The sequence below is a fragment of the Aplidium turbinatum genome, chromosome 13 (assembly GCF_918807975.1).
Source record: "Aplidium turbinatum chromosome 13, kaAplTurb1.1, whole genome shotgun sequence".
NCBI lineage: Eukaryota > Metazoa > Chordata > Ascidiacea > Aplousobranchia > Polyclinidae > Aplidium > Aplidium turbinatum.
The window spans coordinates 12,506,550-12,578,265 of NC_137484.1; the positions used below are offsets into that span (position 1 = coordinate 12,506,550).

Sequence of the window (71,716 nt, forward strand, 5' to 3'; positions counted from 1 at the left end):
GAGTTGGGGGATGTTGTACTGCCAAGATTTGATAAAGCGAATGCTTCAAAATCAATATGAGACAGGACTTTAATACTAAAGAAAGTGTGTAGTTTATATGACGATTGTACGATCACGTTCAAGGCTTTTAATAAATCACAGAAAGAATATTAAAAATTCGTAATATAAACATTCATTGCTTGTGTCATGGGGTGTGTACTTTACAGATTTGACGGTTTAAGAAGATTAGGCAACGTTTTGTGACCGTCCACTGGCCAACAATGTCTGATCAATAGACTGTTACAGCATTGTACATCTTCGCGTTAATGTCACTTTAAAAGATTTTGGAGATGTATCACAATGTACGATGTATCAATTCAAATAAACTTTCAAGCTGTTATTGCTGTATTTGCAATGCCCATTGGGTGCTTATCGCAGTAAACATAAAGTTGGTTAGTCAATGCTGGTAATGGCTCAAGTATGACCATAGAATCACTTCAAAAGAATTCAAACAGCAATTTGTGTTCTCATGCAGTGGTAAGTGAGTTTAGCATGTTTATTCCACAGTAGTTAAACGACAAAGTACGTTCACTTGAAGCAGGATAGTACTGCAATTACAGTGGTTTACACTTAGAAGTATTTGAATAAAATTGCATGAATAGACTAAGCTTTGCGATAACTTTAGCTTTTGCTGGGGTAACGTCCCGATATAGCTTGAGGCTAAAGCTAGGTGGAAAAACCTTACTGATTAAATTTTAGGTGTTTGTGAATCGCCACACACCTTATAGGCCTAATGTCTAAACTTTGGTTGAATGAACGTTTGGGCAAAATATGCTCTGAAAAAAAATGGTTTCAAGAAACCAATACCACCCTTTTAAAAATATAAGAGTGCACACAATGCTGTGTTTAATATCAATAAAATTAAATAACGTTGTTAATTTAATTTTAATCATGTCAAAATAAAAACTTTTTAGATAGGCTGCATAAAGCAAAATTTATATCTACACAGGTTTGTCTTTCTGAGGTAGGTTGAAGAGCTCGGCTTCCGAAATACGAAAAAAAGTGATGTTGAAGGTAGGCTCCACGAGAGCTTTGGTCACTGGTCAAAAACTCTGTTGAGATTATCACTCTCTGGGTTATCATTTTTTCAAGTTGCAGTTGCATACTACAACATCAACATTTTCGTGATCATCGACAAATTTACTTCATTTTCAGAAAATCATACTTGATTGTGCAGCCTATGTGGACCAGGAACATGTGTGACAGTGAATCTCCAGAGAACACGCTTTTACATCTTTGCAATGTAAAGTTGATGGCTATAATTTGGTCACAGTTAATGAGGCAATTATGAAGTTTATCCAGTTTCATTTCTCTGTCATAGCGCCACAATGACATGTATTGACTGGTGTAACTCTAATGCAATGCACAAACACCCATTCAAAGAAATGCATATTTTCCAATTAGGTTTGTAGTCTACATGGTTGTCTACTATGACACAATTTGGTGCTGACAGGGGCCGAAGCCCCATAAATACAATGCTAGGAAAACATTCCTGCATCCTATATGCATGAATAATTTGATACACATATATATTTATACAATTCATTACATAGGTAATCCAATGGTGGAAAAGAATTGCCAATTTTAGACCAGGTTTTACAGCTTTTCATAAGAAGTCAAAGCAATGGCTTTGGCAGCTTGAGTTTACATCTGTAGATATACTTGAAACGCGTAGTAAACGCAAAAGTCTGACGGGTAAACTGCATCCAACCCATTTAAATTGCCGCTGTTGTGTAATGTGCCAGATAATTTTTCATTTTTTTCTCTTTGGTCAATTGATTGTAAATTGGAAAGTATTCAAAGATGCTTTGTTTATTTACAATGCTCTGAAACAAGTGAAATGTACACTCTTTAGGTAAACAATTGACCATTCTTCTTATCATGTACGGCATTGTTTACAAATGCTCTTTTAACTTTGCCATACCATTGTCAATCGCACGCGCATGTCGCTTTGAACACTCGAAGCAGTCAGCGGAAGAAAGCTTTTGCAGATTTCTGGATCCCATTGTTGCTTATGGTCTACTAACCAAAACAGAGCAGAAATGCCGAGTAGTTTGTTTACTATTGCCAATATTTGAAGATACCTATGCTACAAGTTATTTTTTTTATAAAGTTTGATAGTAGGGTTGATTTAGGATAAGCCAGAATAAGTGACAACTATATTTGCAAGGATGCAGAAGCCCTACACAGAAATGTAGAGTTGAGCATTGTTTAAGATGGGCTACTCCTGTTTAATCATCGGACATTAGGCTACTCCTTCTTAATCCTCGGACAACAAAAAAATGGTATCCTTGGTGTTTACACTTTTACAGTTTACTTTTAGCAAGATCCAAAAACTCGATTGAGACATATTCTGTAACTATAGGGCTTGTTATGTCAATAGGCCTGCTTTTAAATAGGGCTTGAATCGAAATAATTCTTTTGTTTATACTTTTAAAGATGCCAAGCTACTGAATTGTCTTCTTACGAAGCATGTTTATGGTTAAAACCTTGGCTTTTGTTCTTTAATGTATTTTGTGTGATTAATTTAAAGAGACGAAAAGCCATGGTATCTTTATGCTTAACCAAGCCAAGAATTGACGGAAGGATATCAGTCGTTTCTGAGCGAGCAGAGGAAGGGCAACTACAAGCACGATCAGATAGAACAACTTTACCAAGAGATAACAATGTTGCCGATGACAAATCAATTCAACGTGCCGCGAATAAGTCAATAGAATCTGGCGAGGATGTGTACTTAGCTGATAAACAACGTCTCACATTGTTTTCACAAGCTGGTTGTGAATCTTGCGGCACAGATGCTGACAAAAACTTAAAACAGCAAACAGTATTTATCAGCAACCAGGCTCGAATTCTTGCTCAAGAAAAATCTAAAAAATCACAAAATTCCTCAAAGAGAAACGGAAATCCTTCTTTCAATAGCAATAGTACTTTTGCAGTTGAAAGACGTAACAATATGTTGGCAAGCATAAGAGCAATGGGTGGCCCTCCACACAGACGAACTTCAGTTCATAAAAACAAAAAAGACCTTCATCACCATTATAATGAGCACCTAGTGGATGCGAAGAAAGACAAATATCGGGTTCACAAATGGCGATTGAAAAGCGGTAGAATTATACAATCCAACGCTTCTCTAATGTCGAGCAATGTTCTGAAAGTCCAAGAGAAAATGAAAAGAAGAAATGAAAATACAAAGAAAGTCAATGATTACAGCAAGGTATTTTTGCCTGAACTAATGCAGAATGTTGAGTCAAGGTATTTGCCTAAAACTAACCCTGATGGCTTGCTAAAGATACTTTTGAAAGAGAAGGAACGAATGTTTGGAATTCACAAGACGGAAAAACTTGACAGAAAGAAAAAAACGGAAATTAAGGATCGTCCATTTCTCGCACGCTTGCGCCACCATGTAAAATTAGCAAATCAAGGTGTGGCTATGCAAGATAATTTTCCGGAAACTGATGATCGTATTCCTTCTTCTTTGTTCTCTTCACCAGAAAACATCATCAAATCTCGCAGTGGAAATTTTAACGACATTCTAGAGTCGGAAGAGCTCGAGCCTCCAAAACATATCATCTCTGATCACAAGATACCCTTGAACGGCCAGCCGAGATCCAAACTGCCCCCAATCGGTCCTGAAAGAAGAAAACAAAGCGATCCAACAAGACAAAAGCCAAATGCAAGAGATTACAAAGCATCTAATGTTTATGCTAAACGATCGTTTTCTCTGTTACCTGGAATCGGGGCTACAACATCTATACCAGAGGATGAACCAATTGCATTGAAAGGAACCCTTGCCAACCAGCGAAGGTCTTCTGACAAATTTCCAGTTATGCAAGAATCGATAAATTTTGATCAAAAAGGTGAACAAACAATTTAAATTTATTGCTTGCTGTTTAAAAGTATTTTTTTTTTACACTGATGGTCAAAGAGATGGTATAGACTAGTCTACCAGTTTGAATACCAAGACTTCAATTTAAAATATAACATACAGAATTACTGTAAGGCATTTGCTACAAGCTGATACAAGCTGAAGATATAGAGATAAATGTCAATTGCATCACAACGCTAATTTCATACGAATCTACATTTAAAAAAGTTCTAGTAAAGACTTAGGTTAATTGGCTTGACAAAACTCACTTTCCAAAAGGATAAAGAAAAGGATAAAAATCACAACAGAAAAAAAGTATAGCCTATAGCCTAATCTAGGCCTGCTTCATGAACATGTGAAATTGAAAAGACAGCATTTCAGCAGAGTTAAGAGCAGAGTGCTGCTAAAAAGTAGATTTCAATCTAACAAAAACCAAAAGAAAATCCAGTTTTTGCAACGTTTTCAACACAAACCTAAATATTCAGTAAGTTCTTCCTGAAAAAAAAGCTCATCTGTCATTTACATTTCTGTGAATTTTTGTAGCTACGTAGGTTAAGTTATATTTTGAACTACATGACGCTAAGAGCCAATACTTCATTTTTTGAAGACCTGCAAAGTTTTGTGATCACAAACAAATTGATTTTGAAAGATGCATTAACATTGGGCTAAAAGTACAATTAAGTTCGTGCCAATTGACAAAATGTCGAATCGTCTCTCCAGGTGGCTCACCGACAAATAAAAAAACTCATTCATCCATGACCATGAACTCCATTGGAGGAACAACTCGCTCTTCTAGTAAAGAAGGGAAAGAAGGAGATACCCCCACCGATTCGGAAGGGAGCCTTGGTAAGTTAATTTGTTTATACAGCTGTGACTAATAGCTAACTTAAAAATAATGTCTGTTCAGTTTTGTCGCAAGCCACGATTTGGTCAAAATTGAGCTTGATGTAAAAATATAACAGCACATCAAACTTTTTAATATTAAACATATTCTGAGTTGTTGTTTTTTTCACTGTTTGAAGTGGATAATCTACCACTGGGACATATTGTGATGATTACAACTAACTATTTGCAAAGACAACTGATATGTTTTGCCATTTTCGTAATAAAAATTATTATCAATCGTTGTAACCTAGGGCTAGGTGACATGTGCAGTAGCAAGAAAGAGATATTCATTGCAAAATGCGATCATTGTCAGCAGTCTGTTGTCAGCTGTCATTGTCAACAGTTACTTCACGTAGGTGCATCCTGGCATCGAAGAAAATTAAGAAGAGGCTCGAGAATGCTCGCTAAAATGGAAAGCAGAAATAGTCCGCAAGCCTTCCGCTACATCAAGCCGGCTAGAATGGTATGACTCATGTTTATAGCAAGATTCAATAGATTTGCTCATCATAAGGTCATCTTTAGAATACAAAAAGTCTTCATAAACTCAAAACTGTGCTTATAATTTTATTTGTGAAACACAATCAACGAAAACAGTTCAGAAAAGAAAGGTTAATTTTACGGTTTACCAATGTACAATAATGTGTATTCTACGCATAAAACAAAGTGACGCAAATATTTTGTAACAAATTTATTGTCCTAAGCAGAAAATGTCATTGAGTTGATTATAATAGGATTATATCGGTCAAAAACTATTTTCCATTGTGTTTGAACGTTTGTGAATCCATCCCATCCTTTTAAAATGCACTTTCGTAGCTAAACGTGTGATGACGTTTGTTACAGGACTCACTCATGCGACAGTGGTACATCTATACGAAGCTGGCCATCTGGCTGGCCCGACTATGCAAGTCCCACCGTTTGGTTGTAGACGACGGCTACAACATCCACAGCGGTCCCAACATAAATGAAGAAGCAACTGAAATTTCCAACAAAAAAGAAGTTTTATTTGACGTCACAGACTACAAAATGAAAAACCAGGTTTTGGAATCTTTTGTATTAGATCACAATGTGAAACTCAGAGTAGCTCAATTAAAAAAGCTACGGTATGTTCTAGCCTTCTGCAATGTTCCCGCATACAAAATACGTTTTACTTAATTTCTTACCCCATAACATATGAGCGTAGTTATTTGTGTGTACATAAGCTACGTTGTGCAGATAGTAACTTAATGAATCTATCGATTGTAGCCAATTAGCAAGTTACAGGCCTTTTATAGAACCCAAGATATTAATTAAAGAAATGGCAATCAATTTAGAAAGTTAACAAAATTATCCAACAAAGATAACCGAGCGAATAACCAACTGAAATACGCAAATGGCGAATGAAATCCTGAACCAGCTCATGTTTAAAAAGAAAAGCCAAGTAACAAAACATAAGTATCATGAAAAAGGCTTCAAAGTCAATTTCTTCGTGCCATCTTGTATCAGAAGTCCAACGTCTACACCAACCTACATTGTGCATTGTATTGCAAAATTTTAGCGTTTTGTCGAAGCTATATCATCTCCATGACGAAATTGGTAGCAAGGTGAAAGATATTAACTTTACCTTTTTGAGCAAAAATAAAAACAAAACTCTGAAGTACACAAAATTAATATTTTATAAACCTTTAACGAATAACCAAAAAGCCAGCACTGAATGCATAAGCTGCATACTTTTTATTTGCAGCTTCGTCTCTCCGATACAACTCGCCGTATTTTGTCACTCCCTCCAGAAAAAAGAGCAGAAAAGGACGTAAATCTGGTAAGAAACGTTTCTCGAACTGTTTCAAAATCCCCTCCACTTGAAAGTGACAACTTTTTTGTATCCGGTCCTTATGTGATTTGTTGTAGCCGCACTTATCACTCAAAAAGCTATAATAAACACCAGTGCTAAACCAACATGAGATTTTTTGTTTACTGAAAACCCCGGCTTAACCACGGTGAGTTGATGTGTGCACAAAAGCTCAAGAAGCGACGAGGGCTCGTGCCATTTTAAACTGTTTACGAAAAGAGATGTCAGGTTTCACAGCTTAGTAGAATAGTTATTTCAACATAAGCTTATGAAAACACATATAAGCAGTCATTTTGCAGACTTACAAAACAGTTGCAAAACTCTTCCGCTGTGCTTATGCTAAGTGATAATTTTAAACATATTCTTTTAATTGCCTAACCAGGAGAAAGGACTTCAGTTAAGCAATAAAACATGATTTCCTTAATTTCAGGTTCAAACGGCCCTCCGAAACATCAAAGCTATATCCGCCTACTCTAATGCTGTACAAAAGCAAATAGGGCGCCAAGGATATTTCGTCGGGTTTGTTGTTGTGTTTAACGTTAGACCTTCTAGCTTCTGCTGCGTGCAACAATTGCTGAGCTATTAATCATTATAAATAAACGAAGGCTATGACTTCTTACTCCGACGCCTCCAAAAACAAATATTTTTCTAACTTGAAAACGTACTGTACTACGCATCGAATTGAAGTCTCAAGTCACTATTCATGTTTGGCAGAGGTGTACTTGAAATGTACAGTACAATATATATTAGAGCTACCGGTACCATACGACCTCTTTTTGGAGGATTTGTCCTCTTTTTTTAAGAAAAATAAGTTGTCCTCTGAGGAAACTTAAAAATGCTTAAATGCCGTTCTTTTTTTTGCGTTTTTAATTTTCTTGCTTAAATTTTCAATAGGATTTTATTTTAATGTGACTTTTCGGCAATATTTAAGTAAGGCTAAGCAATAATCAAAAAAGGAAAAGTCTGTTTTCTGTGAACTGTGGCATAAGTATTCCTGTTTAAGAAAAATACTTTCGCTTTTTTTAAACTGATAGTGATAACACAAGAAAAATGGACAGAATGGTTCAAACATTGCAGAACCGTAAATTTTTTTAGTGAACGGTTAAAAATCGCACAATTCATTTAAATTAGCCTGTGGCTCATAGTGGAAATGTAGAAGGTATTTTTTTATGATGCATCCACATCATGGTGCAAGAAGAGACAATAGCTTTGAGTTAAGTCCGCTTTTAGCATTTAATGGTTGTGCACAATTTCTATCATACTTTATGTAAGCAATTTTATGATTTCATTAAAGCTGGTCTTTCGTCATTGAAGAAAGTTAATGAAACAGCAAAATATTCACGGGCTGAATCTGACAAATATATTTGTTTTGTTTCATACCTGTAACTTTTTCTGCATAGACCTAGGCTATGCAGTATATCCAAGAAGATGTAGAAAATTCTTCAAAAGTAAAAATTAGCTTCCATTTTACTTGCCTAAGAAACATGTCCTCTTTTTCGGTGGTGAAAATATGATAGGTCTAAATATAATATACTGATAGCCTAAGTATTCCCTGTCTTGATTGATTGATATGATCAGGGCCGGATTAATGGTACTGTAGGCCTAAGGCTGTTTACTAGACAAGGGCCTATTTTTGCAAACCAAGCTACAAAAAGTAATAAAAATACATACATGAAAAATTGAAATTATTTACTGCAAAATAACATAAACATAACAGAAAAATGACTAATGATGGCCAGCTGCGTAGCCAGGATTTTTGAATGGGGGGTTTTGACGGTCGTCGGGCGAAGCCCGTTAGCGTGTTCGCCTAAGACGACACCTAGCGGTGGGGAGTCTGTGGGACCTCCCCCAGAAAATTTTGATAAATTGCTTTGAATTTGGTGCATTCTGAGAGCATTTTCAACAAAAATGTGGGTATGAATATTCCTGTAAAATGGTGTTGTCCGGTGGCATAGCAAAGTGATAAGATCATGTTTTCTTCGGCATTTTTCGAAAATAAAGCTACAAGTCTTTATGTTTTCTTGTTGCTAATTCCTGGCTGAGATATTTGAATGTTTGGTATTGGTAAAACTCGCTCTTTTAATGCAGTTTCGTTTAAAATTAGGCAAACTTTGTTTTAGAGACACAAAGAGACTGAAAGCATCATTCTCAATATCGCGAAGTCACACGCGTGCTAAAGGGGGGATTGAAATCCACAACCCTCCCCCCCCCCCTTGGCCTATGCGCCACTGATGATGGCGCATAGGCCTAATTGGTTTTGGAAACAAATACAATTTTTATTGTCAAATTTAAAGCAGATGGAAAAGATTTTGGAAAGAAAGGAATGGATAGTAGGTAGGCTACCTATGGTAATACTTTACCTAATGACACTCTATGACTCTAAACCAGGTTTTTTTTTCTACCGCGACCCCCTCAAAGCAATCAATGTAGTCTCACGCCCCTCCCCCCCATAAAAGTGTTCAACAAAAACATATTCAATCCAAAATTTAACCAAATTTGATTCTGAATCATTCTGAAGCATGAATTTCATGCCGACATCCAGTTATGTTCAGTTTTGCTGTTCCAACGTAAACTTCCGAAACGAAAAACGTTTTTTTGCGATGTTATCACGGCTTTTATTACATTTCCTCCGATTGTTATTTCCACTTTCTATCAAGCTTAGTTAGATAATAGGAGAAAAAAATAATGAGAATAATCTACGTTTATCACACTTTCACCGGTTGAATTTATTGCAATCTTTTATGGATTTATTTAAATCAATGGTGCTGCATATTTTTAACTGGTCACAGCGGTAGGCCCAGGGATATCTAAAGTAGGGGATACGAAGGCTTTTATTACGCCTGACAATAGAAGGGCTTTTGTTTATCGTAAATAATCTGTGCTTATCGTAAAATGACCATTGGCACCGATAGTAGTTTAATAAATCTTGTTATGGTAACTTGCATTGCGCTCTTAGCATCAGGCCTGGATATTAACAGCATGCTCAAGGTTGCTTGTTAATTTAACTACCCATATACTTGCTTTACATCTCGCCAACTGCAAAGGCTTTGTTAAAAAAAACAGCTTAGTGGTAACTTTTCGATTGTCTTTGTAAACAAGTATTCTTTAAATATGCTCTACGTAACATTTGCTAACTGTCTTCTGTGGCTCAATGTACCAGTTGCACTACAAAACTTTCTACGATTTTAAAAAGAACCACATGTTTAAAGCACTACAAACTACCGCCCTGGTAGTGTCATGAGAATAAGGCAATCGCTGCGAGCCTTCATATCCCCTTCTCTAGATATCCCTGGGTAGGCCTAAACCATAATCTCTTCGTGGGAAAATTGTAACATAAGATTCCCGAATCCGTTCGTCTGTATGTAATGACCGAAAGAGAAACACTCTTCTGAAACGTCTATTCAAAATTGTATTTCTGTAAAATTAGCCCGCGGCTATCGAAAATGGAACGCAACACCGTACGCCACTAAAACCTGTCACTACAGAACAAACTACTTAGATAAAGACGGAATTTTCGTCCAGCTGACAAGCACTAAGCAAACAGTTAAATATTTGACCAACTTTCAAGCAACCATTTTACGAATGACCAGAATAGATATCAATATCTCAAACTCACGTACGCAGTACTGTGACGTAATAGTGAAAGACATTGTCACGCAATTCAAACAGGTGTTCAAAGGTGGTGATACCATGTTTCATGTTTAAACAGGTTTGACACAAGTCTTACGAACGATGGTGCAATTTTGGCTCATTTTTAGGAAAAATTCCATGACGTAATACGCTAGGATTTAGTAGACCTGAACGGTTTTTATATGACGTTTGATTAGGTGAACAATTGTCTGGAACATTAACTACAGTATTAAGTTTGATAATGCGTGCACCTGTTGGTGAAAGAACTTTCAAACAAAATAGCCGACACTATTTTTTTTCAATGCCGTTGAAAACGATGCTGAGAAATCTATATTTTGCATAGGATTTTACATAATTTTGCCTTTTTACCATAGCATCGTTACTGGTTAACTTTAGTCTGCACAAAACAACGTACAAGAACTTTGTGAAAAATATCGAATGCTTTCCTATAGTTAAAGCCTTTGCAACGCCTGAAAGCTTAAACGATATAATAACTTCAAGTAGAGGAATGGGCGACTGCGAAAAAAAGATAGTTTTTGATCTTTTCTGGCAAAAGAAAATTGAAAACAATACATTGGAATTTCAAGCGCCTCGTGAACCTCCGAAAAACGGCTGGCGACCCTCAGGTTGAAAAGTCCTGCTCTAAACTCAATTTCGGAAAAAGTGGCGCCCAGCACGTGGTTTTGAAAATGGGCTCTTCATATGTATTGACTCAACTCAGTCATTCGTTTTTAGCAAAAACTGTACTGTACTAGTATTGGATCTGTACATAGCCGTAGGAGAGTAAAATCTTTTGGGGGGGGCAAACAAAATTTGCCCAAATGTTTCAAAATTTGCCCAAATTTTGTCTTTGCAAAAATGCTTTCAGAAAAGTAACATTACTCAATTGCTGAGGTAGTGTAGTCTAATAACTCCACAGGCATCAACTTGGCAATCTCATAAATTAAAATAATTATGCAAAGTTCTTAAACTGGTAAAATGTCGAAATATGGAAAGATTGAATTGCCCAAATAACTGGACATTTTTTGCCCAAATTAGGGATGTTTTTTTTCAGCGGGGGGGCGATCGCCCCCCCTGCTCCCCCATCTCCTACGGCTATGTCTGTATCACTATCAGCTGTACAATAATTGAGGGCCGAATTTTTCCAGGGCCTAAGGCTATAGCCTTATTAGCCTAATGGTTAGTCCGGCCCTGGATATGATGTGTATGAAATAAACAACATTTAACCAGTAGGCCTAGGCTAGCCTTAAAACTTTGACAAACAAGACTTACCGAACAAAAAACACATTAAAAATTGATTATGTTTTTTGGACACTAATTTTATAAAAATGAAATTGAATTTGCAAAATTAGATTTGGACTGCATTCTTTCAAAAAGCTTTTGTCATTTCTCTTTCAAAAAGGATTTTTGCAGTGATTTTTGATGAATTCAAATTCGTAGTCACGCGTAAGCTTATAGGCTACAGTAGGCTACTTATCAAAATTTAGTAACTTATTTATAATATAGCCTACATACTGAATGATACTCCATAAATCATCAAATAATAATACTAAATTATAAAATGCATAGGTTTAAACTTATAACGTAAATAGACATTTCAACTTTAAGCAATCTTTACAACACGCTTTGCCTTGTGACGTTGGGTATAAAATTATTATATTACAGCACTAGCAAGATTGAATAAATATCTTTATTTAAATACAATAATCTGAAACAAAAGCATAACGTAGTTATAACGTAAATAGACATTTCAACTTTAAGCAATCTTTACAACACGCTTTGCCTTGTGACGTTGGGTATAAAATTATTATATTACAGCACTAGCAAGATTGAATAAATATCTTTATTTAAATACAATAATCTGAAACAAAAGCATAACCATGTGAAGCGATTTTGTATTTATTGAGCAGTAAATATAAACTGGGTAAATAAAAAGGGTTCCTGAAGTCCAACACCATCGCCTCTACGTGGCGGAACTAGTAATGCTGAGGATTAACCCGAAGCAGCCAAGATGGTGGGGCACTGTAGATCAGGACTGGCCGACCTACTACAGTAAACTCTTGGCCACATATACCTCGATGAAAATTTTACATGAAAGAATAAAGCTAAACAGCGTGAAGGGGGCCTATCCCTCAAAGGAAGGTTCCTCGCTCGGTCCGAATTCTGATGGTTTGCAGGTCAGACCGGACCGTCAAAAAGCTACTGCAAACCAACAACAGAAGCAAAATATTCGAAAACAATGGAAGAAGAAAACTTTTAAGATTGCAACATGGAACGTCCGAACATTGTATCAGAAAGGAAAATTAGACAACATCATTAAAGAAATGAAAAGAATGGATATCAAAATCTTAGGCATATCAGAGATGAGGTGGAATAACAGCGGACGAATAAATAAAGATGGCTACACAATTATGTATTCTGGAAACAATAAGCACTCAAGGGGAGTAGGAGTTATAATTAATCCTGAATTTGCAAACAATATTATGGGATTCTGTGCGGTTTCTGACAGAATTTTGATGGTTAAAATAAAAAATGTACACCAAAATCTCTGTATAATACAAGTTTATGCGCCAACTTCAGATTCCACAGATGAAGAGATCACTTGTTTCTACGACGATCTGAATGAAGTCTTGAAAGAATTTAAACATAATGACATAATGAGTTGGAAATAATTATGGGAGACTTTAATGCGAAAGTCGGCAAAATCGATACCGATCAAAAGTGTATAGGAAAATTCAGACTCGGTCAACAAAATGAAAGAGGGACAACCTTAATTGAATGGTGCCAAGAAAATAAATTATGCATAACAAACACTTGCTTCGAAAAACACCCCAGGAAACTTTGGACGTGGAAAAGCCCAAATGACCAAACACGTAATCAAATTGACTACGTCATCGTACCACAGAAATTTAGAACATCGATTTTAGATATAAATGCATTCCCATCGGCAGACTGCGATAGTGATCACAATCCTGTTGTTGCAAAATTCAGATTAAGACTACAAAAACTGAAAAGGAAGAAAAGAACTATTCACTTCAACTGGAACGCATGTAAAGAAGACAAAACCATTAAAGAGAAATTCCAACAAGCTTTCACAATGCAAATGACAAGTAGTAATACCGAAAACAAAACTGAAACGACGACCACGGAAGAACATTTTAACATTATCAAAGATTCGATTAATAAAGCCAATGAAATAGTTCCTAAAATAAATTACCAACGACATAAAAACTGGATGACAGAAGAAATCTTAGAAATGATGGAAGAAAGAAGGCAAAAGAAACACAATAAAAGTGAATACCAAAAGTTGAACAAACAAATAAAGAAAGCATGTAACAAAGCCTGTGAAAAATACTTGAATGACGAGTGCACATCAATCGAAAAATTGTATAATCTCAGCCCAAGAGAAACACATCAACGAATCAAAACGTTAACTGCAAAGCACAATTCTACGTCAAAGTCAGGATTTTTGAAGAGTAAAACAGGTGAAATACTAATGGAAGAAAATGAAATACAGAAAAGGTGGCAAGAGTATTTATCTGATTTATATGACGATCCAGATCGAACTGTAAAACCTTTCAAATTCAGTGAACCAATGTCAGGACCAAATATTCTAAAAAGTGAAATTGAACATGCCATAAAACAAACTAAATTGAATAAGGCTGTGGGACCAGATGAGATCAGTACTGAGATGCTAAAAACACTGGAACATGTAGGTGTGGATGCATTGCATGAACTCTTCAATAACATATATGATTCAGGAGAGATGCCTACCGACATGAACAAATCAATTTTTATCGCATTACCTAAAAAACCGGGAGCAAAGGAATGTGAAAATCACCGCACAATCAGCTTGACATCACATATTACAAAAATTTTACTACGCATTGTCATGAACCGAATCAAGAACAAAATCAACGATGAAATTGCTGAAGAACAGTACGGATTCATGCCAGACCGCGGCACAAGAAATGCTGTATTTGTATTAAAAAATATCGCTCAAAGATCAATTGAAATGAAGAAAGATCTGTACATCGCATTCATTGATTATAAGAAAGCTTTCGACCGAGTAAAACATACCAAATTACTGGAGATGCTAGATAACATTGGAATTGATGACAAGGATCTACGTATTATTCAAAACCTTTACTTTGATCAAATTGCAGCAATAAAGATAAATCACAACATCAGCGATTGGATATCCATCAAGAGAGGAGTTAGACAGGGATGCGTGCTCTCTCCAAGCCTTTTTTCATTATACAGTGAGATCATCCTCCGATGTCTTGATGATGAAGCTGGCGTAAATGTTGGGGGAAGTAACTTTAATAACCTGAGGTATGCTGATGACACTGTTTTGGTGGCTGATTCAGAAGCAAAACTACAAAATTTGTTGAACAAAGTAAATGAAAGAAGTAAAGAATTTGGAATGGAAATGAATGAAAAGAAAACGAAAATGATGGTAATCACAAAGAAAAAAGAAAATGAAATTCCAATTTGTCAAATTAAAATGAACGGAACAACTATAAAACAAGTAAAAAGCTTTCGATATCTTGGAACAACAATAAACTGGGACGCCAAAGATGATAAAGAGTTCAATATACGTATTGCTCAAGCAAAAGCCTCTTTCCAGCAAATGAAAACAATATTATGCAACAAGAACATATCTTTCGCAACCAGATTCAGAGTTTTGAAGTGTTACATTTATCCAATTTTTAAATATAATTCAGAAACCTGGACAATTACCAAATCAATTAATAAAAGAATAAATGGGTTTGAAATGTGGGCATTCCGAAAAATGCAGAGGATTTCCTGGACTGACAGAAAAAGCAACCAAACTGTTTTAAATCAAGTCAAACAAACAAACAATCTTCTAAAAAATATCAAAGAAAAACAACTTCAATTTTTAGGACACGTGCTGCGAAAAGGAAAGTTAGAACATCTCTCTCTCACAGGCAAAATTGAAGGGAAGCGTGCCCAAGGCAGACAAAGATTAACATACTTAAACCAACAAACCGACAAAACCAACACCAACATACACCTAATACACAAAGCAAACAACAGAGAATCCTGGAAACTTTTCATACACGAGGCAGTCAATGCTTGGAATCAAGTGCGACAATAAAAGAAGAAGAAATATAAACTTTCCTATTGTTGTAATGACACTGTTTATTGCAGCCTACATGGGTAAAATACAATGTACATTATATTAGGCTACATCACATAGCCCAAGTCGCACAAAAGTTAAACTTAACAAAAATATGTCATTTTTAGATTTGAAGGGAAAAGAGTGGTGGTAAGAGAAGGCAAAAAGCCTTTCAACTATTACTTACTTCTAGCTGGTTCTGCGGTTGTCATGAAATCTGACGAGTTAGGAAACACTAATCCGGTGCTATTTATGAAGAGAGGAGATGTTTTTGGGGTAAAATTATAATTTTGGTTTCCAGTAATATTGGGCTGAAACTCTAGCCTACAGTACTTTCAAATATTAATCCTTATTAATAGCCTACTTATTTTATTAATCCTTATATTTCAAATATTAAGTAGGCTGCAATAATTTGTCGGAGTATAGACCAGGCACCAGCTATAGCCTACTTGAAATAACTTAGTATTTTCATCAGCTTCAAATCAATCAAGTTTTAAATAGGTCAGCACAACTTAAAAAAATTTCAACCAACTTAAAATGACCAGGAAAACGAAATTTTGGAGAATACGAATTGGCAGTGGAGCATAGCTACATCTGGATACTGTGAATTTCTGTTGCTGGAAAGAGATGCTTATCAAAGCATCTTCATCACTGGAGGAGGTGGCGGACTGCTTTCAGATCCTGATCGAGGAGGATTTTTAAGGTATCTGTAAGGAATTCTATACCTGTTCACACCAGTCTTGCATCTAGTGTAGGCTAGATTAATACTTCAAGGAAATTCTTAAACTACACCACTCCAGGTAGTCATCACTACGCTGAACACGATTTGCTTATCAATCAGGCTTATCACATCTGACTTACTTTGCAAACCATTTTTTATAAGATGATATATTTTTCATATTAAAATTTTGGAAAACCAAACCATTTTCTTTGTGCGATCTTAATGTCTGTAGCCTAAATGACAATCGATTGCAAAAGCAAGGAGAAAAGATTGGAGAAATATTTGTCTACTCGCAGGTCTATATCCCTTCTTCAACAATGGCCAATCGATATGTTGAATGAAAATCCAAATCGTTGTCTTTTTCGGTATTTCAAGCGAGGGACACTTTTGGCCAGTGACAATGCAAAGTCTGAATGGATTTATGTTGTCAAATCAGTAAGTCATTTCATTACTTCCTCGTTCACAATGAGTTAGGCTATTTGCAGTTAATTTTACTTAAATTCAATTTTTTTCACACTTTCCTGCCTAGGGAAGCTGCTCTGTTCTAAAAAAACTAATGGTGGAAAAACTAAGCAGTGATGAGATTATGAAGAAGACGAGAAAAGAACAAGAGTTTGTGTCTGACATTTCCTCAAAACCACATCTAGTTGAAAAATCTGAAACTATTAAAAAAGAAGGTCAGTAATCGCCTTTGTTGTACAGTTTATTATCACGTTCGGTTGATCACCGTAGACCAGGGCTACTCAACTGGCGGACTGCGGTCCGAATCCGGACCTTCTGAGTGTTGATAGTGGACCTCGAGCTTCCGAAAGAATAACTTCATTGCCACGTTTCTGGGCCTCTTTAAACAGATTTGTATTGGGAGAAAGCATTTTCTTCTGTGATTATCCTAGTAACTAGGGGAGGCCACCCAGGGCTCCCAACACTTTGTCAAAAATCCTACAGGAGTTACATTTTACCTAAAAAAAAATGGTTTATTGCTATCATTGATACTTAACTTTCGTGGTTGCGTATGAAATAATTTATTCACCGGACCGCTAAAAGCATTCAATTTGTCACACTGGACCATTATTAACATTAGTTGAGTAACCCTGCCGTAGGCTATACATTATACAAGCTTGTGGTGCTAAAGTAGGGTATGTAAGCTACTTTAATTTCACTTCCAGGATTGGTTTTGGATTAAGCTACGTCATCATTAAATTTTTTGTTTATTATCAACTGCTGTTTTTATGGCTTTAGATCACATATCACTATTGACACAAAAAGAAGAAGCAGAACAACACAAAGATATCAGTGTGCTTCAGCAACTTGAAATGAGTGAGACACTAAAACCTAACCTGTATATATTGTAGTACGGTAGCTTTAATAACTTTAATGGGGTCAAGATAGGGTACCGGTGTACCAAATTTATATCTTAAAATGTTTATCAAACTGTAAGTTCTGTAGCCAAGTAACTCCACAAACATTCGGCTGTGCATTGACAATACGGTACCCAAAATGAAACGACGGGTAGTAAGCTACATTTCACATCTTGTGCAGATTAGCAGCAGGCTCTAAAGATAGCGTAGCCTACCTTCTCCGCTCAGTAGACGTAACACTTGGGCTATCCAATGAAATAGGCCATATTGGGCAAGCAACAACTCTCAAACTACGGTAGGCTTACAACTTGAGACTTAGTTGTTTTTTGTTTGTTTATCTTGCATTGCGGGAAAGGTGTACTGTTACTGGTTGCATTGCATTTATCCTTGCATTGCGGGAAAGGTGTATGTTGAAAGGTTGCATTGCATTTATCCTGCATTGCGGGAAAGGTGTACTGTACGCCTTCCGACGTACACCTGAACCACGCTGCAGCCGACGGCAATGTCTGTTTCCGGTTGTCTACTCTACTTATGACTTAAATTTGGTACTACCCATTACTCGAACTCGATCACTGGGTAGAGGCAATTATCGTAAAGTTTCTTGCCCAGAGAAACAACAGCAAGTGCGAGTGGCTGGAGTCGAACATGCAGGCTCTCGACTGCGAGCCCAACGCGCTAACCACTCGGCCACTGCTGCTAATCTCAATGAGAAAAGGGTAGGCTACCAAGTAATCAATTCCCTAATAAAAATCAAATTATTTACCAGGTAGCATACTTAAAGAACTTAATCCAGATGTTGTTGGAAACTCTGTTTCTCCTCGAGCTGAGGCTGGATTTGATGATTTCCATTCAGAGATTCCGCTATCTTCTTACAAAGCTGTTGGCCCTGTCAAAGGAATTGCAGCGTCAGAAAGTGAAGATCCGATAATTTCCAGTGACAATGATTCAAAATACGTCCGAGAAGACAGTTATGGTAATTTTCGGATGAGTCGACATTCCGACAGATATCCGCCACGAACGCCAAGCCCAACAAAGGCTGCTTACTTACGCACTGGCGTCAACAGCAGACAAACGGGGAGAGAATCGAATGAAGACGCCAAACAAGACCACACAAGTGATTCACCTCCAGCAATTGTGATAACCGATACTAGCAGCTCAACAAAAATAGAAAGGAGTGTTTTGATTTCGCCACAAAAACAAGTTCACATTAAGGAATATCTTTTTGGAGTTAATGTAAGTAGCCTAGAAAGATAAGCAAGAATAAAATAGGTTGAAGTAGGATAAAAACCTACTTTTCTCCCGAAAATAGTGTCATCTTGTTGGCTAGTTAATTTATTTGTAGCCTATGATAAAATTTGTAACCCTACCTTAGCTGAAAACTTAAACACAATAAATTAAAATGATGTTTGCAATTGACTGCTCTATGAAATTTTTCCTTGTATGCTCTTGGTAAATCATTTTGCAGTAATAAATTCAAATAAGCTCATTCCAATTTTATAACCATCTTAGTTATGAGTAGGCTAAACGTAAAAGATGCAACGCATTTCAAATTTGGAATAATGAAGCCAGAGACGTAGCCTATAGCCAGGGTCGTATGAGCACCATCTCAGCCTACCCTTCCTCCCCAGAAATCCACCAGTGGGCCCCTATGCTTAGTGATCGCGCTTAAAAAGTATGACCAGAAAGCGTGTAGAGCCGCAAACTCTTTCAATGTGGAGAAAAATTTACATTCATCAATTTAGCATTGAGTAAACAACTCTTTAAAAGTTTTTAAAACAAAAAAGTAAATAGCTGGCTAATGGCTATGCCGACAATACAGTGGCGGGTGTAAAAAAAAGTTGGAAAAGTACCAGAGTTTTAACAAACCAAAGTTTTTAAGCTTAACGTGAATAAACAATGCTAAACTTAATGTCCAAAAAAGTAAAATGGAAAGAGGATTGTGGAAGCTTGCTCCTCAGAAAATTTTGAAAAACGTAGGCTAATCTTATTTTGGTTACTTTTGAGGCATTTTTAGAAAAAATAATGTTGTTTTTATCAAGATGCACACTTTGTATGTAACCAAATTCATCAAATTAAAGTTGAACTGGGGTAGAAGTTTTTTAAAATTTAAGTTAACCTACAATTTCAAAAACATTTCGTTCACAATCACAGATGGATTTCAATAATTTATTTCTTGACAGTTTGTATGGCATAGTATGGTGTAGCCTTTCAGCAGGCTAGATTTCGAAAAATTTTCCTGTGTCCCCACCTTAACCGATAGCATTTTTCACTTTATCACCTATCTCGATTCACATTGAAATTTATCAACTTAATGATTAATTAGCCATATCGGCTATTTAAGTGAGCAGTTTTTACTTCCGAATATGCTTTTAATTGACAGACTCCAGCGGAAGCTCTAGAAGCCAATGAGGAAAAAGAAGTGTTGCATCCAGTTCATATCAACGTTCGGCGTTTAACCAAGCGTGACACATTTGGAATTGGACCACATTTGTACAGCAACCAACCAAGTCTTGCATTGGTTAGCAATGGAGCTGAATGTCTCATGCTGAACAAAAAATTTTACCTTGAAAATGCATCCGAAGATTGCTTGCAATGGCTTCGGGAAACGGTAAGACATTAGCGCGACGTCTTGGTAGGCCTATAAGTGTTGGAGCTGATTTTATTAGAAATGGATACGGTATAAACTTACATTTTTAAGACTGTTCTTTTAGCAGACTGTGTCGACGCTAAACTATTTTTGTTTGTGCCTGAACATCCGCCTAGCAGACCCACTCAGTGCAACACAGCAATGATTAATTGTGAAAGTCTTTATCCTCGGAATCAGAAACCTTCTTTGAAAACTTATTCCTGGAAGTTTCGCATACGCTAGGCTACTTATAGAAGCTTTGAACCACTGACACAGTCCAGGTCACCGAGATTGATAGAGTGAAGTTTCCGCCAGTTGAGGTGTTGTTGTCTGTGAGCTATTCCATACACCCGGTGCCACTGAATCCAAAGCAGTCCATGAATGCGTTTCTCAAGCGCATACCCCGAGAATCGAACCTGAGTTATTGGGGCGAAAGTTAGTCTTTTATTTTCAACAAACCAATTTTCTGCAACAAGCAAACAAAAAATCTTGCTTAATTAAATGTTTAGCTTGGCCTATTGTTATTTTATATGTGAAAATATCTTAACGTCATTTTAGCATTTGCAAAAATATAATGAAATGTTTCAGGAATATCCTTATCCATCTGAGGAAGAACTTATCGAGCAACACTGGAGATTGTTGTCTTGGAACGTGTATCAATCAAAAACCATCAAAGAAATAATGAACAAGAAAACATCGCTCATGTGAGGCGTAAAATGTCTTTTAACTGGAAAGACAAAAAAGCGTCTCCGCTTGGCCGTCTCCCAAAAACAGTCTCCGTCTCCTAATTATCAAAGCATTTCACTGATATGCAACGTAGACTAATAAAATAGATTACACAATTTAAAAAAAAAACTAAGTTTTAATTTGTGATCACCGATTTCAGCGGATTTTCGTCCAGTAAAAGCGAAACACAACCTTGTGCTTTGTTAATCCTGTGTTGTCTCCTTTCGGAGATATACCTTAACATATTCGCAATCGTTTTCACGGCCCCCTATCAACACGATGCTATCGCAATTACTTTTGCATTGCAAGTTGTTTCAAATAACTTTTCAAGTTTAGAAGCAAAGTGGTTGCAACACTTGGTCAATCTAATCAAAACATAATAATAGAGGCCAAAATGTAGATGCTCAACTCATGTTTAGCAAACGTTTCCAAAGCCAGATTGTTTTCATCTTCGGTGGCATTGAATAACTTTTTCAACAATTACTTTTTAAGTTACCGTAACTTGTGTGAAACGATATGATGAGTTAGCATACTGGCAGTGTTCCAGTGTAGTAGGTTCGTCCCAACAAAACTCAGTTGGATTATGCAATGGAAGGATTTGGTCAAATATGACGCCTTTAGGGGAGCAGGCTGCAAAAACTCCATATCGCGTAACATTGCTCGCCACATACGTAATATAACGTCATGCGATTGCAACGTTAAAAAATATGTCATATGATATCAGAACAGCCCGTGGGCTTACAGATTTCTAGCATAACCGCTTGTCCAAGATTACGAAAGCTGTTTAAAAACTCCAAGCATCCTGTTTCCTCAGTGTCACTGACAGTTCACTGCCAGAGACTTGAAAAGGCAATTTATTTCAAAAACATGCGACATAGTCACACACAGAGCAGTGCGTGTACGCGACTCATCACTTTAACAACTAACAATCACATTTTGTTCGTATCACGCACCACGATATACAATGGTTCAATCCGGAACATTGAGACCATGTCAGACAGCAAATCAACCGTTTTTTACATCTATTTAACGTCTGCAGACGTTAAATAGATGTAAAAACGGTTGATTTGCTGTCTAGGATGTGCAATTTGTGCATGTATATTAAGGAAACATAGACAAAAGAACTTTTCGGCGGGGTAAATGAAAGGATCAAATGGCAACATACAATCTGCTCTCTGAACATCGGCAGTCAACAAGGCACAAGTGCGAAGACGGGAAAAAATGTACAACTTCTCTCAACTACGGGTTTTCGAATTGTGGCAACAAAAACTTTTGAACACGACTGAAATCTGTTTCAGCAATCTGGTTATCTCAAAACAAATCCGGATCGTTCCAGTTCTAACAAGTTACGGCCAGTTCTAAGCCAACAAACGTGTACAAGCGACAAACTATCCACAGTGGGCTATGACGTGGCAAGTGTGCGGACGATAACCAAGGAAAAATACAATCACAAAATATTGTATTGCTGTAAGAAAATCAGTCTTTTTGCGATGATTCAACGTCGGCAGATGTTGCGTTGTAAGACTGAAACGACTTTGGTATATAAACTGGAAGAGTTTTTGAGATTGCGACAGAATGCATTACTACGTTGTCGAATAAACGATGCACAGAATTAATCGCAAACAGAAAAAAAATCGATATTTATATAGCGACTGCATGTTGTATTGAGCTCGTTTGTGTAATTACAGAAGCAAAGAATGAAAAAAAAAATGTACAAATGTTACTGAACCAATCAAGCATGACAGTGTAAGGCAGGATGAGAAGAAAGCCAAGGCAGCAAATCATTTCTTTTTTAAATTGATTCAACTTGTGCATGCATCAAACTAACTTAAAAAAGAATGGTTTGCTGATTGGAGTCATGATCGTTGTTACGTCCATTTAACGTCTATTGACAACGAAATGCAAAGTGAAAGCAAATCAGGAAAAAACATCAGCGACCCATGCTGTAATACTCCTCGTTTGGCCGGACCTTCAGAAAAGTGGTTAAACTGTTCGCCATCAACGTGAAACCTGCCATGGCCGCGATGTCCCAGGCGTCATCCATGTCTAACCCGTGAATGGCCAGATCCAGAAAATGCTGCTCTGTGATTGGCTCGCACTTGGACACGGCAAGAGCCAATGAGACGATAGCACGCTGACGATCGGTAAGCTCAGCGCAGTCGATGTTGGCTATGACCTAAGTTAAAAAATTAAGGTGTGATAAATCATCTATCGAATGTTGACCTCAGAAGCATATTAGTTACATTGGCAGAGGTAATACGAAACCTTACTTTTGCAGTGAACAAATGCTGTGACCCTAACAAATGGCAGACCATGCAACAAAAATACAACCTTTGCAACTTGTCAATACAACGCTACAAAATGTCGAAGCTATGCAAATAATGCTAAAAATCGTTTTTTTGGGGTTGAATTAGATTGCACTTGCTAACTGCATGCAAGCCCAGTTTCTTTTTATTACAAAAACAACATTAAATCGTATTTCAAACTACTGTATTTCGATATATTTATAAAGATATAACATGAATGATTACACAGACAGTAAACCAGTCGTTTTTTACATTGAATCAACATCTGCAGCCGTTGGTTCAATGTAAAAAACGACTGATTTGCTGTCTGGGTGAAACAACACGAGACGCATGATTGCGTCATCTGACCTGGTCAGCAAGGAAGCGATCTCTTGAAAGTGACCGATGCAAAGCGCCATGGGCGATGATGCAATACATGCATCCGTTCTTCGCACTAGTTGCCAGACCGATCAGCTCAAAGTCTTCTTTCTTCAGTTTACAGTTTTCTGCAATTGATTGCAAAAGCTTGATGTGTGCTGTCAAAATGTACCTTTTTCCGATATTAACGTAAAGGTAGTAACAGTAGAAGTCCAAAGTGTGATATCTGCCGGTTAAAACGGCTTTGTTCCGGTATAAACAAACAAGTATATAAAGGGATAGAAAAAAATTACTACAAACGCGTCATGACTGTATCAATTGGCACAAATTGTAATGATACCTCTCCGGGTGATGGCGTCCCTGTACCGTACAAAGCTCTTGAACTGTTCGGGTCGATTTGCCATGACGTGGTAGAGGTTGGGGATGAAACCAGACTTGTCGTCTACATTGTATAAGACCTCTTGGGTGGCTACAGGGAGGTCTTTGATCTGGAGGGAAAATATCGAAGTTGAATTCCATAAAGTTGGTGGTGTTCTAATCACGGTGATTAACAACACGGCATAGCATGTGGCATAATACCTAGACAGTAAAATCTGTCTGGGTAATATAATGACGGATTTTGCAGTCTGGTTAGCGACGCAAACTGTTTCTTGTACAGCGCAGCCACGTCGCGGCTTAGAATAAAAGCTCATGCAAATTCAGTAGTTATATTCAAGCTTCGTTAAATTGTCATAACTAACGTTATGCACAGGGAAACGGGACATGTCTGTTATACTGGTTGTCTTGTCATGTTGAAGTTCATAAGTAGAAGACGTTCTTCTGAAGAGTGAAGTGATGGATTGTTTCTGAAATAAATCAAGCAAATAGAAAAATTGCTTATACATTTAAACGACGTTTCTACTTTAACAGAAAAGCCTTTCTATTTTATTTAAGTTGAGAACTTTGTTGCAAAAAATCATTGTATCGTGGTTTGATTCTACAACAATAAAACCAACCACAAAAACAGCGTAAAGAGAAAGTGTGTTCCGAGTTCCCACTATACAGTAAAACAATCGTTCTTCAGCACATGATATTTAAATTTCAAATGTTAACTTTAAGTGACCTGGATCAAAACAAACTTCCTCAATTATATTTACCTTTAAGGATTGTCCACAATAGCGAGTGAAGGGAAGCAGTGACTTTGAAATCAAGTTTGTCATTATCGTTTGTTAAGTCATAACTTATGCTGAAGAAGCCATTGAAAGAAAGAGTTAATGAAACAAAATAAACAGAAATTTAAACAAAATCTATTTTCTCTCATCATAGATATACTCGAAAAAGAATTTCGTTAAGTTGTGAGCTCGAAACGTACCAGAATATCAGACCGCAGAAGGCGCGGTAAAGTTTAAGACATAAGTACATGTCTTGTTTGCCAGGCGTAATTGCCTACAGAAAAGTAATGTTGAACATGTGCCTATCCAAACAGTATTCGGCTAAACAATTGCAATAAAAACAAACGCTTCTCAAACTGGCAGAAAATATCAAGTAAACAACGTGGTTTCGTATGAAGATAGCCTTTTTGGGCGAGCGACACAACGTTATTTTGATGTAAAAATAGAGCAACATGGCGACATAATAAATTAAAAAAGCTTGCTAGGAAACTACGTTGCATAGTTGTGATGGGGGCAAGTTAGATCAGCAAATTCCAAACACCTAGCTTAGAGCAGTGGTTCTCAACCTTTTTGTCTTTTTCTGGTGCCTCCGAATCGGTCGTGGACCACTTGCAAAATTGTGAAAATGTAATTATCAATACCCCTTGAAAACGCTTTGAGGATCCCCTAGGGGTTCGTGGACCCCCGGTTGAGAACCGTTGCTTTGTTTAGAGCAACAAGAAAACCGAGATTTCCTTCAGCAACTTTCCTCAACGCATTGTCATCAGTTCATGCACTGATACAGTAGTATCTGTACAGAGCAGGATGCACTATCATAATGGTGAAAACGTTTATCACGTGGTTCGTACATTGGAAACAAAACAAGACCACAGCTGAAAAGTGAAAATGCACATAGCCTACTGACCATTTCAAACTGAAACTAACTTTCATCCAATATTTGCTAAGCATAAAAATTAGGTAGAAGATAAGTCGAAAAGATGCATCATCTTTATGGTATTTACAACTCAAAAAATACAGCTTGAACTGTGAATGGCTACAAATACGGTTTTCAATACTCTTGCTAGTGCTGCATTACCCTCTTAATATATCCACGGATAATAGATTCATCCCAGTATTAAACCCATTTGCTTTGGAACGGAATTTTTAATACAACATTCATCACTTATTAAATTGAAAATTGCTTGGGACTGAGATGGATTAATTAAGCAGATTCTATTGTACTGCACAAGAGTCCGTAGCTGCTAGATAACAGTATCAGAGTGTGCAAGAATATGTTACGATTCGTGGCTGAAAGTCGCCTTGTTTTTATGGCAAGAAAAATAAAACAGGTGGCTAGAAGCAAAAGTTTTTCTGGCATAGGCAAAACGTAAAGTAAACAAAAGGTACATTGCATGAAGTGAAAATTGGAACTAATTCACGCACACTCAGAAATAAATTCGTTTAAGCTGCAGGTCAACGACCATACAATTTCATCGTTTAATTTGGCGAAAAGACATTAACAAAAAACATCTTCAGGAACAACAACTTAAAAAAACACGTCCATAACATTCATAGCGACTTGATACACAACAGGAGTGGTCAGTGAGGTAATACAGCATGAGATAAAATTAATTGCATGATTGTTGAGGAAGTGAACTCCTGAAATATGTTTCACTCCAGGGCCTGGCTTGCCGACAACCTTCTTTGTTTCTTCGTTGAAACCTGCAGCGAAAAGTGAATCAAAAATGTTTAAATTCCCACTGTGCTATGACGTAGTTAAGGTTGCTCGGTAAGAAACTAAAGTGTGTAGAAAATTGCTTTTTTTCATTTTAGAGACGTTTTTGTTGTGGTCAAAATTAGTTTGCGCTGAACATGATCAAAACACTTCAATTGAAAAAAGGTTGAAAATGGCGGAGACTATTGCTGATCTGATAATAACATAAAACAAATTTTCTTACAAATTGCTTACAAAGTCCCTTTTTCAAATTCTATTTCAATACGCCACAGTTCAGTTATATACAGTTTTAATATTTAGGGCAGTAAATTGCGAGTAAGGGTGATCTGCAAAAACCTCCTGACAGAGTGTCAGATGTAGCGGTCTGGAGCCTACAGCTTTCCATTCAGCTATACACTGAATTGGTATAAATTCAAGGTCACTATAGAATTACTCAATAAAATACATCAGTGCGTTGACAAGGCATACCAGAGAACTGCAGAGTAGCACCGAAGGATGAATCGATCATGGAACCAGTAAAGCCTGCGAAGGAACCGGCCCAAACCAGTGAGAACTGGAAACTATCAAATACAAATCATGGTCAGTAAAGTGCTGAGCGGAAACATGGATGTCTAAAGTTTCAACGTTTGCGGATCGCAATCAACAGGTAGAAACTGTTAGGGGAAGAACTAATAACGCAAAAAAAAGTTGAACCAGGTAAAGCTAGAAATGAATATTCATCATCGTTATAAAGGTTTCCTGGACAGTGCAGCTAAACATGATATCAAAATAAAAACAAATTAGCACCAGCTGAGGGAAAATTCCACAAACAAAAATACATTTTTAACCGCTATTACTTCAAGTTTGAGTTCAACTGTACTATTACCTCATGAAGTCACCGGATATCCAATCGGTGATTGCAAAGGTGAGACCGATCAGGCTTCCACCGGCAATACTGGCGAGAGTTCCAGCGACGGAGACACCTCCGTTTGTTCCTGAGTGATCGAGGATGAAGTAAGAACGTTGCTCAACGTTAAAACAATTAAATAATGGTTGCACAAATTTGCAACAAAATACAGTGTGGTAGTTTTAATTTTTTTCATTTTCATCTTTCAGAGTTTCAGATCAACTTTAACCCGGGTTTGTTTAACCAAAACACGTGATTTCAACTTGACTGCTCAGCGCTACATTGGCATAAGTGCACAGTCTTGTAGATCAGAATAGAATAATAGTTAATAAATAATCAATAAGAAAATAATAAAGAAAATATAATTTCTTTATTCTATTTGGTATATTTTGTACTACAAGTGTTGATGACTAACTTTTCGCATTTTTGTTGAGTGCAAGGCAACATTCATTATAAGTACGTAAGTTGACAAAATAAAAACAAAAAAAAACGATCTAAATATTTTATGCATAATACCTGCAGGTACGATTTTTCCACTGGAAATAAGCCTAGCAGTTCCATTTCCCACCGCTGCCCCAATCTCTGACGCCCATGTGTCTCCACAGGCACACGCAATAGCGCCAAGGATAGACACAGACAACCATGAACTGAAATTACCAAGATACGGATCTGTTTAATGAGATTTATTAGACAAAGCTTCAAGCTTTTTTGAATATACAAATTTTGAACTCAAGAGTAACACAAAAATACATTTCCTTCAACAACATTTTTTGTTAACTTTTTATTAGTTGAACTGACCTTTTGACCAACAATTATTACTCCAAGTCAAAACTGTCTAGATACTTTTTCTAGAAACAACGTAGCCTACCAACTATGGAAGTATTTCAAAAGAAGCTTATTTTTTTAATAGGCCACAGACATTAGATAAAGACGGCGGACAGACAAGTCGATTAGTTATTTGAATTAAACAAAGTTATCCAATAGAATTCCAACTCATAATTCCTTTACCTTATGTAATGAGGCTGGTGGTGAAAATCTATAACTGTTTCTTTGCAGCCAACTTCAATGAGATACAGGAAGGTGATAGCAGTTGGTACACCGCCGTTGTTGAAAACGTTCAACCATGTTCTCTGTCCACCTGTTACGTTTGGTTATTATAGGTTAAGAAATCGTCAGTAAGAAATGGCGATTCTTGAAAATGAAGTATTTTTTATGCATCCAGACTACGCTCGGTGAATGAAGATTTAGATGAAGTGGACGGGAAGGCAAGGAAGTCAATCTTAGATGAAGTATGTTTAATTGTTTAACAGGAGATACGCATTTATTTAGTACAGAACAGAATGACATTTTTTTTTTAGCATTGCTTGATTTTTTCAATTAACAGTTCTGCTACAAACCACCCCTTCTGTTACATAGCGACCATTAACATTTTTTGATTTTTAAATCAATGAAAAAAGACAGTAAGTAAATAAAAAGAATTAAAACAGTCTTCAAAAAAATACCTGCTTCGGCTTCCTCGTCTTGCTTGGCTTTTCTTGCAGCACGAAAACGTGTTAACTTTGAGGAAGTGAAAAAGAACACCAACAGTGATGTAATAAATGAGGCATTTGCAAGGGTATGCACAAAGCCAACAAACATAGCTGCAAGACCAATCCAAAATTATATTTAACAATTTCAACAAAACATGACTCAAAATCAATCATCCCATACAACAAAATCAGACATTTTCACATCAGTCTGCAGACGTTGAATGAATGTACAAATGACGGATATTGCTGTTTAAGATAGCTTTTGCATCAACGGAAAGCTTTTTTCAATTTTTCGATTAAAGTATGCTATAGTTCAGTGACAGTAAAACACACTTTGTTTGAATTTCAGTTTGTACTTTAAATCAGTCATTTAATTTTAAATAGATCATGTTGCATACCATTGTTTTCTAAAAGCTGTTGATAAATAAACAAGACCTCATTTTAAAATAGACGCATTGCTTTCTGATTTGCAGCTACAAATTATTCAGCTAGCCTACCTTTAACTTCTGACAAACAGAAAGCATATATACTAATTAAGGAAACACAAATACAATTTTGTCTGATTTTACAATTGAACTGATGTCTTGCCTGTTGATGCCCTAATGTGATAACTTCTAAAACGAGTAGGACTTACAAACATACTTCCTATAAAAGCATTACTTTCTCTTTACTCTGAGTAAATCAGTAACAAATGACATGCAAACAACATACTTATCATGACTTACCTGCAACAACACCAGACATAGACAGGGACTTTTTGTAAAACTCCCTTACTCCACACAGCACTGGTATAACTGTGGCTGCCATCAAACGCTTTGGTGAAATAACAGAAATTCCGCCTAAATGAATAGTAAAATAATAAGTAAAACAATGCATAGAATATGTAGCATGATTTCTATTCCTAATATGTACACAAAGTCCTAATATGTACACAACATTAAATATGAGCATGATACAATAACTAAAAAAATACATATGTCATAGATATAGCATAATATTAATGTGTGTACTGTGTAACTTATATATATATTATATATATATACTAAAGTAGGCTACTTGATTTCCTCAAAACTATTCCATGTGCATAGCAGGCCATTTCTGTCCACAACGATATATTCACCCAAGTAAATGTTGACTCGGCACACAAGCACCAATGTAGTAAAAAGAGATTTGAAAAATATTTGCTCAATTTTTATTCGAACAGTGATGATTCTCTTTGGCTTCTTGTCAAAAACATGTTTTTCTTTACAAAGCCACCTTTTTACTTAATAAACACAAAATCATAGATGTGCTAGCACACTTCATTTATTTAATCGTATAATGGTCTTCTACCAAATGTTTAGAAGCAAAGAAAGCTGTTTGACACTGTGACAAACATTCAACAATGAGCTAAAGAAGAATGCTTCTTTATATGTAAATTGTCTGTGCTGTTCAAAAGCAAAGTGAAAGAAATAAGGCGACGAAACAGACATCTGTCATCAAACGAACAACAAGTGATTGTAATTCCATGCTGTAATCTCACATGGAAAACATCCCACCACAAAGATTCAATGTTTGCACAATTGGACTTTGTTAATGTACAAAAAACGAATGATGAGGAGCCAGAGTTTGCCTTGCGATGCAACAGGGGTATTAAATATATAAAAAGTTTGATTACCACAGTTTGCAAAAAATACTTTAATTAAAGAACATGATCTGAGATGATCACTGGCAATGCACCGCATTGTGTAAGAAAGTACAGTACTAATAAACTATTCCAGTTTCAACCAAAACTTTAAGCAGTTGTAGGAATGTATCATACTGATTGTAATGCCCATCACATTCACAATGAAAATTAAAGCATCGCAATTATCAGATAATTGTATCAAAATATCTGGCTAATAAGATATACGGTTTGTAGATTTTAAGCCACTCGCAATTTTATTTTTTCCTCTCTTTTTCTTTGAGAGAGAAATACAGAAGTTACAGCACCACAGACGCTACCGATCGTCTGGACATACCACTCGACTTGCAAAGTTTAAATGTAATGAATGGAAGGGTGGTCAGTTTAAAATGGTGCTTGGTACATTCCATTTATATATATGATAATCATCAGATTTTTTTTCAACTTTGTAACTACTAGTCACAGATTTTGCTGATTTTTACACATTTTATATATATAAAAAAATAATGAGAAAAACGAAAAAACATTTCTGAAATATCTTCATTGGGGACCGAGATAGAACACTTTGAATTTTTGGGAGGTCAGCACAGTTATTTTTTCAATATGAGCCTTCATTTTTTGGCCAAAACTCTTTACCTTGAACGATTTGCACAATGGAAACATGCATTTTACCATTTTAGGACACAAGGAATTTATTTTTGCACTTAAAATTATGCTAAGATAAACATTTCAAAAGGTAATTTACATTTAAAGTTTTTCTTATTTTATTTTTTACATGCTAACTTAGGGGAAATACTTCAGAGCATTGAGAAAAAGGTGCAATTTTTTTTTCTTCAAACGAAGCAACTGAAGTATACTGTAACACTTTTATCAAATTAGGTTGATGTAAGCTTTGCATAAACCAAAATACTCAACTTAGAATATACCAATAATTTTCTTAAAATGTTTATGAAGAAATGGCTGTAGTAGGGTAATTCCATTATAATTCAACCAATTTCAAGAAATTTAAAAACTCTCACCTCTCAGATTTTTGTAGTTTTTGTATAATATATTGAAGATACAAAGAAATGATTAAAAATATATTTTAAACTTTTTCCCTATCTTATTTGGTTCTTGAGTAATTGCGTATTGAAAATTTGCAAAAATGAATTGAACCTTGAGTCCTAGAATGGTAAAATGCATGTTTTTATTGTAAAAATCGTTTAAGGTAAAGGGTTATGGCTAAAATAAAAAAATTTCTGTGCTCACCTCCCAAAATCCAACTAGGGGCCAAAAAATTCAAAGTGCTCTATCTCGGTCCCCAATGAAGATATTTCAAAAATGTTTTTTGCTTTTCCTATAATTTTTTAGTATGTATAAATCAGCAAAATCTGTGACTAGTGATTGCAAGGGGGATTTGATTATAAATGGAATTACCCACTTGCCATGAAATCTATTCACAGTAGGCTAGTGACAGCTTCCACCAACTTGCAAACATAACTACAGTAGTAATGGTGCTTGCCTTGAAATCTATTTTACCGACTTACAAACGGGTCATTCCATGCCAAATGAGCAAATTTTTTGGAAAAATTACACCACATGTCATAGATTTTATTGAAATTTGGCATACTTGTAGATGTCGAAGAAATATAAAGAATGCAAAAAAAATTTTTGAAAAATTTCAAACATTGGTGGAGTTATGGGCATTGGAAAAATCACCATTTTTGCCTGTTCCACTTCAGTGATTTTGTCCAATTTTTTGTCATATTTCTAATTTCTTATCCTACGATCATACAATATGGCTGAAAATTGCTAAACAGACATTTTAAGATCCAAGGAATCCAAAAATGTAAACTAAAAAGTTGACAGAGAACTTCTTGATATGATTATAAAGGTTTCAACTTGCTACATGCATTTTTCGGAGGCCAAACTTTGGGGGCCTATAAAAAAAATGGGTATAAAAATTAAGAACTGAAATTCACATGTTTTATACTTATACCAATACACTTTCATGTCAAATAAAAAAATTGAATTAATTTTGATAACTACTATGATAAAAGTTAGATTTTCTGACTTGCAAATTTTGGCTTTTTTTACACTCTTTGTTTAAGATTTTTGTCTATGACATCACAATTTACATTATTGCTTGTTGATGACATCACAATTTACATATTGTTTGTCATGACAATTGTTATGTAGCTCATGAATGAATTGAATACTGGTAATACACTAAGGTTTAGTGCAGTAGGCCATGCACCATAGTAGTGGTAACTTGTAGAGTTATTGAGTTAATTACTCTTTTAACTGTGATTTCAATTTTAGGTTGTCCTATTAGCAATGTATTATTCCTAACATGCTCCACAGATCTTGCAACCAGAAAAGATACTTTTCCCACTGTTCAAGTGTTCAAAGATACCAGATGCTTCTAGCAAAGTGAATTTTTATGGTACAATACCTTATTTTTTTCCAATGTCATAATGCTGTGATGAATCCATAACAATTGTGTTATTGTAAAACTAATGTAGTACTAATAATATGATAACTACTATAGTGCATGGCCTACAACGTTAAACCTTAGTGTATTACCAGTATTCAATTCATTCATGAGCTGCATTATGACAAACAATATGTACATTGTGATGTCATCCACAAGCAATAATGTAAATTGTGATGTCATAGACAAAAATCTTGAACAATGAGTGTAAAAAAGGTCAAAATTTGCAAGTCAGAAAATCTAGCTTTTATCATAGTAGTTATCAAAATTAATTCAATTTTTTTATTTGACATGAAAGAGTATTGGTATAAGTCCAATACATGTGAATTTCAGTTCTTAATTTTTATACCCATTTTTTTTATAGGCCCTCAAAGTTTGGCCTCCGAAAAATGCATGTAGCAAGTTGAAACCTTTATAATCATATCAAGAAGTTCTCTGTCAACTTTTTAATTTACATTTTTGGTTTCCTTGGATCTTAAAATGTCTGTCTAGCAATTTTCAGCCATTTTGTTTGATCATAGGTTAAGAAATTAGAAATACTATAGGAAATTGGACAACATCACTGAAGCGGAACAGGCAAAAATGGTGATTTTACTAATGACCATAACTCTGCTAATATTTAAATTTTTTCAAAATTTTTTTTTGTATTCTTCGTATTTTTTTGACATCTACAAGTATGCCAAATTTCAAAAAAATCTATGACATGTGATGTAACCCATTTGCTCATTTGGCATGGAATGACCCAAACATAACTTTAAAACACAGTGTTACTTTGAAATCATGATGAATGAAAGTGCGGCATAAACCGTTTAGTTTGGTACATAATCTTTATCTTAAAACTGACAAAACCTTGATATGTGAAACAACCAGGAATAACCTACCTGTAGAGGCTTTTGACGCAGGGCCGGTTACCGAGATTAACAAAACTAAGCTTTCTGATTGTTGAAGTGTTGTTGCCAGGAAATTATTCCATCCATCAGGTGCCGCTGAATGGAGAGCAGTCCTTAGAATGCGTTGCCCAAGTGCACACCCAGAGATTCGAACTAGCGCTGCTTGATCAATGAAGCTTCCTCTTATAGCAATCATTGAAAACGAAAGCGAGAGATTATATGTTCCGACAATCAGCAACATCAAGCAATAGATGTGTCTGCAAGTGAGATACATCACATTTGAGGGGGAAAATATAAATTGCGGGCGGCTTAAAATCTATAAGCCCCGGATATACAATTAACTGCTCTCGACTGTACAAATAATGTGAAGTTAACAAATCTAATACAGTCAAGTATGATACAGAAATTATAAATGGTATAGATATAAAAGTTAGAAGCCGTATTGATAAAGCATAGACTAGTACCGTACCATAGTACTTACCATAGTGTGTTCTAAATGATAGTGAAAGAAGCCATGCTATCAAAATAACTGGTAAAAATAATGTTACTAATATGGTGAAAAAGGTTAGAAGAGCTCTATACATTTTAACTAAAGGTATAGTTGAGTACGGTATATGCAAAACTTAAAACCTGGCAAAACAAAATGTTGCAATTATAGATCATCCTAAGCATTTTCAATTGTTCACTAGAGTATGATAATGTGGACAAAGTTACCACAGGTAACTTATTTTGTGGGTTAAAACATGGAACCATGGTTCAAAACCTCTTGAAAAAGATGCCGAAGATGGTTGATAAATTTCATACTTTATCAAATTCACAAAATATTTTCCTAGCGAACAAGGTATCGTAGCCACTTTATTGTAACAACTTTTGTAAAAGCTTGTAAGGCATGAAACAATCAGAACATGGTTTTTCGATTTCCCTGTGAAACCAGAAAATATTCCCGCTTTGTCACGAATTCTCGTAGCTTTATGGCAAAATTTTCACTTCTCTAAAGGTGTTTTCTTGCTTTTAGGATCTAGGTATTTATTCTCGATGGTCTTCGTTACCAAATCTAACGTTTGCGGATGAACGTTATATTTTGCTTGCTCAACACAACAATGCATTTCTTTTTTCCTCTTTCTTGACCTTGTGCCTTGTTCCACTTGTCCTTATCACTTTGGGTCACTTTAAATCTAATAAAGCAAACCAATTACTACAAAAACCTTTGAAGACCTTTCCTCGCAGCGAACCAATGAAGCGTGACGTGAAAAACAAACCACTAGTAGCATTGAAGCACAGATTTTGAACGGTTTGGTTGTAGTTTTGGTCGAACAATCACTAAGTCGAACATTTTGTACTAAAAAGACTTTTTTGACTGTTACAATTAAATTATCTACAGCTCCCAATATGCCTCAATGTCTCGACGTAAAAATTGAGACATCAGATGGATGAGACCAAGACGGGACTTTGACGGTTCGAGACCGAGACACTACAATCAGTATCTCGAGACAAGACATGTCGAGACACAGCACCACTGATCAGGTGGTCTGTCATTTGTCGCAAAAATATATGAGCGCATTTAACTAGGCTACATATAGGCAAGAATTTTTCCCACCTCTAAAAACTAACTTTCCCCTATGCCTTCATTTATGAATACGATAAATGTTTTCATAACTTGTGAGAATGTTATCGTTTTGCGCTGCCTAGCTATATGTCACTTGTCATTTTTACAAAATAACAATAAAAAATGGCTTCCTGACTGTCCTGGTGATAATTCCGTCGTGTTTCATGTGGTTGAATTTTAACCATTTGGACAGAACAGGACGTCAAAATAACAATCCCACAATACGCTCTTGTGATTTTAAAACACACAACAACAGCACCACATTGTTGCAAGCTTTAGAGTATGAAAATGTCTGTCTAATAACTTAAAACAGGTATTCTTTTTTTTAACAAATCCAATTTTCAGAAGTCCTTGGAAACAAGATAGGATATTCAAGCATGGACTGTATTATGTGACACGGATTATGTTACACTGGTGTGACTGGACTATGTAACTTAAACTCGGTCAATCTAACAGTGTTTGAGGTGTTGCGACCGTGCCATATTAATTGTTCTGTTTTGGTATCAAGCTCGTGAAACTTTCGCGTTTTGTCGCTTAATATAGGCTACTTTTTTCTAGACTTCTGCTATGTTTGGAATAGCCTACATTGTTTTTGTTGTTGTAATAGTCAGAAATAAAAATAAACCGAATTAAATTAAATCGAAGTTCTGAACCTCACAATTTTGACAATTGCATTCTGCAAATTTATGTACCGGTATCTGATATCACAATGACTAAATCATCCTCAAGTGCATTAAGTAGCCTATCAATAAAGCTTTATTGAAAAAAAGGTTTTGAAAAATTTACCTTTGCATCCGACTCAACCGGTTGAAAATCAGTAAGTGATTATTATTGCCTCAGCAATTAAACATCAAAGTCGGAGATCAAATTATTTTTATTAATGCAATTCATGTTGAAAATAATTTCAGGCTCGATTCCAAGAAAAGACTTTCATAAAATACAATGGGAATACGATCCACATAACTTTACACCTAAAGAGCAACGGGAAAAACCGTGGAGTGAGGCAAAAAGTCGAGTTATGCAATCTCGTAATCTTATAAAAGATTTACCGTTCCATTGCTTTAAAAAAAATCTCAAAAACCAACTGTTACATGAATATACATGCGTACCTTAAGTGCTCAATACAAAGGATAACTTACCTTTACAGTAGGCCTATATCATCATATCGTACTTATTAATCTTTGTTCTCTACAGTTATTAGTATCAAATTGCCCTGTTTTTGTATGCTTCACATAAAAATTGTTGCAATTCGGTGGTGGTATCCACGTTTTTCTTCGTTATTTCAGGAAAACTTTCGCAAGTGCTGTAGCCTATTATAGCACACAATCACTAATTATTGGTGGTTGGTCAATTCTTGGTCGTTGGTTTGAATCTTCATCCTCGGCTTACTCAGTCTGAGAATGCAGATTCAAACCAACAGTAGTTGTTTTTCAATCTCAGTGGCGAACCCTTTTTATTCAATGAAGTAGTGTGCCTGCCTCTGCACACTAGTGTGTATGAATGTGTAGTTAGATTTACTGTGATAGGGTGGTGGCTGACTAGATGACTGCTTATGGTCTTTCGCTACCATCCTGATTGCGCCATAATCTAACCAACAGTTGTACAATGCATTGTTTTGACAATTACATTTTACTCTGATTATTTGTTAATATATGGCGCTGTTAAAACAAAATAAATTGACTTGACTTGACTCGTAAATATTCAACTCCAACAAGACAAACCAATCTTTTTTGAATATTGCCTATATTAACCTATTTCCCATAGGACAGTTCGTTAAGCGCCTGGCTTTATAAAAGAAGAACCATCGCTGTTCGATTCTCGGGGTGTCCAGTTTGAGCCTGAACCACCTTGAGCAACGCATTTTAAAGACTGCTCACTCAGCGCCATTCATTAGATGAAACAACTAACCGACAACATTTCAACAAGAAGCGGAAACTTCAATATCGGTGATTGAGCTTGCGTCAGTAGTTCGAAGCCGCTGGGGGAAGGTGGGGTAAAGTGGAATACCTAAGGGTTAATTCAGTACAGTTCATTGATTTTACCAAAAAATTTAACTTTTTTTATTTGAGTGTTAACTTTAACATATTTCGACAATTTTTAAAGTGCGCTTTTGATGACTGCCAGCTTTTTTATATAAATTTTTTTAATTTTAAAATTACCTCCAATAGTCCACTTTACCCCACATATGTGGGGTAAACTGGACCGTTGTAAGTTTTGAGCAAATTTCGTAATTTTTTTCTACGCAATCAAATTATTTACAACTAGCATCATTAGTGAAGACATTATGAAACTTCACAACTGCAGTTCATAAGTCCATTACGGACCAAACTTTGAAATTTTTTTTAAAAAACAGAATTCACAGATAAAGTTGTCATCCTCTTCATTGCAACCAGCGCAGGCTTCATGCGCCCACAGGATGTCCTTTGGTGATAACGAGGCATTCTGAAAAACAAGAATATAACTAAGTTAAGAACCAGCTCGTCTACTCGATCATGATTGGTGGGATATTCCGCCTCGTTAGCTCAGTGGTTACGAGCCCGGCTCAAGATTACGCGGCACTGGTTCGACTCTCGGGGTGTGCGCTTGAGCAACGTATTTCAGGACTGCTCTCCATTTAGCGGCACTTAATGGATGGAATAATTTCAGGCAACAACACCTCAGCAATTGGAACCTTCACTCAGCTAATCTCGGTAACCGGCCCTGCGTCAAGAGCCTCTACAAGTATGCGAAACTACCAGGAATAACCTATCAAGGCTTTGTCAGTCCGAAGATAAAGATTCAATAACCAACCAACCATATCAGAACAACTATCCACTTGAGTGCTAATTAGGCCTATACAGCTGTTGTGTAAAATAAGCTACAAGATTATAAGTAACACAGCACCTAATTCGGTCAAGAAATCATAAACAAGAAAAATATTTATGACGGGGTAAAGTGGATCACCACTGGTCCACTTTACCCCACCTCTACATTACTACTAATTTAACTGTTGGCCAAATTTAGGCTAGTCAGCAACAAGAGTGAATCTACGTAATGCGTACGTGATATAGTGAGGCTCATTTTTATCATTCAAAAAAACTTCTACCTTATGTACATAAGACACAATGTAAGTTGCCATACATACCTTTCAATAGATCAGAGGGTGCAAAAAGTAATTTCCGTGCTTTTTTGCGTCTTCTAAAGTTAAACCATGAAACCTTGAATAATGGCGTGTGCAGCTACTTTTCGTCATGCTTCACTAAACTTAATGGTATCCGCACAGTAGTGAAACTTTAATAGCAAAAAAGGCGGGGTTCCACTTTACCCCGTTGGTCTGCTTTACCCCACCTTCCCCTATCATATGCGAAACCTCCAGGATTAAGCTCAAAAAGAAACTTTCCCAGTCCGAGGATAAAAACTTCCACAATCAATCCATTTTTATGAAATTTAGCTCCAACAAAAGGCTGAAATATTTCCACGACAGCTCGCCTGTTAGAATAGCATGATGTTACGACAATGCATAGATTGGCTACTACTTTTCGAAATCATTAAAATTATTCATTATACAAATTTTCCAAGAAAATTGTCTCATGGAATTTCCCAAGATACGATTCCTAAGAGATAAAAGCAGTGCAACCGACAAAATCCTTTCGAGATATATTGCACTGAAGTCAGATTTTTGTCAACTTGCATCGCTGCATCAACATTGTTTTACCTTGTTTTTTTCTAATTTCATTTCTGCTACGTCTGTTTTTTTCTAATTTCATGTTAGCATACGTCCATTGTGTAATAGATACCACTTTTGTAAATTTAATCTTTCAAGTACTACTGTTTGACACCTAGTATCTGAGCTTATTACAACTGTCAATGTCGTACATCTGCCATCACCACCTTAAACTGTTCAGTTTCAATAGGCTGCAATTAGATGCTAATATGTTACCAATGCAATACGCCTTTAATTAGCCGAACCACGTATAATATATTTGTTCACAGAACCTTATAACTCTCTGTTACTTTGTTGTGTAGATTTATTTTGGCAAGAGTACTTCAACAATGAAGCTGTAGGCCTATCACTCTCCAGAAGTTTGGTTGGAAATTCATTTCAAGAAACCAGCAAGAAACTCCATCCCGCTCTGATACCGAAGTCACCCGCATGCCATCTAGACCATTTTCATAATTATCATCTTCACTACATTTTTCATCATTCATGATCATCAGTGTAATATCATGCTCAAATAATAAGTTAATTAATCTAAATTCCTGTACCCATCAGTTATCAATTCCTATTCAATATCACACCACTGTCGTTGCTGCGAACACTCCATTTTACTTAAAACGATGTACTGTACATAGTATTTTGTATATGTAATATGTTTAATATGTAAATAATATGTAATATGTTTAATATGTAATAATATGCCGTATGTTCATTGTTTATTCTTGAATGCTCGTGTTGTTGATTTTTCTTTTTTATATTGGTTGTAAGGTTCAGTCGTCCCCGCATGGTTTCATCAACTGGCACACCTCCAGTTGCTTTAGGTATGTGGAGCCAACTGGTTCTTCCAACTAATTCATCTACTTTAAACTGTTAGGTTTGGTGGCCGTGCTTAATTTACTTTCGTGTACGTAACCTTTAAATTTGCATCGCATGCACGTTTTAAACTTTTGTAGTTTTGCCACCTTTTCCTTTTGTTGGTTTTGTTCCCGTTCACTATTTGTAACTTTATCATTGCTGTTGTTTTCCGACAAAGAAAAAATAAATTGAATTGAATTGAATTGAATTGAACGTCTCTTGCCGATTTTCAGGTCCTTGCTGTAGTTTTAAACAACCTTTATAAAAATTTTTGTCGAGTCATGACTGAATCGTTATGAAGAATGACGTGCATCAAAAGAAGACAACACAAAAGCAAGAAGGGCCAGAAAAAAGTAAAAAAACTTTGATCTTATCACAAGTGACAAGAGCACAGTTTCGACATTGGACCAGACTTGCTCATCCGTGGTGAAATGTGCTTTCTTTGTTCCAGTGCACATGGCAGGACGTTTAGTAAGACATTGGGATTGTAATCTTGGCGCTACCTTGGTACCTAGCCTACAATGATAGCAAAACTTTATTGTGATAACTTTGTCTATTTATTTATTAGCAATAAGCCTAGTGGTGTTGAAAGCACATTAGCGCTTTTCACCTTTTATGATACATATACATAGTAATGATACACATACATATAATGACAAATAAAATACTACCTCAGGTTGGCTACGTGAGAAACAGAAAACAAACACCAGGTGTTGTAGGGTACAAGATACATTGTAGCTACCGTACAGGCTTGCCAGATTGGCTTTTTTACGGCCAAATTTCACAAATTTGGCCTTTTTTGAAGTCGTTTGGCCACAAAATTTGGGTTTGGCTTTTTGGCTTTATTTTGGCTTTTTTTTCATATTGGTTTGGCCGCAAATTATTTGTTTGGCTTTTTTTACATTTACTGTATTTTGTAAGATTGAAACAACAATGGCAACACTTCTCCTTTATTCTTTCACTTGTGGGATTGAAGAATTGCTATTTGTTAATGCGCATGTGCACTGTGCAGAGACTGCAGGGGCAGACTGACAGCGTGTGCAAGGATGAAGTCTTGCTCTTTTGGCGATGCTTGATAATTTTATAAAGTGACCATTTTGACAGGCTATTATTTAAAGTACCGTATTAATTATTATCTGTTCAAAAGTAGTAGGCCTATTGTAGCTGTTAATAATATGTCAAAACGAAAGTGGAAGGCAATGTATGATAGCAGCAGGAAATATCTACCTGAATGGGAAAATGAGTTTTCTTAGCTTAAAAAAGATGAACGCACAGGCAGGGCCGTAGCCAGACCGCAGAGCAAGGGGAGGCCAACCTTTTTTTAGGGGGGCCAAAAAAGCTCTGCAACGGGAAAGATGGGCAAAATCATTATAATTGTAGCTGTTGTTCGAGAATGTTGGGATTTTGCCAGGAAGGGCAACATTTTTTTCAGGGGGGGCAAGGCCCCCGGCTGGCTACGGGCCTGCGCACAGTTGATGCTTTTTGCAAGTTATGCCAAGCAACTATTGTCCCAAAGAAAAGTAATTTTAATAACCATGAAACGACAACGAAGCATAAACGTAAACTTCCAGTACAAGCTCAAAATTCTTTATTATTTGATACACTTGCAGCTACTGCACTTGATTCTAAAAAAGCAAAAAGAAGATTGAGCTGAAACTAGCATTGTCTGTCGCATGCCACAGCTCTATCAATGCAATTGACCATTTCCAAGACATAATTGTTGCAAATGCAAAGGATTGTAGCATTCTAGCATACTGCAACAGCTAAAATCGTCACTAATTACCAGCTCCTGTTGCTTTTTTTTAATGAATTACAAACTGTTAGAACGCAACGTGAGTATTACCTATCAAACTTGGTTTTTACAAGTGACTTGTTTGGCTGGTTTTTGGCCTTTTTTAGTTTAATGTTTGGCTTTTTTTTACAGTTTTATTGGCCTTTTTTGGCTTTTTTTTTATGAAGTTTTGGCTTTTTTTTCAATTTAAAATCTGGCAACCCTGCTACCGTACATAATAATACAGTAAAGAAAACAGAATAGAATACTACCTTAGTTAACTGGCAATCCTGAGAAGAACGGAAAGGTCAATGGTGAGAGCAATGTGTGGGGTGAAAACGAGAAGGGAAAAAAGGACTGAAGAATTGTTGGATATGCTAGAGATGAGAGAGACCATAGACCAACTGGCAAGGGCAAATGGAGTAAGATGGTATGGACATGTGATAAGGAGGGAGGAAGGAAGTTTTCTTAGAAAGGCACTAGATCTAAAGGTGGATGGGAAGAGGAAACGCGGTCGTCCAAGAAGAACGTGGAAACAACAAGTGAAGGATGAATTTAAAAAAGTCGGACTGAAGGAGGAAGATGCAAGGGACAGGGTGAAATGGAGAAAAGGGATTAAAACAATTGCTGCGCGGAAACAATCGGCCACCCCCACTAGTGGGGAACAAACCGACGATGGATTATGATGATGATGAGTTAAGGTACCGGTATATCAAATAAAAAAGAGTACAACACTGCAAGAGCAAAGCCAAGTAAGCAAACTGACTGAACTAGAATGCTGTGTATTGGTTTATAAACCGGGATAAAAATCTAGGGTAATTTCTCACCAACGTTTTGGCAAAACAGACTTTTATACTGAAGACCTGTGATAGGCAGTGCAGCTGGCCTTACCACTTGAGAAATGATATAAGGTACGGTACCGCATAGACTTTGCTTATCACTTTTGCTCTTCCACAAGTGCATCAGTATAACATGCTTAGACCTATGCCATGCCAGTGTAGCTATGCCGATAATTTGGCACTAATCTATTCATGTTGTTATGGAGTAGAGGGTCTTACAGATGGCATGGTCAAACTGCAGAATATATAAGAGTATGGAAGCTAAAATTGGGGTGCAACCTAGTTCGTACCTTGAACAGTTCGTACTCTGAAAAGATCGAGAGAAAAAATTAAAAAAAGCCGAAGTCGCTGATCGCAGTTTAATAGCACAAAGCCGAAGTCGCTAATCGGAGTTTTCGCAAACAACTCGAGGGTTAGGGTTAGCGGAAACTGCGGAAAAATATTTGCGGAAACTGCGATCAACGAGGGTTAGGGTTAGAGAGCATAGATTACTCGATGGTTAGAGTTGGGATAAGCGGAAACTGCGGTTAGCGGAAAAATGTTTGCAGAAACTGCGATCAGCGAGGCTTAGGGTTAGAGCATAGATTACTCTATGGTTAGAGTTAGGGTAAATGTTATCGGAAACTGTGGAAAAATGTTTGCAGAAACTGCGATCAGCGAGGGTTAGATTGATTGATTGATTGAATCTTTATCCTCGGACTGGAAAAGCTTCTTGCAGAGCTTAATCCTGGCAGTTGCGCATACTTGTAGAGGCTTTGAATCACTGACGCAGGCCCGGTCACTGAGATTGGCAGAGTGAAGTTTTCGATTGTTGAAGTCTTGTTGCCAGGGAACTATTCCATTTATTAGATGCCGCTGAATGAAGAGCAGTCCTTAACGTGTGTTGCTCAAGCGCACACCCCGAGAGTCGAACCAGCGCCGCTTGATCTTGAAGCTTCTTCGTTCCAGAAGTGACGCGCTAACCAATTGAGCTTCGGCAAACTCTTAGGATCATTACCGGAAATTTTAAAATATTTGCGGAAATTAAAATATTACCGGAAATTTTAAAAACGGAAACTGCAATCAGCGATTTCGGCTTTGTTCAATTTTTTCTCTCGATCTTTTCAGTTTGTTTGTTTGCGGAAACTGCGATCAGCGACTTCGGCTTTGTGCTATTTTTTCTCTTGATCTTTCCAGGGGGAAAATTTTAAAATGTTTGTGGAAACTGCGATCAGCGACTTTGGCTTTTTTTAATTTTTTTTCTCGATCTTTGCAAGGTACGAACTGACGATACAAATTGTTCATGGTACGAGTTAGGTTGCATCCTATTTTCTATACTCGAGTAGGCTAGTACAAACACCACATTAAAGTTCTGCAATTCTAAGACAAGTAAAAAGAAAAAATAAACAATTATACTTTAAAAGCATATGGTGCACAGTAATCTTCATTCACAAATTTAGAATAAGATAAAATTGATTTTTGTTGATGCTCATTATAAAAACATGGAGTACAAATAAAAATGTGACTCAAAAGATCACTGGAAGCAGCAGGAAAAAGTGCTGCCACTTCAAATTTAAATAAAGTTTGCTAAAAAATCATTTTGAAGCTGTTTTAAACCAAGGGCCTTGTGGTTGATAAACCATGTAAGTTAACACAGAAAGCAACAACTTACCAGGCAGTTAAAACCAGCTTTTCTTGGTTGTTAAAGATGATTTGGCAGAAGAAAAAACCAATTTTATGCCTAAGTAAGTAAGGAACCATGGCCTCAGAGCCTATGGCTGCTATATATGGTCTGGCAAGAATTGCTTTTGTGATTTTATACATAATTTTTTCTTTTTTTTTGCAGAAAGTTTGTGTGGGGTATTAGATATTTTGTAAATTTACTTAAAACTGTTAGCTTTTTTGTAAAGTTATTCCATCTGTCTGATAAACTTACATCATTGAAAGAAAATGTCGGGAAAGACAGGGTAAGATTTTTTTCTGACATGTTTTCACATCATCAAAGAGCAAAAGCAATTATTTGTTTTTTGTAAAGACATAACTATGAAAATAGTAGCGTCATTATAGAAGTTTTCCGACCCGTGCCCAGAGCATTGTGACGCAAGAAGCCACACGACCTCGTTCGGTGAAAGTTAATCAGTTATGCGGCGTATTGCAGCTACACGACGCTTTGACTCTCCAAGCGCACCTCGTTGGTCTGATGAAAGCCTTCGCTGACATTTTAAAAAGCCTTCCAAACCATAGCCATACCTCTTAAATGGCGATGAATTCCGTCCGGACACGTTTGTCCGCCGTCAGCAAAAACGAATTTCGACGCTTGGGTTGTTTCTTTTTTGTTCGGTGTTTTTTGTGATTAGTGTTAAAGGCATACTAAATGAAATTTTCAAACGGTAATTAAGCATTAAAATGCGTAAACTGAACATTCAAGAATACATTTCAAAAAAAATTACCGAAAAAAAATTGTTTTTAATGGCGCTGGCAAGGCCCAAAGTCCAATGTTTCATTTATTTTCATTTTTTTTCTAAATGACCAAAAACTGCAAACTTAGCTCGAGAATACGTCACAAAAGATAGCAATAACAAAAGCCACGTTTCAACATCTGACGTTTTAACATCAGATGTGAGGTTTTGAGCAAACTGTCTGATGTTTTGACGTTGAAATCTGATGTTTTGATGTACATACAATATACATACATAGCCTACAGTTAAATCGCCGGCAGTAACAACTGTAGCGTGATTAGCTGATTGCTCGTCTTTTGTTACGTAGACTGTACAGTCGCACGCTTCACTGCTCAGGCCCATTCTGGTTTTTAAAGCTCTGACAAAAGCACGCGCGCAATGATGGTCAGACCGCAATGAGGCAAAATTTTATTGAAAATCGTTTTATGGTAGCAAGTTAAACACAAAGTACGTGGAAAATCGCCAAGTCAAGTTTTTCCTTTAGTACACCTTTAAAAATGATTTTTCCATTACAGCAACTAATGCATAAACTTTCTTGGACTGGTTTGTTGCTTAATAACTTTGTTGGTAACAAACTTTTCGTAGCTGATATATATCGGTATCGGCCTAAAAATTTCATAAATATTGGTATCGGCCTGAAAAAGTGATATCGGTCGAGCTCTACTTGTAAGTACCGGTAGATGTAATTGTTAACAATAAAAATGAGCAGTGGGCTGAAAAAGAGGTACCCGGTCAGTTGGTCGACCGGACAATTGGTCGACAAGACAGTTGGTCGACAGGATGTTACGTCGACAGAACGATTCATTTTAGGGTTAGGGTTAGTTAACTAACCTTAACCCTAACCTAACTCTAACCCTAACCCTAAAATGAATCGTCGTCGACCTAACGTCCTGTCGACCAACTGTCTTGTCGACCAATTGTCCTGTCGACCAAATGTCTGTCGACCAATCGACCGTGCACCGAAAAAGATTGGGAAGCATTGTTGTTTGTTGTGAAGCTGATATCTTCTGGCTTTATTCTTATTTCAAGTGAGTGCAGATTGCAATCCTCCGCATCACTCTGTCAGCAGCATCTTCCCCTGTCACTTCTACTATTTCCGTATTTTCTGCCATGCAGTCTCCATCTTCCTGTGAGGCCGACATGTCGAATGGTATAAATTTCATTAATCACTTTATGTTTTATTGAGCCCCCAGTATTCGCAAGTTTACAGCTAGTTTGTTCGTATCAAGCAGAATGTTTGTAATCAGCAGAATGGAAAGACCTGGAGTTAATTTTTTGTCAGATTGTCAAGTGTGCGGAGGCCGGAGGCCTATTATCTCGTGTACATTAAGCTACAGTGTACATTCACTATGCCTACCCAGTGGGTCTGCTACTATTCGGCGAGTCCGATTCGGCGAGTCCAATTCGGCTAGTCCGATTCGGCAGGTTCCCTATTCGGCAATTTTTCGAATTTTTTTTTTTTAATTATCGGGTACCGTAGCCTAATTATCATTGCCGCCTTTACATCGTTTCAATGTCGCTAAACGTTCAAATAACCCCCTAACCATGAACCCCCTAACCCTTAACCCCCTAACCCTTAACCTCCTAACCCTTAACCTCCTAACCCTTAGGCCACTAACCCTTAACCTCCTAACCCTTAACCCCCTAACCCTTAACCCCATAACCCTCTAACCCTTAACCCCTAACTCTTAACCCCCTAATCCTTAACCCCCTAATCATTAATCCCGAATAGGGCACTGGCCGAATCGGACTAGCCGAATTTTACTCGCCAAAACGGGCCATTCCGCCTACCAATTCATACATATGTATTGAATGTTTCAGTGATAAAGAAGATTTGTCAACTGCTATCTTACGAACAAAGAGCAAGCCAAATCGTTTAATTGTTGAAGATGCTATCGCCGATGACAACAGTGTTGCTGTGCTATCTCCAGTAGGCAACTTTTTACATTTTTTCATTTGTATATATCATGTTTTTTTTACTCTTAAAGTTTTAATGGGTTCATGTACATTTATCTTTCAATTTTCCTTATCACTCTCGTATACATTAGGCATACGTTTATTGCTTTGTAAATGTCTAATACTAACAATCCGGTCATCAAAATCTTCAGGAAAAAATGGAAGAGTTACAGTTGTTTCGAGCAGACACAGTACTCTTGAAAGGGAAGAAGAGAAAAGAGACGATTTGTGTTGTACTTTCTGAGGAAGGTGTGCCAAATGAAAAGATTAGACTGAATCGAGTTGTTCGAAAGAATTTACGTGTACGAATCGGAGATATTATAAGGTAGGTATTTAATTTATTAATTTGCTTCCAAAATCATTATTTTTGTAAAGTGCACTGCATGAAAGTGCATACAGGTTGTTGATTGTCATTTGCAAAATAAATCCAATTTGAATTTTAACTGTTAAAATATATTATCACCTTTTTTTCAAAAGACTATATAAGGCGATTGAAATCCTATTCATGTTAAAAATTCAGACATGTTATGATTTATGGAATTAAAAACTTTAGTACACTGAGAATCTCTGCAATCCACAAATTTAAGTGTCGCTGTAGCATACACAAATATTTGATCAATTTTCCACAGTATTCAACCCAGCCCTGATGTAAAGTATGGTGCAAAGATTCATGTTTTACCAATCGATGACACGGTTGAGGGAATAACTGGAAATCTATTTGAAGTTTATCTCAAACCATACTTCTTGGAAGCTTACAGACCTGTTTGGTAAATGCCTGGTTTTTATTTTTTGAAACACTAGAAGCTGTTTTGTTTAGATTGTTCAAACTGTCACAAGAAATAAACTGAAGCGTTTTATGGATTATTATTTATACTTCATAAATTGGTGTCAGTACAAATGAAAAGTTGATTTTGATGTTTTGGATATACTTTAACTGCTTTTTTAATTTTGAAACAATAAAACAAACTAACTGGTTTCATGGTTTTATTATTATTTTATCAATCTAGCAAAGGCGATGTGTTTCTGGTTCGTGGTGGAATGCGCGCCGTTGAGTTCAAAGTTGTCGAAACTGATCCCAATCCATACTGCGTTGTCTCACCAGAAACTGTAATTCACTGCGAGGGAGAACCAATCAAAAGAGAGGTATTAATGTTTGTTTGCTATGGCTAGGTAACTTGTTAAATCACTTTGATTTTGTTCACGCGAAAATTAACCAATGCGCCAATGACGTTTATTTAGGAAGAAGAAGAGGCTTTGAATGAAGTTGGCTATGACGACATTGGCGGCTGTCGCAAGCAACTTGCTCAGATCAAAGAAATGGTGGAACTTCCACTAAGACACCCTGCACTATTTAAGGTTTATATATATCTTTGTAAATGCATTATAAAGAAACAAGTCCGGTTCTTTGAGACTTGAATAACATATTGATCTACAATCTACATTTGGACACTCTTATGATGTTTTTCAACTCAAGCATTATATACTAGCTGATTGTTAATTTTACATTATGTCATACGCTAATGTTTTTTTTTATATGTTTTCTGACTTACCAAAATAGTACTTTTCTCTTTTCAAAATAGTACCAAAATATGTGTGCTTTTGTCCATCATTGATGTCATCATATATACCTTTAAGGAACCTGTTGCTGCTTATGATTCACTCAATGCCTCTGTGAATAAAGATAGAAATTGACGCATGTACCGCTTGTATGCAGGCTATTGGCATTAAACCACCTCGTGGGATATTGTTATACGGTCCACCAGGTACAGGAAAGACTCTGATTGCTCGTGCAGTTGCCAACGAAACTGGGGCTTTCTTTTTCTTAATCAATGGTACGTTTTCATCTTCTGCTGCTGATAAGTAACACAGTACGGTATGTGACATTATTTCAATCCAGCGTTGTTTAAAATACAGGTTATATATTATTTGGAAATTTGCCAAGCAGTTTGACACGAAATATTAGTAATTTGCTAGTACCCTATTTTTGTACCATATGCCTGACGAATGATATTCTTAAAATCTGTCAATTGGTTCATGGTTTGAGCAATTGAGCATGACATATTTTACTTCATGATTGCCTTGTATGCAGGTCCTGAGATTATGAGCAAACTGGCCGGCGAATCAGAATCAAACCTAAGAAGGGCTTTTGAAGAGGCCGAAAAAAATGCGCCCGCCATCATATTCATTGATGAGTTAGACGCAATTGCCCCAAAACGTGACAAGGTAAGGACAATGTGTTGCCAGGGCATGTGCTTTTCTTTGCAGCTTAAGGTCCTTAAAGATAAAGGGAATTCACTTTCGGCTGTGCTTAAAAGCTTTCCTTGCTTTAGTCCTAATATTCTTTTCCATACAGACGCATGGCGAAGTGGAGCGCCGCATCGTGTCGCAGCTTCTTACTCTGATGGACGGCCTAAAGCAGCGCGCCCACGTAGTTGTCATGGCAGCCACTAATCGACCGAATTCGATCGATGCCGCCCTCAGAAGATTCGGTCGCTTCGACAGGGAAGTTGACATTGGAATCCCGGATGCGACCGGAAGATTAGAGATTCTGCGCATCCACACGAAGAACATGAAACTAGCGGATGACGTTGATCTGGAGCAGGTAATCAAGATCAAAAAAAGAAGAAGAACAAGGAGCAATTTTATTAGATCTTGCAAACGTTTTTACATATCCACAACCTTACATGGATCAACGACTGAACTCAATGTTTGAATTCTCGTTAACTTGCCATCCATTCGGGTCTTCACGCATGATACTTGTAACTTTTTCTGCTCTTTATATAATCCACATCTCTTGGAATGAATCTTCCAGGTGGCAGCAGAATCCCATGGTCACGTTGGTGCTGATCTTGCTGCTCTATGTTCGGAAGCGGCTCTTCAGCAGATCAGAGGAAAGATGGATCTCATTGATTTGGAAGATGATGTTATAGATGCTGAAGTGATGGACAACCTGGCGGTCACCATGGAAGACTTCCGGGTATGTGCCAATTGTAGTACCACACAGCAGAAAAGTATTGCTGTTCATAGTTTTCTCGTAATTTCTCTTATAAATTTTAATGAAACGAAGCTAAAATACAAATTTTTTGTACGTCACCGGCACGTGGTTGATTTTGAAAGTTAAAATTTTTGTTCGCTTGTGAATCGCCGCCGCCAAGTACGAGCGTTGACGATCATTGTAGAATAACAGAACTTCAGGAGAGAGTTTGTCTTGTTGAACCATAGGCATACCAAGACAGGCAACTTACTCAAATTTAACATATTCACGTTTCTTTTAACATGTACGGAAAACAAAAACTACGTTGAAACAAGTTTCACATCGAACGTTTTCACGAAAATTCTAGAACTATTGGAAATTTAAAGTGTCTTGTTCAAGCTTGATTGGCTTTTAACGAACAAGTTGTTTTCCAGTTCGCGATGGCGCAGAGCAACCCGTCTGCACTGCGCGAAACTGTTGTGGAAGTGCCCAATGTCACTTGGGAAGACATCGGTGGTTTGGAGAATGTCAAGACAGAACTTCAGGAGCTTGTGCAAGTATGATCTATAAGTTTTCTTCATTATATCTGCAACAAGTTACATTTCGTGCACCGTTTGAAGAATTAATGGTCATCAACGATTGTATGAATGTATGCATGCATACCCAGATAGAAAATCAACCGTTTTTTACATTGATTCAACATCCGCAGACGTTGAATCGGCTGGTTTGCTGTCTGGGTAGCACAGTCTCAGTGAAAACGTATCATTCTTTTATTGATGTGGTCATAAAAAACAACGACTTTTTATATCAGTATCCCGTGGAGCATCCAGAGAAATTCCTGAAGTTTGGAATGACCCCATCGAAGGGCGTCCTTTTTTATGGTCCTCCCGGTTGCGGTAAGACACTGCTTGCCAAAGCGATTGCCAACGAATGTCAGGCAAACTTCATCTCCATCAAAGGACCAGAGATGTTGACAATGTGGTTTGGAGAGTCTGAAGCCAACGTGCGGGAAGTCTTTGACAAGGTCACTGTTTCATTAATTCAGCATTTTCATAAACGTAAGAATATTGAAACTCAAAAACTCTCTTGTGACTCATGCAACCCATTTTTGAGCCTGGATTGTGACCAAACTTTAGGCTTGACTCATACTTTGGGAACTCATGCTTTAATTTAGAAAACTCACATAAAACTTGTATAAAGACGGCCACTTTTCTTGGTCACATTACCAGTGATGTGTAATTGTGTATTTGTTGTTCGAAAAAAAGTTAAACCGAAAAAGTTGTTTCTTCACGTAATATATAACAGGTGAGACTTGTTTAGTATCAGCGAAAGGACAAATCCTTCTTTCAGCCCCCAGCCCTTGATTAGTGACGCCTCCACGGACTGCACCAAGAGGCTGTTGTAACGTCTGCAGACATTGAATTTATGTAACTTTCTCTAAATTCTCATCCTCCTACACTTAAGGCTCGACAAGCGGCTCCGTGCGTGCTCTTCTTCGATGAATTGGATTCAATCGCCAAATCAAGAGGAGGAAGCGTCGGTGATGGTGGAGGAGCCGGGGATCGTGTCATCAATCAGATCCTCACAGAGATGGACGGCATGGGAAACAAAAAAAATGGTATAGTATCGTTTTGTTGTTCCTGGAGAAAAAAAAATTGCGATGTATTCACCCATAAAAAATGTTTTTTCTAGCACTTTTAAGTCCTCAAATTCGAAAACCAAAATATTTCAGTGTTTATCATTGGAGCCACCAACAGACCGGACATCATTGATTCCGCGATCCTTCGTCCTGGACGACTTGACCAACTAATCTATATTCCTCTGCCTGATGATAACTCAAGGATCGCCATTCTCAAAGCAAATCTAAGAAAATCTCCTGTTGCTAAGGTAACAGCGTCGTATTCAAAAAAATATCTCAAAATGTTTGATTAACTGATTATTCAGTGCATTTTGAACTATGGCAAAGCTTTGAAATCGTTTTCAGCGGAAATTTTAACGTTGTTTCGGTAACGTCTGTCGCTAAGTTGTGAAGGGACGTAGCAGTTTCCACGTCACAATAGGAAAGTAGGATCAACCTCATTGAGCTAAACAACAAAACATCAACCATTATTGCAGGACGTTGACCTACAACTGATGGCAAAGGTTACCAAAGGCTTTAGTGGAGCCGACTTGACCGAGATATGCCAGCGAGCTTGCAAACTTGCCATTCGTGAGAACATCGAGAAAGATATTCAAAGAGAACGGGAACGCGCTCGGAGCGGCGTCAACGCCATGGTTTGTTATTTAATACTCATGTTTCTTCGAGTTGCATCTGTGATCGATTTCAATATGAAAAATCTTTTATTGAAAGCTACTGGAAGCGTTGTAAAAAAGAACTTTCTGGTGTTCGATTGCTCTTCCAGTTTCTTTGTCCGCACTCTAAAGATTGTTAAGACTGTTTTTAAAGACTTGTTCCTTTTCTTTTATTGACCTGCATTGGTAACAGATCTATCTGGTGGGAATTAGTTGTCTGCGTGTTTAAAACTTATTCAACAAGAGTTATTTGTGAAAGGGACTTTATATCGCAATGGTTAGATTTGCAAATAGAATCAGGGCCGGATTTACCAGTAGGCAGAGTAGGCAGTTGCCTAGGGCGGCAAATTATTGGGGGCAGCAAAATATACGAATATAGTAGGCTACATTGATAATACTGTACGTGAATATAATAATTCACAACAGATATATTCAGATATATAGCAATTAATAAATATGTTATCACATCACACACATTTATAAACAGTGCGGCAAGTCATGTATGGCAAGTCATCGCCCCTAGAGTACTTCACGCTTGATTGGTTTTCAACAATATGTGCTGCTTAGCGCTTCTTTTAGTTATCTGTCTCGCTTAGTATGGAAGACTAGGCTTTGTCTATGCAATTTTTATTAATCTTTGTTCGGTTTGTTTCACTGTTAGTAAATTTGAAGGAGCCTAGAAAAAATGTTTTTGGTCAATGTTAAGTTGATGGAAAAGTTGCAGGCTATTTTGTGTACTTGCCTTGATGCTTAAAGTATGTAGCCTAAACAAGCCAAAAAGTAAGACTAGTATACGAAAGAACTTTAGTTTCATGAAGTTTTATAAAAATGGCGGCATTGAGGACAAATGAGAACCAGTACGTGCCTGTATCGAAAAATCGAAAATTACCATCAAAAATTTTTTTTGGGAGGGCGGCACTGTTCTCATCTGCCTAGGGCAGCACTTAGGCTAAATCCGGCCCTGAATAGAATTGAAAGATTATCCTGCGCGCGATTTTCAACTCCACATGGTCTCCTCTATCACTTACAACATGAATCGTTTCAACAGGATTTTGATGAAGAAGACGATCTTGTTCCCGAAATCCGTCGCGATCACTTCGAAGAGGCGATGCGGTTCGCACGACGATCCGTCACAGACAAAGATATTCGAAAATATGAGATGTTCGCACAGACACTGCAGCAAGCGCGTGGTTTTGGTAATTTCAGGTAAAATTTCCTTTATTTTGATTTCATTGATATTGACAGATTCTTGCTGTAGCTTTTCTCGCGTAGTTACTGCAGGTGCTACCTAAAATCAGTAGCGATGGCAAGAGGAGGTCTAGGATAGTTTTAAGGGCCCAGGATCTTGAAAAATCACCTCGTATTTTTTCGGATTTTGTGCCGCTTTCTTAAAAGTATCTCGATTTGCAGCCCGAAGATCGGCATTAGTACCGGGCCCAAAATTGTCCTCTCAACGCAGCTGCTGCACCATACGTTTATTCTCAGTTGTCCGTTCATACGAAAATGAAATTTCCATTTCAGTTTTGGTCGTCCCTCCGCACCTGCCGGAGGCGGAACTGGTACAGGTGGTAGTGCTGGAGCTGGAGGAGCTAATGTCTTTGAGGAAGAAGAAGATGATCTATACAGCTGAAGCAAACCAGGAATGTCTTAGATATATTTTTTCATATTCAAGTGCTCCATCAACATTGATGGATTAGCTCAATTTTCTGTGCTTAGGTTAATCTAGATGTGCTTGACTTTCCCTCTCAAGCGAAGCGCTCGTGCAACGTTTACGTGTGTTATGTGCAAATGCTTTGTTCTGCTAATTGCATATCTTTGCTTCTCGACACGGATTCAAGCAGTGAACCTCTCAGTCCTTGTTGTATTACTGTAGGCTCACTAGCGTTGATGCAATACTTCGACTTTGTTTTGTAGTTTGTATTTGAAATTTGTCAGGGACTTCAACCCGTTTCAAGAATATTGGTGTCTTGTGGTTATGTTTGTTTAGTTAAGTTATTTACTACTCAAAAAGTGTGGTTCGAGACTTATTTCATGTTATGATATTAGTCACCGAATAAAATGTTTGATTGTTGTACTTCCATAGCAATATTGTTGTACTTATATTCAGTAGCGTAGCCAGGAATTTTGAAAGGGGGGGGGGGTGACGACCTCTGTGGCGGGGGGTCTGGGGGACCTCTCCCAGAAAATTTTGAAAAATTACTTTGAATTTGGTGCATTCTGAGAGCATTTTCAACAAAAATGTGGTTATGAATATTCCTGTAAAATGGTGCTGTCCGGTGACATAGCAAAAGGATAAGATCATGTTTTCTTCGGCATTTTTCGGAAATAAAGCTATAAGTCTCTATGTTTTCTTGTTGCTAAATTCTGGCTGAGATGTTTGGTATTGGCAAAACTCGTTCTTTTAACGCAATTTTGTTTAAAATTAGGCAATTTTTTTTAGACTGAAAGCATCATTCTCAAGCATAAAGAGACGGAAAGCATCATTCTCAATATCGTGACGTCACACGCGTGCCAAGGGGGGGGGGTTGTAACCCCCAAATCCCCCTTGGCTACGCCACTGCTTATATTGCACCGTATGATAGACGATGGGGTGAAGATTGGTAAAGAAGTAGGCTACCAGGGATATCTAAAGAAGGGGATACGAAGGCTCAGAGCGATTGCTGATTCTCATGACACTAGAAGGGCGGTAGTTGGTACCGCGTTAAACATGCGGTTCTTTAACTCCAGAAAGTTTTGTAGTGCAGCTGGTACACTGCTACACAAGACAGTTAGCAAGTGTTATGTAGAACATGTTTAAAGAATACTTGTTTGAAAAGACAGTTGAAAGGTTACCAGTTTAGCTGTTTTTTTTGACAAAACCTTTGCAGTTGGCTAGGTGTAAAGCAAGTAGGCCTATACGGGTAGGGCTAATTGTCATTTTACCATAAACAGAGATTATTTAAGATAAATAGAAGCAGGGGCGCCGGAAGCGGGGGGGCGAATACCCCCCCTGCCCTCAAATTTTCTGCAGATGGAGGGGCAGGGGGGGCAATGGTGCCCTTTTAAAGTCATGTAAGCTACTGCACATTTTGCAATATAACAATTTCTGCTATTCGCTTTTAGCCTAATTATAATCTTTCATTTTTGCCTCAAAATAATATTTACGGCACAAAATTTTGCAACACAGTAGGCTACAGGCCTTAAAACTCGTTTTTTTTTCGACAGCCATCGTAGCCTAACGGGAGCTCCTTCTCGGCGGCCAAATCTGCGTGCTTGGAGGCCAAAATAAAAATAACGATAGCACAAGTAAATAGAATTAAACTTGCAACAATAATAAATGATCACTTAGCGTTGTTGAAGTCTGGGCCTCGGCGACGTCCTACAATAGAATTGCTGCACCACGCAATAACTGCTTTATCGGGATTGTAATCCAGTAGGCTACTATTCAAACGACACTCGCACGAGTGTCTCCAATGTGGCTGATTTTATAAAAGTTCGCTACTCCCCTAGAATTCTTTTTAGCAACGAAAAACGACGTTCGACATGTGTTGACGATGACGGCAAGGTAATAAAATAAGTATTTCAATGATTAAAACATTACTTGTAGGCTTGAACTGCCCTTTATCAGAACTGACGATGCACTAGCAAGTGCGAAATATTTTTTCTGTTACATCTACTGACATCTGATCCTGTTGCCTTAGCAATTGAGGTTTTAGCTATTTCAATGATGTACATTACTAAAAGAAGCATAATTTTTGCAAAAAATGATCAAAAAATGTTTTCCCATTGATGTCAACTAACTTTGTTCTCCTTTTTAACAACGGCTCAATGTCCGACAACATCGAATCGACATAAAAACGACAATATTGCCAGCCGATGTAAATTAGCAATTCGGATTAAGACTTTGTTAAAATAAACGTCGGGAATTACAAACAAGACTTACAGCGCTGGCGATCGCAGATGGATATTTCATCAATAACAAATATTCCCCACACAATGCAACAGTGGCGATTATGACGCGCTGATCTAACTTTGCGTCACTCTTTGATACTGCATGTTTTCGACAGTTAATCCACGATCATTGTATTGCGAAATTAAATAATTGGCTAGGAGAGACCGGCGGCCAAACTTGGCCGATTGAGGAGGTAGCACCGGCGGTTCATTCAAGCACTACTTAGCGGCCATGGCCGCAGGCTGCTTTAAGGCTTGACAGTAGGTTACATCATTATAAAATAGCATGATGCCCTTCTTTGTATACCGGACGCTTGTAGGCTATCATTACTCAATACATAATGAGCTGATAGATTAGCATTATCGCTATGTCTTATCTTAAAACTTGAAAAAAAATTGGCCTTTTAGTAAACAAAAGTGCCCTTTTTTCGTAATCTTGCCCCCCCAGTCAAAAATCGTTCCGGCGCCCCTGAATAGAAGCCCTTCTATTGTCAGACGTAATAAAAGCCTTCGTATCCTTTTCTCTAGATATCCCTGAGAAGTACGCCTGTAGCATACCTTTGAACTTTTTCTGCGAGAAAGCTGCTGTTTTGTCAAAGCACATAAAGGATGCGGTGAACTGCGTGCGTATTTTTGACTCTCGGCAACACAGTACGGCCGCAAAAATAAGTTAGAACCAACTTTTTGTTTGATGGATGTTAATAGCTGTTTATCTGCTAATAAATTTCATACAAATATTAGCCTACTACCCTAAAAGTGTTTCCAGAAAGCACTATAATCCAAATTTTCGGGGAAGCCTGCTCCTTAGAATGCGCGTGCCGTTGGCACGCTCTTACCCCAACGAGTTTCTTGCTTCCCTTGCTCAACCCATTAAGATACGCCACTGGGCTATAGCCTAGCTTTCTATGATCATCCAGGGGAAGCTTTGATTGCTTTTGGAGCAGAGGCTAAAATCCACCAAGACCGAAGATCTCATTGACACCTCGCGCAAGTTCTCTTCACCACGATCCTGGTTGTCATCAAAAGTTGGATATGGCAAAACACGTGTCTATCGCTGTCAATTCTTGCTACACTGGACTGCCGAGAAACACATGTTTTTGGAAAAGTCTTGGTGGCTAGTGTGGAGACTACACCGGTCCAGTATGGTTAGGGAAATACAATGCTCGCTGTTTTATAGTGGGTACCGTAGTGCTGAGGCCTGGAAGTGGTCACAACGGTAAACCATAATCTCTTCGTGGAAAAATTGTAGCACAAGATTCCCGGATCCGTTCGTCTCTATGCAATGACCGAAAGAAACACTCTTCTGAAAACATCTATTCAAGAATTGTATTTCTGCAAAAATAGCCTCAAGGCTGTCGAAATTGGGACACAACACCGTACGCCACTAAAACTTGTCACTACAATACAAATTACTGAGATAAAGACGGAAATTTCGTCCAGCTGGCAAGCACTAATCAAAACAGTTAAATATGCGACCAACTTTGCAAGCAACAATTTTAAAATGACGAGAATAGATTGCAATATTTCAAACGCACGTAAGCAGCTTCTGTGACGTAATAATGATAAGCATTATGAAGCTATTCAAACACCTGTCCAATTTGGCTTACACCATATCTCGTAATTCAAGATTTAACGATGATGTAATGTTTCAACAGGTATGACAAAGTTGATGCAATCTTTGCTTATTTCTAGCAACAGTCCATGACGTAAGACGTCAGGTTCAGTAGACAACGGTTCTATGTGACGTTTGATTTAAAAATTGTCCGTAACAGGAAGATCGCTCCTTTCCAACAGAGCAAAAGTTGGATATACAAAAATATAGGTCATGGCTACTTTTTTGAACAGTTTAAACTGAGAAGGGAGGCCTAGGCTATACTGTAACTTCTACCAGGATCAAAATAGGCTATAGACTGTGGTTTTTAGCTTATGGCCAGTTGACATGATTGCCAGGTCTAACTTTAAAAAAAGCCAAATCAGGGGAGAAATACCATTTTAAGCTTTGATCAATTAAAAATTGTCAGATAATGTTGCGCATGGCTTCTTTTTCGATACTACCTTGCGTTACACAATTCAATTGTTTAAATAACACATCCTAAAGTGCAATAAAATAGCTACAATTGAGTTCACTCTTTTTTTTTATGATGTCACAGATATGCTAGCCACAATCATGAGTTAGAAAATCGACTTTTTTAAAATGTTATCTACCGACCCCGCCACACTTTGAAATTTAAATTACAAACTCAACTAAAGTTGGGTATTTGGTATGAGTTAAGAAAAGGTTTGTTTTTGTAAAAAAAATCATAGCAGTTTTTTGTTGTTCCTGGTTTTGCAAAGTTGCCAGATTGATGGTATTCTTTGGAAAATATACACCGGTAGCCTACTTTTTAAGTCAAGTTTTATTTTAAACAAATTATTTGTAAATCACTGTTTTTGTTGACAAAATTTGTTAATTGTTGTTCGTCTCATTCATAATTGTATTCTAGTAGGCTACCGGTGCCTTGGCACAACAGACACTTCTGTTTGTCTGTTACTGCAACTCTAGAAGCTAGACTAAATAAATGGCCACACTTATGTACACTACACAAACAGCGAAACAGGCCATAACCCAAGCCCGCAACCAGGGGGGGCATTGGGGGCATTTGCCCCCCCCCGAAATTTTTTGAAAATTTTTTAAGCGTTTTATGCAGTATGAAATGTACTATTAATAGACGTACGTCGTACACGTACAGCCATACTGTACAGCCATAACATATGTACAGCCATAAACATATGTTATTGTAAATAATCGGGAATCTCAGCGTCAACTGTCTGGGTCGCTAAAAGAAAATCCTTTACCATATAGGCTCCCAGCAAACATTGATTGCTGGGCCAGCATTGGCTATATGCTGGGTATGTTGGCACAAGGTCGGCAATTTCGTCCAACATTTTGCCAACATTGCCAACAATACGCCAACAATTTCAATACTTCTTATTTAGCGTTCAAAAAGGTCTCAAAGATTTTATTTCAGGTTTATTTGTTTTAAACTTGAAAAATACTAACACAAACCTCTTTTCATGTGGTATTGCTTCTAAACACAGTTGTGTGATTGGTTAACATCGGTCAGAAGCATTGCCAACGTTGTGCCAATTCATAACAATTTCGGTGTTTTCTTTCAAATTATGCAAATGTATGCCATCATTTTGCTACAATTTTAAATTTTAATAATAGGCTATCTGTTGTGTGCGACGCGAACACAACAGGTGCGGTAGTTAATTGCGCCGGTGACGTCACGATTTTCCTAATCCACCCGGCAGGACTGAGCAACTGTTAAAGCACGCCAACTTGAAGAAATCACTCGGTTTCCAATGACTGCTTCGCAGCAATGAAGTTTATACGGTTTTTCTGTCAAGAAATAACACAACATAAGACACTAGTCACAATTCAGCAAGCACAACAGTCGAACTGATAAACGTACCAAATTTGTTGACAAACAGTTCTCAATCCACTGTACGGTACACAAGTTCCACAGGTTGGCCAATGACGCACTGAATAAATAAATTCGCGATGTTACCTTACACAATTATTACGTAGGCTACCGTACCGTACAACCATAACGCTAGGTCAATAATCATTAAAAAACAAAGAAACGTGGCAATTCACTTGGCCTAGTTAAGATCGGTTTACGAGAATTAATTTCCATTAGGCTGACAAATTATTGGTCAATAATTCAGTAGTAAACATAAATCCACAATTCACGACACAAATCAATCAATCATACAATTCAGAATAATGAACGTACCGGTAGTATGACCGGATCAGTAATGCCAAATGATGCACTTGTACGCGAAGGATTCTATAGTGATTGACTCTGCAATATTTAAGTTTGAAGTATTAGCCTAACAACAATTTACGCACATCAGAGATACGTTACGTTTGTTTACGGTAGACAGTCAACATTCAGCTACAAAAAACATTATTACATCACAAGTACGCTCACCAGTAAGTTGAACTTTGAGATAGCAAGCTGCAAATATGGAATTCAGCCTACACGCAAATAAGTATTACCATAGCAGTTGTCAAACTTAAGTCCTGTAGAAGTACATAACAGAGAAGCAGCTAACAAAGCATAAACATCAATCAATCAACTTTCAGTCACAAACTACAGTGACTAACAAGTTCGGCTAGCTGGCAAACTAGCAGCAAAAACGAAAACGTCTCGAAAGTTCCATAGACAATCTCGTGGTGAGTGTTGCCATTTGCAAAGAGCGATAACATAACAATGAAGGGGAAACGACGCTAGGTGGCGAATACACAAATTAACGGGAGTAATGCGGTAAAACGAAAGGCAGGCCTTTCAAAGACCTGTTGAAAATCTAACACTCCCGGGCCAAAGAAGGGCCAAACTGGGTCATTCTTTTCATGAATAAAAGTTTTTCAACAGTCTATTGTCATGTAACAGTTCAGTCCTTTGACTCTTCCTCATCGCTCTGATCTTCCAGCAAAATCTGAACGGTGTCTATTGGTGTCTCATCTTCATCTGGATCATCTTCTTCCCTTTGGACAATTACACAAAGTTTGGATATTGGTCTCTTCAGAGATCCGGTTGCAGTCTTCACTTCTACGGAACGAACAACGCCGTGACGATCAGGAAATGTTTCAATTACTCTGCCTAGTGGCCATCGTTGTCTGGGAGCAGAGTCATCAATCAAAAGGACGATATCTCCTCTTCGGATATTCTCCTTTCTGTGAAGCCACTTTGCTCTTGACATCACAGATCGTGGGTATTCCTTAACCCACTGCTTCCAAAAGGTGTCTGCCAGAAACTGCACATGGCGGTATCGATCACTTGGTCGGTAGCCATCTCTGTCGCAGCTTAACATTGGCGGTAAATTCGCTGAAGAATTCAACTTCAACAAGTGGTTAGGTGTAAGAGGTAAGTCGCCATCAACTTCCAGCTTCACATCGGTGAGTGGTCTTGAATTGACGATGTCTTCCACTTCAAGAAGTAACGTGTGCAATGTGTCATCATCGAGTGGTTGTTTTGGTAAGATGTTCATAAGAATTTGACGTACTGTGCGAATCATTCTCTCCCAGGCTCCACCCATATGGCTGGCTGTTGGGGGGTTGAATGACCATTCTACACCTTGTTGTCGAAGGCTCTGGTGGATCTGGTTCTGATTCCACTCATCGATGGCTTGCTTCAAGATTCTTTCACAACCCACAAAGTTGGTTCCATTGTCAGAGAAGATTTTCTTGATGGGGCCTCTGCGAGCTATGAAGCGCCGCAAGGCATTTATGAATGCGCCAGTTGTCAGGTCTGGTGCCACCTCCAAGTGAATGGCTCTAGTTGTGAGACATGTGAAAAGGCAGCCGTATCTCTTAATGTCACTTCGTCTGTTTCGAACATTTAGCGGCCCAAAAAAGTCAACGCCAGTCTGTGAGAATGGTGGCTGTGACATTTGTAACCTTGCTTCTGGCAGTTCTGCCATGAGCTGTTGTCTAGGTTTTGCGGTCCTTCGTCGGCAAGGCAGGCATCTTGAAAGTACCCTTTTAACCGCAACTTTGGCATTAACTATCCAGTATTTTCGGTTAATATTGTTCAGTGTATGGCTTTCACCCATGTGCTTCGATTCGTTAGTATGACAATGTTCAATTATCAAGTCCGTTAAGTGGCGCTCTGGAGCTATGATAGCAGGATGTCGCGTTTCGAACGGTAAGTCGGCTCTGTCGATTCGTCCGCCAACACGTAGAACATCTTTCATTAGGACAGGGCTGAGTTTTTCGAGTGGGATCCTATTGGATTTGGGCATGTTTGGGTGTTCTCCTTTGGATAGAGATTTGATCCAGGCAGGAAAACTCTGACGCTGCTCGTATTTGATTAACTCAATTTCTGCCTCATCAAGTTCTGGCACACTGATTGGTCCTTTCAGTGTAATCTGGGTTTCGTTCTTCATGCGCATCAGTAAGTATGATTTGAATCTTAGGAACCAGGCTACTGATAGTTTCAGTCGGCGCAGAGATGAGAAGTAGGAGACTAACTTGTTGGTTCCTTGGCTTTCAGTCGTAGAAGCAGTAAAGGTTTCGATTTCTCTCTTTGGTTTGTAAGCAGCAAAGATATCTTCAGATTGTGGTTGCTGAGCGGTTTGATTGGGCCATTCTTCTGGGGGTTTCCTCAGAAAATCTGGGCCATTGAGCCACATCCCAGAATGCATCAAGGCTTTGGCCGTCATGCCCCTTGATGCTTGGTCAGCAGGGTTCTGCTTCGTGTCGACATGGTGCCAATCATACACTTTGGTATGGTTCAAGATTTTTTGCAATCGGTTTCGTGAAAAGGTAGGGAACCTTTTGCTGTCAGCCAGCAGGCTCTGCAGCACAATCATAGAGTCTGTCCAGTATAGACATGGACAATCAGGTAACTCTAACTCTTGCTTCACAACACGGGAGAGATTAACAGCATCCAATGCCGCTTCCAGTTCAAGGCGTGGAATCGTGTGTCTGCCCGGACCTGGAAGAAGTGATTTCCCCATCACAAGACTACAGATTACACTCGAGTCAGGTAGTATGGATCGCAGGTAGCAAACTGCACCCCGGGCAACAGAAGAGGCGTCAGAAAAGAAGTGCAGCTGCACTTGAGGAGGCGGGCCGCTGACTTTCAGCTTGTAGCAACGAGGAATCCTGATGTCTCTCAGGTGGAGCAAACTGTTCCTCCAGGCAATCCATCTCTTCAGATTAGATTCGTCGACCGCCTCATCCCATCCCAGCTTCTTCTGGCAAACATCGCTGTAAATGAGCCTTGCCTCAAGTATGACAGGTGAGACAAATCCAAGTGGGTCATAGAGGGAGTTGGTTATGGACAGCATCTTCCTCTTTGTAGGTGGATCTTCTGGTAAGTCAACTGTGAACTGGAACTCATCGCTTGTAACGTCCCAGTTTATACCCAAGACGCGCTCTCTTGGGCTTTCTGAGGGCAACAAGTTAAGCATTGCCTTTGATTTTTCTTCATCGGGGAGCATCTTCATTAGCTTCTCACTGGTGGATAACCACTTTGTTAGTCTGAAGCCACCCATACCGAGAAGCTTTCGTAAATCATGGACCAATTTGATTCCTGCTTCTTCGCTTTCAACGGTCACCAAGCAGTCATCAACGTAGAAATTTTTCATCACCACTTCAGCAATATGCGGGTCGAAGTACTTCCCGTGCTCTCTAGCAGTTTCGCGCAAGCAAAATGTTGCACAACTGGGGGACGACTTTGCACCGAAAATGTGCACTTTCATCCGATAAGCCGAAGGATCTTTGGATAGGTCTCCGTTTGGCCACCAAAAGAATCTCATGGCATCGCGGTCACGCGGTGAGATCCTGACTTGGTAAAACATTGCCTCCACGTCTGAAATTATGGCTATACGTCCTTTGCGGAATCTCAGCAGGACGCCAACAAGAGAGTTCATGAGATCTGGGCCTTTCATCAGAAAGTCGTTTAGTGACCTTCCGCACGACGTTGCAGCGCAGTCGTAGACTATACGAAGTTTGTCTGGTTTCTTTGGGTTAAGTACAGGATGGTGAGGTATGTACCACTTGCGGCAGTCATTGTTGACTTCGTCTTGAGGAATGATCTCAGCATAGCCCTTGTCCAAGGTGATTTGCATTTGTGTTGCATACCTTTCATGAAGAGCGCTGTCACGTTGTAGGCGTTTCTTCAGGCTATCTAGTCGTCGTAGAGCCATGTCACGGCTGTCTGGAAGCTCGACGGTGTCATTACGCCATAGCAATGGTAAGCGATAATGGCCGTCTACATGTTCGAGATGACGAGACATCATGTCATAAGCTATGGGATCTTCCCTCGAGAAATTAAACCCAAATTCTAGCAGTTCCTTGTGGGTTCGTAGCAGATTCATTAGACCTTCCTTATCATAAAGGTCGGTGTCAGCTGTTGGAGAAAACGTTTCTCCTTTATCAGTAATTATTAAATCGGACAAGTCTTCTACATCGGTGGGCCACTTCATGCCACGGACAAGAAAATTTGAAATGTCGGATTCAGTATCGAAATTGCCTAAGCCTTTCTCCTTCGGACGAGTACCTCTAAGCAACCAGCCTAAGGGTGTCCTGACTGCATCAGGTCCTTGCTTCGGGTTAGGTGCAAAGCGGCTTTCAATGCATCGGTGGGCGACAGCATGATCATTTCCGATCAACAGTGTAACTGTACCATGGTCCAGTTGCTTCAAGTCAATGCCTTGGAGGTGCTTGTGCGTTTGCAGATACTCCGGAGAAGGCGCTGGAGTTGGCTTGGTAGGTATCTTGTCAACGACGATCACATCTGTCAGTTCTTGCACTTCGCCGCCAACTACTGGTAGAACTTTCAACGCTACAGTTGAAGAACTGAAGGAATATGGTCCACTCGAAGACAGTGTTTGCACCTGGAAGTCACCACATGGCTCAGGTTTCAGTTCAAGCATCTCTACAAGTTTTTGTTCACAAAAGGTGCGGTTTGAACCAGAATCTAGGAGAGCATAAGTATGTATTACCTTTCCTTCTCCTGTCACACGTACGGGAACGATGTCCAAGTAAGTTGCCGAGTTGCTGGTTCTGGAATGGAAGGTTTCTACAACTTCATTTGTGTTCCTTTCTAATGGTCTTCTTCCGGGATCATCTGGCTGGCTATCATTTCTTCTATTAGCAATGGGGTTGGGGTGTCGTCTCTGGATTTGTTCTCCAGTTGTGACCAAGTATCGATGTAACAGAGAATGATGTGATGAGCTTTCGCATTCAGTGCATTTACCTCGGCTTCTGCAGTCGGCACGTATGTGATCTGGTCCAAGACAGTTTAAGCACAGTTTGTTCTTCCTTACAAATTGCTCCCGTTCAGTGACGGATTTGGCTTTGAACTCTTTGCAGTGTTGCAAATAATGTGTATTATCGCACAGGATACATTGTATGAGTCGCTTGTTGCCAATTTGGAGCTGTCCGGATCGTTCAGTAGGTTTTGTCACTACGTTAAACAGTGAAGCCTTTTGTTTCCCTTTGGTGTCAGGCTTGTTAAGTTTGTCGACATTTGATGAAAAGAGTTTCACGCCATAGATTGAATTGGCAATCCTAGATTCGTTCGTTATGAAGTCAGCAAAATGTTGGAATCCAGCCACTTTTCCAGTGTCATCATTGATTTTCAGAGCTTCAATTACCCACTTTTCTTTCAGAGACGCTGGCAGCTTATTTGCAAGGCAGGTGATAAACTGCACGGTATCCAAGTTCGAAGCTTCGGTGTTTGAGCTCAATGATGAACAACATCTTTTCAACAGGACGGACAACTTCTCCAACTGTTCGGGTTCGTGGTGAGAAATTCTGGTAACAGCTCTCAAGCGTTCCTCGCAAGCATGCGCAATAACGTGTGGTTGGCCATACCTCCGTTTCAATTCTTCCCACGCTTCATCATAGCAGTTGTGACCTTCGCTGCTATCGGCAAGGTGCCTTATTTGTTCACAGACTGCATCACAGCAGTGCTGCATGAGGTAAGACATCTTCCTGTCGGGTGTCAACCAATCAGAAATATGGGACTTAAAACGGTGCCAGAAAGCCCAGAAATCGAGTGGGTCACCAAAGAATTTCTTAACATCTGGTTTAGGTAGAAGTCGTTCTGAAAGATCAGGTTGTCGGCTAGTATAATAACAAGGGTAATTTACCTTTTGGTCTGGCATTCTTGCAGACGTTGCAGTTGGTTCTTGTTTGTGCCGCTCATCACCGTGACGCAGAGGTTCCAGGTGTGTGTCTTTGTGAGTGAAGGTTTGCTGTGGCAATCGTACGGGTGTCATTGATCCAATATTGATAACCGAAGAAGAATCATCTTGCCAGAGTGCGGCTTCAGTTTCAGCAGCTTTAATTTGACGCAGGTCTTCAGCTTCGGCTCTCTCACGTTCAAAGCGAGCTTTCTCTTGTTCCATGCGAACTAGTTCTTCTTCCTCTCGTCGCCTGGCATCATTCTGTTCTTTTGTCAAACGAGCTAGTTCCAATTTGGCATGTGCTTCACGTTGACGCAAACTATACATTGTACTCGATGACCGAATGCTTCCGGATTTGGAGCGATGGGAATGAGTACGCAAGGACGAGTGATGTGAGCGTAGTGGAGGAGTTTTAGTGTCTGTCCTCTCGCATTCCGAGAACCACTGTTTGACTCTATCAGCAAATTCTTCTTTACCTTGAATGTAATCTCGTTTAGTTGAAAGGCCTCCTGGAATTTGTTCATTCTCAGGGACATCGACACAAAGCGCCATTAAAGAGGCATAATTTTTGTCAATTTCTAACAGGATAGTCTGCACTTCTGTGAGGTTTTCACGTTTGCTCATCAGTTGTTCACCACGCTTGTAGCTGTCTCTCAAAGTATCAGCTGCTTGTTGAATAGCTTCGGCTTTGGAATCCATAGCTGTGTATGCAAATCCGCTTCGTAACAGCATAAGCTAACTTCAGCAAATGAGAGATGTCACGTAACACTGATGGGAACTAGGTAAGTAAACGCAAATTTGATCGTCAGGTTGGTGAAGATCAGCAGTTCGGTTCGATTGACGAAATCAGCTTCAGTTCAAAGATGGTCAAGCTTTGATGCCAAATTTGAAAAACGATGTTGTGTGCGACGCGAACACAACAGGTGCGGTAGTTAATTGCGCCGGTGACGTCACGATTTTCCTAATCCACCCGGCAGGACTGAGCAACTGTTAAAGCACGCCAACTTGAAGAAATCACTCGGTTTCCAATGACTGCTTCGCAGCAATGAAGTTTATACGGTTTTTCTGTCAAGAAATAACACAACATAAGACACTAGTCACAATTCAGCAAGCACAACAGTCGAACTGATAAACGTACCAAATTTGTTGACAAACAGTTCTCAATCCACTGTACGGTACACAAGTTCCACAGGTTGGCCAATGACGCACTGAATAAATAAATTCGCGATGTTACCTTACACAATTATTACGTAGGCTACCGTACCGTACAACCATAACGCTAGGTCAATAATCATTAAAAAACAAAGAAACGTGGCAATTCACTTGGCCTAGTTAAGATCGGTTTACGAGAATTAATTTCCATTAGGCTGACAAATTATTGGTCAATAATTCAGTAGTAAACATAAATCCACAATTCACGACACAAATCAATCAATCATACAATTCAGAATAATGAACGTACCGGTAGTATGACCGGATCAGTAATGCCAAATGATGCACTTGTACGCGAAGGATTCTATAGTGATTGACTCTGCAATATTTAAGTTTGAAGTATTAGCCTAACAACAATTTACGCACATCAGAGATACGTTACGTTTGTTTACGGTAGACAGTCAACATTCAGCTACAAAAAACATTATTACATCACAAGTACGCTCACCAGTAAGTTGAACTTTGAGATAGCAAGCTGCAAATATGGAATTCAGCCTACACGCAAATAAGTATTACCATAGCAGTTGTCAAACTTAAGTCCTGTAGAAGTACATAACAGAGAAGCAGCTAACAAAGCATAAACATCAATCAATCAACTTTCAGTCACAAACTACAGTGACTAACAAGTTCGGCTAGCTGGCAAACTAGCAGCAAAAACGAAAACGTCTCGAAAGTTCCATAGACAATCTCGTGGTGAGTGTTGCCATTTGCAAAGAGCGATAACATAACAATGAAGGGGAAACGACGCTAGGTGGCGAATACACAAATTAACGGGAGTAATGCGGTAAAACGAAAGGCAGGCCTTTCAAAGACCTGTTGAAAATCTAACACTATCAATGCTGTTATTATTTTTCTGATACCGTACAAGTATATTATGAATATTTAAGACCAGCGTTGGTCAGAAGAGTAGCCAATGCTTTGCCAACAAAGTAGTTTCATTTCAGTTTGTTTATGCCAAACTGAGCAGAGGTCTAGAAAAAGGTAGGAGCAACAAAACGCGAACGCGATAACGTGCTTGATACCGAAACAATTTAAAGTTTCCATTAACCTACACGTTTCCACAAAATAAACAATTGCAACGTTGGCTATATGCTGGATGTGAGGGCACAAGGTCGGCAGTTTCGTCCAACATTGCCAACAATACGCCAACAATTTCAATACTTCTTATTAAGCGTTCAAAAAGGTCTCAAAGATTTTATTTCAGGTTTATTTGTTTCAAACTTGAAAAATACTAACACAAACCTCTTTTCATGTGGTAGGCTATTGCTTCAAAACACAGTTGTGTGATTGGCTAACATCGGTCAGAAGCATTGCCAACGTTGTGCTAATTCATAACAATTTCGGTGTTTTCTTTCAAATTAAGCAAATGTATGCCATCATTTTGCTACAATTTTAAATTTTAATAATATGCTATCAATGCTGTTATTATTTTCTGATACCGTACAAGTATATTATGAATATTTAAGACCAGCGTTGGTCAGAAGAGTAGCCAATGCTTTGCCAACAAAGTAGTTTCATTTCAGTTTGTTTATGCCAAACTGAGCAGAGGTCTAGAAAAAGGTAGGAGCAACAAAACGCGAGCGCAATAACGTGCTTGATACCGAAACAGTTTAAAGTTTCCATTAGCCTACACGTTTCCACAAAATAAACAATTGCAACGTTGGCTATATGCTGGATGTGAGGGCACAAGGTCGGCAATTTCGTCCAACATTGCCAACAATTTCAATACTTCTTATTAAGCGTTCAAAAAGGTCTCAAAGATTTTATTTAAGGTTTATTTGTTTCAAACCTGAAAAATACTAACACAAACCTCTTTTCATGTGGTATTGCTTCAAAACACAGTTGTGTGATTGGCTAACATCGGTCAGAAGCATTGCCAACGTTGTGCTAATTCATAACAATTTCGGTGTTTTCTTTCAAATTAAGCAAATGTAGGCTATGCCATCATTTTGCTACAATTTTAAATTTTAATAATAGGCTATCAATGCTGTTATTATTTTCTGATACCGTACAAGTATACTATGAATATTTAAGACCAGCGTTGGTCAGAAGAGTAGCCAATGCTTTTATTACTTATTTCCATTTTTAAAAATATCAATAGCCTACAAACCTTTTTTATGCGGTTGGTCACAGCGGTAAACCATAATCTCTTCGTGGGAAAATTGTAACATAAGATTCCCAAATCCGTTCGTCTGTATATAATGACCGAAGAAACACACACTTGAACTTCTTTTCAAACAGTGTATTTCTGTAAAATTAGCCCGAGGCTATCGAAAACGAGGGGGGTGCAACGCCGTACACCACTGAAAACTGTCACTACAGAACAGATTACTTGGATAAAAGACGGAACCTTTGTCCAGCTAGCAAGCACTAAGCCAACAGTTAAATGTGCGGCCAACTTTCAAACAATCATTTTACGAATGACCAGAATAGATAGCAATATCTCAAACTCACATATGCAGTACTGTGACGCAATAATGAAAGACAATTATGAAGTCATTCAAACAGGTGTTTAAAGCTGATGTAATATTTCCTGTTTAAACAGGTTTCAAACTGAAACAGGCCCAAACAAGTCCAAACAGGTTTGACACAAGTCTATGAACGATGGTGCAATTTTGGCACATTTTCTAGCAACTTCCATGACGTAATATTCAGTAGACTTGAACGGTTTTTATATGACGTTTGAATAGGTGAACCATTGTCTGGAACAGCGGTTTTGTTTAAAAATATGTTTGTGTGAGCAAACATCGGTTAGAAATGTTGCCAACGTTGTGCCAATTGAACAACTATTCTAAAGTTTTCTTTCAATTTATGCAAATGTACACCATCATTTGCAACAGACCAGGCCAGTGAGAAGATAATTTGGGCCCGGTACCAATGAGATCTTTGGGCCTCTAAACAGTTTTAAGAATAACGCACTACATATAAATATACGCGGTAGTTTGTTTGTTTTTCCGGACACCTTGAAGAAGTTACGGGCTCCTAACATTATCCAGGGCCCGAGTTCAAAAGTACTCCCTGAACTCCCCTGACACCGCTACTGGTGGGCGATTCCCAGCTTCAGGAGCAGTCATGTTGCGTCGAAATCTCTCCTCAATTTCTTGAAGCGAGATTTCACAAAACGATCGCTACTTTTACTTTTAACGATCCGGCGAATCGTTTTTTCTCCTCCCGCGGTGCATAGAACAACACTGCAGGCACAATAATTGTTGTGAAAACTCCATTATGACGTCACTACTTAAACTTTGACTGGTCAATATGACGCGTTGAAGTGAAATAGGCAACAAAGCTTTAGAATGTGGCGATGTGTTATATCAACGTGAGGAGATGCAATTTAGCAGAAGAACTTGGTTTGTTTTGATGAAGGAAGACAAAGGCCGTGACTTAATCCTTTGCCAAAGGGATTATGACGTCACTCGATTCACTTCGACTGTTCAAGCATGGCGGTTGTGCGCAATACACAATTACGTGGAGAGCCGAAAGCACAATGCTTATGTGAACAGCGCTAAGAGGAATTTTCGCTTCTTGCATCGAAAATATAAAAAATCGAATTCAATTGAGATATTAGTTTTAGAAATGATCAATTAGAAATGAGCCAAAAGAAGTTTTAGAAATGATCAAAATGAAACTATAGGAATGACTTACGACAATGTTTATGAAAACCTGGTAAGTGAATGTCTTTTATTCATTGAACCTGAAAGAATTGTGTAAAGTCGTTTTTGTCACTAGGCTACGTTTACACAATTTAAAGAAAGTTATAAAACTCAATTTAGAGAAAGTTATAAAACTCAATGACCAATGGAAAACTTTCATATGAAATATTCTCGTGACAAATTTAGTGCCAGTGCTCCTAGATGAGTGCTAAGAAGATATCAGCAAAGTAGCAGAGCTTGTGATGTCCCGCAACATGTGTAGGGTTTTGCTCAATCTTTGATTCTGCTGCTCCGGCAGTGTTTGCCTGACTGCTCGAATGTGTTTGTATTTTTATGTCGTGTGGATAGGTTTGTGATGGTTGTAGAGTATTTGCAAATGTAGCTTTCATTGCCGTCAACTGATTAATAATAATAATAACATGTTTTATTTTGCGCCCATTGCGACAACATAGCCTACACTGCGACCTACATACGCAACACAACAGACGACTGGAATCCCAAATAAACTTTAAACGTTGGCTGTCATTTGTAACAGTCGAAAATTTCTGTAACAAGTGCTGAAGCTTTTTAATATGATGGATGAAACCCCTGTCATTACATTCGATTTACATTTTGCAGGTGGCAAATTTAAGTCAAGTTGTTGGCAAAAATACAAGCGATTGTATCAGTGGACTTATTCCAACTATTATTATCGAACACAACACAGTTCAAGTCATGTCGAGAACAAAGAAAGAAAAAAAAACATCCTGAAGTCTAAGCACTCGTTTGATTGTTGGTCACAGCGGTAAACCATAATTTCTTCGTGGGAAAATTGTAACTTAAAGTTCCCGGATCCTTTCGTCTGCATATAATGACCGAAGAAACACACACTTGAACTTCTTTTCAAAAAGTGTATTTCTGTAAAAATTAGCCCACGGCTACCGAAAACGAGGGGGTGCAACGCGTACACCACTGAAAACTGTCACTACAGAACAGATTACTTGGATAAAAGACGGAACCTTTGTCCAGCTAGCAAGCAC

At 38.0% G+C, this 71,716-nt stretch overlaps 5 protein-coding genes across 5 annotated transcripts; 2 read left to right on the forward strand and 3 right to left on the reverse strand.

Annotated features, from left to right (window-relative positions):
* Window positions 1–2,584: 2,584 nt before the first annotated feature.
* LOC145781656 (uncharacterized) lies at window positions 2,585–21,286 on the forward strand. Its single transcript, XM_082593330.1, has 14 exons — window positions 2,585–3,896; window positions 4,625–4,750; window positions 5,146–5,252; window positions 5,630–5,824; window positions 6,510–6,584; window positions 7,045–7,133; window positions 15,516–15,663; window positions 15,933–16,090; window positions 16,405–16,543; window positions 16,638–16,785; window positions 17,348–17,425; window positions 18,233–18,699; window positions 19,847–20,074; window positions 20,681–21,286. The coding sequence occupies exons 1-14, from the start codon at window positions 2,585–2,587 to the stop codon at window positions 20,798–20,800; spliced, it is 3,390 nt and encodes a 1,129-aa protein (XP_082449456.1). The 3' UTR covers window positions 20,801–21,286.
* Window positions 21,287–21,662: 376 nt separating this feature from the next.
* LOC145781919 (uncharacterized) lies at window positions 21,663–24,748 on the reverse strand. Its single transcript, XM_082593615.1, has 5 exons — window positions 24,618–24,748; window positions 24,222–24,326; window positions 23,822–23,969; window positions 23,473–23,609; window positions 21,663–22,994 (listed from the first exon to the last, which is right to left on the reverse strand). Exons 1-5 carry the CDS (start codon window positions 24,678–24,680, stop codon window positions 22,749–22,751), a joined length of 699 nt encoding a protein of 232 aa, XP_082449741.1. The 5' UTR covers window positions 24,681–24,748; the 3' UTR covers window positions 21,663–22,748.
* On the reverse strand, window positions 24,618–34,397 carry LOC145781918 (transmembrane protein 19-like). The gene is made up of 8 exons (XM_082593614.1): window positions 34,269–34,397; window positions 29,487–29,600; window positions 28,735–28,872; window positions 28,241–28,370; window positions 27,749–27,879; window positions 27,212–27,320; window positions 26,815–26,906; window positions 24,618–26,333 (listed from the first exon to the last, which is right to left on the reverse strand). The coding sequence occupies exons 1-8, from the start codon at window positions 34,369–34,371 to the stop codon at window positions 26,158–26,160; spliced, it is 993 nt and encodes a 330-aa protein (XP_082449740.1). The 5' UTR covers window positions 34,372–34,397; the 3' UTR covers window positions 24,618–26,157.
* A 9,981-nt stretch (window positions 34,398–44,378) lies between these two features.
* Window positions 44,379–54,289, forward strand: LOC145782580 (transitional endoplasmic reticulum ATPase-like). Its single transcript, XM_082594391.1, has 17 exons — window positions 44,379–44,501; window positions 46,815–46,923; window positions 47,102–47,274; window positions 47,579–47,716; window positions 47,957–48,092; window positions 48,189–48,305; window positions 48,664–48,781; window positions 49,039–49,172; window positions 49,303–49,551; window positions 49,762–49,926; window positions 50,358–50,480; window positions 50,735–50,947; window positions 51,388–51,541; window positions 51,656–51,810; window positions 52,039–52,197; window positions 53,264–53,421; window positions 53,737–54,289. Exons 1-17 carry the CDS (start codon window positions 44,485–44,487, stop codon window positions 53,843–53,845), a joined length of 2,427 nt encoding a protein of 808 aa, XP_082450517.1. The 5' UTR covers window positions 44,379–44,484; the 3' UTR covers window positions 53,846–54,289.
* Window positions 54,290–60,585: 6,296 nt separating this feature from the next.
* LOC145781657 (uncharacterized) lies at window positions 60,586–66,531 on the reverse strand. Its single transcript, XM_082593331.1, has one exon. It carries the CDS (start codon window positions 66,529–66,531, stop codon window positions 60,586–60,588), a length of 5,946 nt encoding a protein of 1,981 aa, XP_082449457.1.
* Between the last annotated feature and the right edge of the window lie 5,185 nt (window positions 66,532–71,716).

Excerpts from the sequence above, each read along its gene's own strand:
- LOC145782580 (XM_082594391.1), top strand. Across the intron at positions 49,173-49,302 it reads TTGCCCCAAAACGTGACAAG|ACGCATGGCGAAGTGGAGCG; the intron begins GTAAGGACAATG and ends TTTTCCATACAG. Across the intron at positions 50,481-50,734 it reads AACTTCAGGAGCTTGTGCAA|TATCCCGTGGAGCATCCAGA; the intron begins GTATGATCTATA and ends TTTTTATATCAG.
- LOC145781656 (XM_082593330.1), top strand. The coding sequence starts at position 2,585 with ATGGTATCTTTATGCTTAACCAAGCCAAGAATTGACGGAAGGATATCA. Across the intron at positions 6,585-7,044 it reads CAGAAAAGGACGTAAATCTG|GTTCAAACGGCCCTCCGAAA; the intron begins GTAAGAAACGTT and ends CCTTAATTTCAG. Across the intron at positions 20,075-20,680 it reads TGCAATGGCTTCGGGAAACG|GAATATCCTTATCCATCTGA; the intron begins GTAAGACATTAG and ends GAAATGTTTCAG.
- LOC145781657 (XM_082593331.1), bottom strand. The coding sequence starts at position 66,531 with ATGGATTCCAAAGCCGAAGCTATTCAACAAGCAGCTGATACTTTGAGA.
- LOC145781919 (XM_082593615.1), bottom strand. The coding sequence starts at position 24,680 with ATGACAAACTTGATTTCAAAGTCACTGCTTCCCTTCACTCGCTATTGT. Across the intron at positions 24,327-24,617 it reads ATTGTGGACAATCCTTAAAG|AAACAATCCATCACTTCACT; the intron begins GTAAATATAATT and ends GATTTATTTCAG. Across the intron at positions 22,995-23,472 it reads ATCGCTTCCTTGCTGACCAG|GTCATAGCCAACATCGACTG; the intron begins GTCAGATGACGC and ends TTTTTAACTTAG.
- LOC145781918 (XM_082593614.1), bottom strand. The coding sequence starts at position 34,371 with ATGTATAGAGCTCTTCTAACCTTTTTCACCATATTAGTAACATTATTT. Across the intron at positions 28,371-28,734 it reads AGACGAGGAAGCCGAAGCAG|GTGGACAGAGAACATGGTTG; the intron begins GTATTTTTTTGA and ends CAAACGTAACAG. Across the intron at positions 27,880-28,240 it reads CACCAGCCTCATTACATAAG|TTCATGGTTGTCTGTGTCTA; the intron begins GTAAAGGAATTA and ends TGGTAATTTCAG.